The sequence below is a fragment of the Lactuca sativa genome, chromosome 4 (assembly GCF_002870075.4).
Source record: "Lactuca sativa cultivar Salinas chromosome 4, Lsat_Salinas_v11, whole genome shotgun sequence".
In the NCBI taxonomy this organism is placed as follows: domain Eukaryota; kingdom Viridiplantae; phylum Streptophyta; class Magnoliopsida; order Asterales; family Asteraceae; genus Lactuca; species Lactuca sativa.
In genome coordinates, this window is record NC_056626.2 from 305,410,947 (window position 1) to 305,483,035 (window position 72,089).

At 35.8% G+C, this 72,089-nt stretch overlaps 2 protein-coding genes and 1 pseudogene across 2 annotated transcripts; all 3 read right to left on the reverse strand.

Annotated features, from left to right (window-relative positions):
• Positions 1-25,585: 25,585 nt before the first annotated feature.
• Positions 25,586-27,241, reverse strand: LOC111910706 (uncharacterized). Its single transcript, XM_023906533.3, has one exon. The coding sequence runs from the start codon at positions 27,239-27,241 to the stop codon at positions 25,586-25,588; it is 1,656 nt and encodes a 551-aa protein (XP_023762301.3).
• Positions 27,242-31,031: 3,790 nt separating this feature from the next.
• LOC111910705 (uncharacterized) lies at positions 31,032-42,434 on the reverse strand (annotated as a pseudogene).
• Positions 42,435-45,126: 2,692 nt separating this feature from the next.
• Positions 45,127-45,555, reverse strand: LOC111910704 (uncharacterized). Its single transcript, XM_023906532.1, has one exon. The coding sequence runs from the start codon at positions 45,553-45,555 to the stop codon at positions 45,127-45,129; it is 429 nt and encodes a 142-aa protein (XP_023762300.1).
• Between the last annotated feature and the right edge of the window lie 26,534 nt (positions 45,556-72,089).

Sequence of the window (72,089 nt, forward strand, 5' to 3'; positions counted from 1 at the left end):
ATGGTTCGAAGATTGAGGAACCAATCACCGTGGGATGACTTGCCTTGAACTGCTTTCCACATTCACATGCAGGACAGAGAGTATCATTGCTGAATTTGAGTATTGGAAGACCTCTGACTAGTTTTCGGTGACCAAGTTGTTGATGTACCGAAAGTTAAGATGTGCTAGCTTGTGGTGCCATAGCCAGCTGACTTCGGATAGAGCTTTGTATAGAAAGCACAACTACAGTTTACCTATGATCGGAGACATATCTAGAGGATACATAGTACCTTCGGATATGGACTTGATCAAATATGTGCTCCTATCACTTGTCATTATATAATAGAATTGATCATCTAATTCAACTCGCTGGCCTGCCTTACATAGTTGGCCAACACTGATGAGATTGTGTTTAAGGCTTTCTACATAAGCGACCTTTTGAATAGAGAAGTTCCTCGTAGTGAGTACACCGTAACCTCGGATGATTCCATTTGCATTGTTGCCGAATGTAACATTTCCACCGTTGTAAATTGGCATGAAATCCCGAAAGTATTCTAACCTTCCGGTCATGTGCAAGGAGCAGGCACTGTCGATTAACCATTCATGTTCTTGTTCCTCCTTGCACAAAGCTTGAAAATTACACGGTTAGTTTAGGCTTCCAAACTAGTTTGGAGCCTGGAACAATAGATGAGTTTCTGAATGATGCATGGACCGAGGTTGCAGGAACTGGTTTCGTGTCAACTTTTAATCCTAATCCTGGGTGTTTGTGTAGTTTTGGAATGTTGTGTGTTTTTGAAAAGTTACGAGGTTTCTGATTCCATCTAGATTTCATATAGGATGAATTTTTGACAACTACACTGACATTCACAGGTTGAGCTTTTTTCTTTTGTTCTGAAATCACGTTTGGTCAGTGGTCTAAAGGATGAATTGTTGGCCTTGTGACTAGTCCGAGGTTGAAAAGACCGGACATGAGTGTTGTTTGGTTTCTGAAAAGTTTGTTTTGAAAAAGGTTCAGTACGTGTAGATCTTTGTGTCCTTTTTGTTGGATTTGGTAGAATACCCTTCCACTTGTTAAAATTTTGACGTGACTTTAAAAATGTTGGAATGGGTAAATACCTTTCCATTTCGGATCATCTGAGGAATAGATTTGAAAACCATTGTTTTGAAAAGACTTTACACCTTTTTGGGTTGTGTCAGATGAATTAGGAATGATTGTTGAAACTGTACATTCCTTTTTGTTTGTTTTCTTGATTGTAGAGTTTCTTTTTAAAAATAGTGAGAGAAAACAGATTTTTCTGGACTTTTGGACTTTTGAAATCTGACATGCTTCTTGTTTTTTGAAAAAATTTGTCTATTTGTGCCTCGGGAGCGAATTTCCTCTTTGAAAGCCCTTTTTGCTAAGGATTTTGGTGAACCGCAGTCTCTGTTGTTCAACTGCGATTTCCTAAAACCCTTTGAAATTTTGTGAAAACATGGGCTTGAGTCATCTGAACTTGAAGATTCATGGATTTAAGAGAATTGACCCACTTCAAAGTTTTCTATGGGTAATTCATGATGAATTGTTTGAAGAGTGGCAGAACTTTTGTTCGAAGACTACGGTAGAGATGACTTGACTACTGCAGAGTAAGTCTTTGTTGGGATTTCAGTGGGACTTTTGTGGGACTTTTGACTATAGTGTGAGACACTGCGGTCTGAGGAAAAAGATGGAAAGTCTTTCGAGACTTTGGGGTCCTCAATGACAATTTCTTCATAAACTATGGATGGGGTTTGAGAATTTGGGTAAGTGGTGCCACAGATAGGAATTTTGATCACATGTGTGACCCGAAACCTTAGGCACAATTTCCTCAATGACACAATTATTGCTTAGATTTTGCAATCTACCGAAGTGAGTTTTGATATCTTCGGGAAAGGTTTTGTCATTGACTGGGAAATGAAATTCTCGGTCTGGAGGGACATACAGTCTGTCTTTGGTGAACCGGGGTGAGGAATCCATTGCGGTAGGATATCCATTTGACCAACCTCAACTATATGTGTTGTCCACGGTTCCATTATTTACCAAATTTTCAATAGCTTCACTTTCATTGAATAATTTTTCGATTAAGAGATTTAAGCGTATAATTTCACTCTGAGCTAAATCTCTCTGGTTCAAAACTATCTCTAATTGGGTTTCACTCAACATTCTTACATCTTTTTCTAACTCTAAATCTCTTTCTAACATAGCCATTTTGAGTCTTTTGTTATCCAGTCGTCCTCTCACATGGAACATCTCCTGGGACACAATGTTCTTCTCGTCTAAGGCTTTGTTATAGTCTGTAAGGACAACAGTATATGTGTCACTAAGATCATCTATGTAAGGTTGACAGTCATGCATGCTATAGTTTAGAGTTTGGATCAAGAGTTTTACATGTTCAATGATGCTTAGAGTTCCATCCTTTTCCATGTAGCAGTAGTTCTTGTCTAGCTTTGTAGACCCATCATCATCTGCAGTTGCCAGCATGCAGATCTTCCCTTTTCCTTTGACACTGCTAATGGCTTCATCTTCGTCTCCGAATGACCAAACCTGATGGTCTCTTTTGACATGGGCTACGTATGCCCTTGCCTTTTCCTTATCTTCCAGATCTTGAGCCATTATAAGGTAGAATGCTCTGTCTTTTACTACATTGGCCTTACATTCTTTTGCAAAGTGATTCTCTTTGTTGCACTTGTGGCAGATTACAACATCAATCTTGTCTTCTGAGGAAGTACCGGAGTCAGTGGTTTGACTAGATTGTGGTGCTTCCTTTGGTTGAGTATTTTCAGATTGAGGTGGTGGATAAGAACTTTTAGGATATCGAGAGTGATTGTTTTGTGGGTTGAAGTTACGATTGAAAGGTGGTTTGTTGAATTGTTGATTTTTGCAAAAAGAGTGAGGTGGTTGTTGGTTGAATTGTTTGCTAACTAGAGCAATAGCCTTTTGAAATTCTTCTTCATCATCATACTCTGAATCTGCTTCGTATGACTGTAGTGGAGTTTCATACGAGGGAGAGTAAGATTGATTATGTGGAGCTTGAGATATGAGAGGAAGAGGTCCTCCGAAGTCAGCACAGTCTTTGAGTACGGTGGATTCTTGTGCTTGCAGTTCTCCATAGAGCTTGTAGAGTGACAAAGAATGAGTCTTTCTATCACCTTGGACTATCATCTTAGCCGTAGTCCAATGTCTTCCCAAACCATTAAGAAACTGAAGATTTCTTTCATGGTTATTGCAGATGGTTCCCGCATTGGATAACTTGGTGACTATCAGGTTGAATCTTTTGAAGGAGTCCTCTAAACTTTCACCAGCATGAGCCTTGAAGTTGTTGAATTCATTGAGTGTGGTTGTGAGCTTCTTATCTTGAGCTTGTTCTGAACCTTCATACAAGTTCTTGAGAACTTCCCATATCTCTTTTGCTAATTTACAGTTTATGATATTGTCAAAGTTGTCAAGAGCAACTCCACAATAGATTTCATAAAAAGCAACAGCATCATTTTCCATTTTATCGAGATCATCCTTGGTGGGACAGTTCAAGACTGGTTGTCCTCCTCCTAGTCTGGCTGTGGCGCCATCAGTTTGAACAGGTGTAAGAACAGGGACATGTGGTCCTTCTTTAACAGATCGCCATACGTCTCTACCAAGTCTTCTTAAGTATCTTTCCATTCATTGTGACTAGTGATGATATTCATTTCCTACCAGTATTGGGGCTTGATTAGAACCACCAACACTGTTGGAAACATTCAGAGATAATGATTGTGACATGTTTTTTTTTGAAGTTTTTTTTTTGAAATGAGCTTTAGTGGTATAGAAGGCCCGTTGAAAATCAAAGTTCCGTTTTCAAAAAGCAACCACTATGGCTGTGATACCAATTGTTGAGAGAAAAACTTTGAGACACACTTGAACAAATGTTAGAACAAGTATATTGCGGAATAGTTAATCTCGAAGGATCTAAAGCTCAACAATAATATTTAGAGTTAGATAGTTAGAGAGTTAGTTGCGGAAAAGTAAAGAAATGGAAATGACAACAATTGTTATATCAAGTATACACATAAGTTGATTCATAACAAGGAATGCATTCAAGCCAAGTTAATAAGAGAGATTAAACTTAGTGATTAAGTCACAAAAGACTTGCTCTGAAGAGAGATTGTAATCTGTTATATGAGAATAAGAAGTGTGACTAAGAGAGATAGAAAAGATAACTTCTTAGATGTGTATTCAGAATATATGTGATGGTAAATACAAGATAATGAGCTCTATTTATAGAGACTCAGGAAGTTCACTAGATTACATCTCTAAGAGTAGCCATGTAAGGCATACTGGACAATAGAGAGTTTTACAATAAAAGAAAAGTAAAGTAATATAGTAAATGACTGTGGTAGGTAGACTCCGGATTTGTTTGCTGATGAACGAATTTGATCGCGGGTGCTTGAGGACTGTGGTAGCTAAAGTTCAAGAGGGTCACTTTTTATGATTCAACACTCTTCAGCACCTTATCCAAGTAGGTATTCTGACTAAGTCGAATTAGTCTTTTACTCCGGTCTCTCAAAATCCTTATCCATAGAATATAGGCAGCTTCTCCTAGGTCTTTCGTAGAAAAACACTTTCCAAGCCAGGACTTCACTTCCTGCAAGGTTGGGATGTCATTTCCTATGAGTAGTATGTCATCCACATATAGTACCAAAAAGCTAACTATACTCCCACTAGCCTTGACACAGACACAAGATTCATTTTCACTCCTTGAAAAGCCAAATTCTTTGACTTTCTCATCAAAGCAAAGATTCCATCTCTGAGGTGCCTGTTTCAATCCATAGATGGATTTCTCGAGCTTACACACTCTATCAGGGTATTCTGTACTGACAAAACCCTCTGGCTGACTCATGTAAACATCCTCAACCAAACTTCCATTAAGGAAGGCGTTTTTGACATCCGTTTTCCATATTTCATAATCATGAAATGCAGCAATGGCTAACAGAACGCTAATGGATTTAATATTTGCAACTAGTGAAAAGGTCTCATCATAATCAACTCCTGAAGTTTGAGAAAAACCCTTTGCAACCAGTCGCGCCTTATATGTGTGTACATTACCATCCATGCCGGTCTTCTTCTTGAAGATCCACTTGCACCCAACTGTCTTACGACCTGGTACATTGTCAACCAAGTTCCAAACTTGATTGTCATACATGGACTGTATCTCGCTGTCCATTGCCTCCTTCCATTTGGTAGACTCGGGGCCTGCCATGGCTTCCACGTAACTGTTAGGTTCATCCAGACTTACCAATGTCTCATCACCGATAAGTGTCTCACCTTCCGCAGTAATATGGAAACCATAATAATGCTCAGGTGCATTCCTAACCCTTGTGGAACACCTCAGAGGTACAAACGTGTCAATTGGCTCAACAAGAGTGTCCTCCTCAGGTTGAGTGCTAGGATTTGAAGTCCCTTCACCACTTGACTCTTGAATTTCTTCAAGGTTAATTTTCCTCCCACTGTTTCCTTAGCTTATGAACTCCCTTCCTCTCTCTCTCTCTCTCTCTCTCTCTCTCTCTCTCTCAATACACCTCTCCTTGCTACAAAGACCACATTGTCACTAGGTCTGTAGAAGAGGTAACCAAAGGATTTCTATGGGTAGCCAATGAAAATACCCCTCTCACTTCGAGGTTCGAGCTTATCATGAGTTTTGCGTCTCACGAAAGCCTCGCAACCCCAAATCTTGATGTGGTCTAGTTTGGGAACTTTACCAGTCCACATCTCATGAGAAGTTTTGGAAAATTTCTTTGTAGGGACCAGATTAAGGATATAGGCGACAGTCTCTAAGGCGTACCCTCAAAATGAGATTGGTAGCGAAGCTCGACTCATCATGGAACGAACCATATCCATCAAGGTTCGATTGTTCCTCTAAGCCACACCATTAAGCTATGGTGTCCTAGGAGGTGTCACTTGTGAGATAATCCCACATTCCTTAAGATCGGCGAGGAACTGTATACTAAAATACTCACCACCACGATCGGATCGAAGCATCTTAATGTTCCTGCCCAATTGATTCTCGACTTCCTGTTTAAACTCTTGAAACCTTTCAAAAGTCTCTGACTTATGCTTGATTAAAGAGACGTATCCATATCTACTATAATCATCAGTAAAAGTCAAATAATAACGATTAGCATCCCTTGTGGAAGATTTGAAGGGTCCACACACATCCGTGTGCACTAGATCCATCAAACCTTCATCCCTAGCATAAGAACCAGTGAAGGGTGACTTTGTCATTTTTCCAAGCAAGCATGATTCACAACTATCATCTGACTTTAGGTCAAATGACTCCAAGACTCCATCCTTTTGGAGTTGGCCTATACGTTTCTCGCTCACATGTCCAAGATGACAATGCCATAATGATGCTTTATCCAAGTTATTATTATCAGAAGAATCAATACATAACACATTATTTCCTAGATTATCTACAACAGATACAGCTTCATACACACCATCACAAGGTAATGCTTTAAAATAAAGAACATTATTAAAGAAAGCATTTATTCCACCAATTTCATTATCAAATGAAAAGGTAAACCCAAAGCATGAAAGGAAATAATATTTCTTTCCATTTCAGGCGAATAACAACATTTATTCAAATCTAAAATAAACCCACTACTTAGCGACAAAGAATAAACTCCAATCTTTGTGACAGGTGAAGCTTTTCTATTCCCCGTGATCAAGTTTATCTTTCCATGCTCCACATTCTCACTTCTTCTTAGTCCCTGCAAATCAGAACAGATATGAATACCACCACCGGTATCAAGGACCTAAGAGTTAGAATAGGCTGAGTTATAGATAGAAGAGTGTAAATACATGCATGGTTTGGTTTGACTTTCTCATCCTTCACATCTTGATGTTACTTTGGGAAGTTCCGCTTCCAGTGTGACTTTTCATGACAATAGAAGCATTCAGCCTCTTTTAGGTCAGAAGAAGGAGTGACGAAACCTTTCTTGGTTCCACTTGAAGAAGAGTCATCAAGGGTCCTAGCCTTGGTACCCTTCGAAGAGCTCTTCCTCGTCTTCTCTCTACCTTTCCCGATTACCAAGACAGGGGCGGAGTAGGAGTGTTAACAACCGACTTACCTTTAAGACCGGTTTCTGCGGTCTTTAAGAGTCCCTGAAGTTTGCTGAGTGTGACTTCTTCCTTGTTCATATGCTATGTCATGCGGAATTGATCATAACACGAGGGTAAGGAGTGCAAAGTGATATCTATTGCAAGCTCCTCGGGGAAGTTCACATTAAGCTTCTGTTGGATTAGTGTCTAAGTCCATAACTATTTTGGTATGTACTTGACCCGATAGTGCATGGTCCTTTTGGGTTGCCTTCACCAAAGCAACTTGATTGGAGAGATAACTAGAGAGAGAGGTTATTATGATTTATTAATATGTTATAAGAATAATATATTAAAGGAGAAATCATATTTGTTTAATTAATATTGGTCAATAATTAATTAAAAATTAATTTTGTGATCAAATGTTATTAATTAAACTAGAGGGGCTTAACTGTAATTATGTGATAGTTGCAAAATAGGGCAATGGTTATCCTTATTAAAGGATGGACGAATTCAAGGATAAGGATATCCTTAAAATCGTCCAAGGTCCAAGAGAAAGGGATTTTCAAGGCTTATCTTATGGTTGCTTGATGGGCAAATAACTAGATAAGGATAAGGACTGAAACCCTAATCCCAACCCTATATAAAGACCCCTAAGGCCTTAGGATTTCGTGCACTTGATCCCTAGAGCATCTAAGGACGAATTTCTACCTCTCTCCTCTCTCTTTATACCTTCTCCACTTGCTTATGGTGTTTGTAAGCCATTAGAGGAGTGACACTTGTGACTCTAAGCCTTCCAAAGTCAATACAAGGAGATTTGGGATTGTTATTGCTACATAACAATCAAGGTAACATTATAAACCTATTCTCATGTTAATATGATTATTTGAATGCTAGAATTAGGGTTTATAGTCTTGGATAACAAGCATGTACCATAGAGCAACCTAGATCCAAGCATTAGGGTTTGTATGAGCACATATGATGTCTTATGACTAAATCCCATCAGTGGTATCAGAGCCTAGACTAGTTTCTATTGTATTGATGCTTGATATGTATGAAAAATTCAATTGTATGAACTTAACATATTAGGGTTTATTTCCAATAAACCCTAGGAGGCTAGTTTTTTTTTTCGAGATTAGGGTTTGCAAACCCTAATTTGCAAGAGTTTGAATAAGATCTTCAAATCCTTTCCTTAAACCCTTAAATTTCGAAATCTAGGGTTTGTTTTAATCCCTTGATTTTCGAGATTAGCCTCCTCCGCAAGATAAGATCCTAAATTTTAGGGATTTGGATCATCCCATATCTTGTAATTATCCTCTAATTGTTAAATATGGTAATTATAGATTTTGCATTATCCTATCCTTATTTTCAAAATCTATAGAGATAATTAAGGGATTAGGATATCTTAAATGTATAAATGGTAATTATCCTCATGATTTAGATAATCCCTTATGATTTAATAATTAAATTAATAGTCTAATTCAAGATAATTATTAAATCAAGAGTTTTAATATTTAATTTTTTTTAATTTAAATGTCATAAATTCGAAATTTTTAAGAAAGATTAAAACTAAATTGTTTTGAAAAGCTTCAAAACTTGCCCTCAAGTTTTGGAATTTAAATTTTGATTAAATGGTTAATTTTGATGTATATTTAAATTCTAAACCCTAATGTGTTGAAATGTTTCAAAACTTGCCCTCAAGTTTTGGAATTTAAAAGTTGATTAAAAGTTTAATTAGGAATGTTAAATTCTAAAACCTTATTATAGTTTTGAAAAAGTTCAAATCACACCCTTATGGTTTTGTTAAATAATTAAGGTGTATAATTAAAAGAGGTTTAATAAATCCATAAAGTTTTTGGTTTAAAATTTAATTGAATTAAAAGTATGATTGTTAAATTTGACCACCTAATATTTTAAAAAGTGTAAAATACACCCTATACTATATATAACATTAAAAGTCTAACACTATATATATGTATGAGTAAAAGTCAGTCATACCGTTAGTAGGCCTCATTCACGAAGCTAGTCTATAAGGGGTGTTTAAGGAAATTGCCTATAAAATGGCGATTGAATTGGTATCCACTCTTACCCACCGCACTCTTGACTAGTGGAGGGTCGTTAGCCGAACGGGTAGGATGGGACAAAACCTTCCATTATAAGTATAATGAATTACTAAAGTAACTAAATGTTTTCATAAAATTCCCAATCTTAGTTACTTAGGCAAAAGTGAATTGATGCAATTCCATGAAATTACACTTTGTGCCCTTGAGAAGACGTTAGTGGAGCGTGTGTGGTTTACCGGCACACTAAATGGTTCTAAGCAAAGGTAGCAAAGGGTGACTCAATGTTTGTCATAGTTCGGTGGAGCGTGTGTGGTTTACCGGCACATCGAATAGGTGACTGTAACATGTGAGGGCACCATGTAAGTTTGCATGGTTATTCACACCCGCTTTGTGATCCTCGGCATCCCAGTCACAAATAAGAGGGGCATATCGAGATTTAAACATGCCATTGAAATGTTCAATGAATCTCAAAGGATCTAGGAGTTTTCATAGATTTAAAACTTAAATTTCATTTTTCGTTGTGGAAATTACTGAATCGTCATTCACATACCTTCAAATGTTCTGCAATGAGGGTTACGACATCCCTCTCCCGCGTTGTAGAATATTGTGTTGGGTCCTAGCGTTAGTATTTCATTTGGGTGATTTACTAAGGACTCATTCAATCAACTAACTTGAATTCGTTTTCTCCCTTATTGTAGATGTCAAAGTTTGACAACTATGGTCTTCTCAAATCCCGTGGAACAAGCATTCCACATGAAGATGATATTCCACGATTCGATCAAGGAACAAGAGATCATACTTCACTTCCTCCTCCTCCTCCAATCATTCTCCCTAACCCACAAGTTCAGAGGCTTGAAAAGTTCAAGATCACTCAAGCCCTTTTGGCAAGTAAACATAAAGAAGGAAAGACGGTGTGTGCACACGTCCTAGGGATGAAGTCACACATTGATAGGTTAAGAATGTTGGGATCCGTTGTCTGTGAGGAAATGGCTGTTGATAGGGTTCTTCAGTCACTTCCTAACTCGTACAGTGAGTTCGTAAGAGAGTACTATATGATGAACCACGACGTGACCCTTATAGATCTCACATATATGCTTATTGCTGTTGAATCAGCAATGGTTTGGCGCAATAGAAAAGCAAAGTTGATTGGTGAATTTGCCTTCAAGACCTCTATGGATATAGATAAGGGCAACGAAAGACATGCTATGATCGAAAAGTTTGATCATAAGAGAAAGGCAATGTCTGAAGCAGTTCCATGTCATGTTCCAAAAGAGTCAATTTGCTTTTATTGCCAAGAGAAAGGGCATTGGAGACGAAGCTGCCCCATTTACCTAAGAGATCTAAGAGATGGGAGAGTCGAAACGTATGGCTCTAATATAGGTAAAATCCATTAACTAACTCTCTTAAGCTTCTATTCTAGATTCTTAATACATAATGTGATAAGATTACAATTGATGTTTTGTAGGATCAAAGAAAAGAGAGGAAGCTTAAAGGAAGAAGTGAGCAGAATCTAACCGTGAATGAATGGATTTCGATCGCATTTCTCGAAGATTAGATTCTTGAGCTACTACTTAGAGTTAGAATTAGATTGCTAAGAAAATTTTATTAGCATAGTTTTTCAAAGAATTGCATTGTAAGGACAAATTTTTCCGCAAAAAAATAAATTTTGATTTTATATTATTTATTTATCCTTGCAATGGCATATATGAAAAATTGATGTCTGAATGTTTCTGTTATTAGCAATAATGGATTTGGTTCTTATTTATGTTATTTATGGAAAGTCGAGAATTTACCAAATAGGGAGAGTTTCTCATAACCCAAGTTTCAATTGGACAGAATTTGGAATCATGCAACTTGGTTGCATGATGAATGAGAAATTTCATATTTGGAAATTAGACTAATTCATTGACAAAGTGTCAAGTGAAGGACTAGGAGATCAAGTACACAAAGTTGTGTGTTGATCAAGTTCACCATAAGAGTAACAAAGATATTCGTCATGATTTACTAAGGTTTAGTAAATATGATTATACTTATAAGATTAAGTATAATTTGGAATTGATTAAAAAAGGTTTAAATCAATAGCAAAACGAATAAGAAGAATCAAGTAGGCAAAAGGATACAAGTTTCTCCATTCTCAGAAGAAGGGAGAGTACCTTTTATGCTTTATGATAGGTCTTAATGATTAAGAGCCATATCTCAATTGATCCTCTAAGTGAGTCTTAGCACAATTGTATGTCTAAGAAGAGGAATCAAGAATTGAAGAAATGGTTAAATCAAAAGGTCAATCGTACTTCGTTCCAATAACAAGTCTTAGAGTTAAGATTGTGACAATGAGTGACAAGTATTAAGAAGGTTTATAACATTCATCAAATGTGGAAAGTTGTGACGTCTTGGATAAGACAAAGACCAACTAGGTCCAATTTATGAAGTGTTTTGATAAAAGCTACACTAACTCTTGAATATTTGTTTGTCAATAAATGTTTATTGACAAAAGAATCTTATATGTCAAGGAGTCAGTGGGAGTTTTAATGGTCTTGAAAAGTTTCAAGAACAAATCAAATAAACCTTACCGATCATCACTAGCACACGAGTTGTGGTTTACAACCTATCGTGTTGACATTATTTTGTTTCTGTGCCATTCCACTTGAGTTAATTATGCATGTGAGTTCTATGAGTTCTCATTTTGAATGCATAAAAGGAAAGGACCTTGATCAATGGAAAGTACATTGATAAGAAAAAATGAGTTGCTTAACTACTTGGAAGACATGGTGGGCAGCTGTGCTACCATAAAGGCAAGAAATCGAGATCAAGAAAGTTCGATCCATATGAGTTTGAATTTGTCGTAAGCTTTGGTTTTGACAAATTCACATGGATAGGAACAAATACACCGTTAAATCTAAGTGTCATAAGATTTCCTCCTTCATGAAAATGATTGTGAGGAAATGCTTTCACTAAGAAAGATTTTAAGAAGATAGTGATTATAAAATTGCATTCTCGAATTCAATTATGGTTACGGTATCCCTTTCCATGATTTGAATTGTGAGGTTTGGCAATTAGTCTTAAGTGTTTAGACACACATATGAACTATCGAAGGCAAAGGTGTATGAGTTCAAGAAACCTTGATAAATGATTATCAAAGCACTAAGTATTAGAAACATGAACTTAAGAAATTCAATAAGTATTGTTTTTCTGAAAGTTAAGCTATTTCTGAATACATGTCGAAGCTATTGGGAGCATAAGTGTTATGTTCATCATGATAGTGGGAGCATAAAAGTTATGATTATATGATTATTAAGGCACCTATTGCAAGTTGGCAATATTAATTATAGAAAACAAGAGTTATACCTTGCAAAGTCATAAGGGTTGTAATGTTGTTTTGCTATAATTAAGGGAGAGAATATTATGCTTCATTTCAAATCTAAAGGATTAGGTTGAGAAATGTTAACAAATTTAGTTAAAGGTAAATAGTGTGTTCTTAAAATTTCGATTATGATTACAACATTCCTCTTCACAATTCGAATTTTGAGAACATAGCAAATAAAACATTATGCGTCGTGTCCCATACGCTTCGAGTATAGGACCGATTGCAAATGCTTTAATGTTTGACCATTCTAAAATTTTCTAAATGTCTAGCGCATTTAGAGGAAAAAAGGACTAGAATCGGTTTAGACTAAAAATAATTAAACAACTATCAAAGAACAATCCAAGTTCGACGAGGATTGGTTGCTTGTTAGTAGTTGGAAGTATAGTATTGGAAGATATGGAAATGTTTTCATATTGGATGGACCATGTCGACATTACTAGGAATAGATAAGATTCAATTAAGAATAAGTTGTCATATGGAAAATATGGAAATGTATCCACATTGGGAATTGAATATTGATAATCTATGACTAGATTAGAAACTTTTATGCAAAAGGATGTTCAAAGGAATGTACTTTGAGTGAGAGACATCATATCTAAGGAATTTTCTTGTAACAATTTCCGATAAAAGACTTTGTAATATCATTGTCAATAGTCTTTGTGACTTTTGTGCAGTGACATTACGAAAGTATAAGTTGCATAGAATGTTAGAATCTAGCATATTCTATAAGTACCAAGAATTTGATATTCTTTCACTTATGAAAAGGATTTGGAGTTGTGAAATGAGAATGATTGGAAATGTGTTCAATGTGATCTATTTCACAAAGTAAGAGCCATAGGTAAACATTGTGTGCATGCTAGGAGCATGGGACAAGTTTTGTAATTCAAGCAAGAAGTTGATTACCCGAAATGACAAATAATGAGTAATCAATATGGTGATAAATAAAAGGCGTTTTATTTATACTCAAAGGTTTGAGGCCATATGGGATTAGTATTATTCTTGTGTTTCACATTTCCATGTTTTGACGTCCAGAATAATTGAGTTTATTAAGAATAATCGAATTATTCGAACGGGCCACAGTCGTTCATATGTTGGAAGTAGATATGAATGAAGACTGTCGTGAATTGGTGTGTGCATTATCTAAAGAGCATTAGACATAAGCAAATGTCTGCTGCAACATTCATGAGTGCTTATGAATGTGATTTGAGCATTGGATTAAACCCACGCTCACTTGGATCACTCCATGAATTGTATCACGAGTGATTGGTGAGATGATAACATCTTATATTCTTGAAACCGAGATGTGTGAGTTGTATCCTGCAAATCGGTTGCGCATTGATAATATGTAAACGCACTAGTAACTTGGTGTTATAAAACATATTGTTGTGTGTAATTCGGTAAGTGAGTGCAAGCAAGCATTGTATCAAAGTTTATCCATTCCTTTTATCCAAGGTAGGATAAAAGCGATATCTTTGGGCCCCTTGATGATTTAGTGATGACAAACGTAAATGCTCGGTCGGGCTAGGGCTAATTTGATTTGTTCAATTAGTCAGTCGTCATAAATCGGGAATCGAGATATAGTACAAAGAGAATGATTTGAAATCATATCTCATATGATATCTAGAATGGAGGAATATATGATCCCTTATCTAAGGACACGTGTATCTGATATGATCAGAGTTGATAGCGGCTTTGGAAAGCTACGATTGCAGATCAGGATCTGTAGTCATACGCAGAATAGTTACTAGACTTATCCAAGTGGAAGACTGTTGGATTAGTGTCTAAGTCCATAACTATTTTGGTATGTACTTGACCCGATGGTGCATGGTCCTTTTGGGTTGCCTTCACCAAAGCAACTTGATTGGAGACATAACTAGAGAGAGAGGTTATTATGATTTATTAATATGTTATAAGAATAATATATTAAAGGAGAAATCATATTTGTTTAATTAATATTGGTCAATAATTAATTAAGAATTAATTTTGTGATCAAATGTAATTAATTAAACTAGAGGGGCTGAATTGTAATTATGTGATAGTTGCAAAATAGGGCAATGGTTATCCTTGTTAAAGGATGGACGAATTCAAGGATAAGGATATCCTTAAAATCGTCCAAGGTCCGAGAGATAGGGATTTTCAAGGCTTATCTTATGGTTGCTTGATGGGCAAGTAACTAGATAAGGATAAGGACTGAAACCCTAATCCCAACCCTATATAAAGACCCCTAAGGCCTTAGGATTTCGTGCACTTGATCCCTAGAGCATCTAAGGACGAATTTCTACCTCTCTCCTCTCTCTTTATACCTTCTCCACTTGCTTATGGTGTTTGTAAGCCATTAGAGGAGTAACACTTGTGACTCTAAGCCTTCCAAAGTCAATACAAGGAGATTTGGGATTTTTATTGCTACATAACAATCAAGTTAACATTATAAACCTATTCTCATGTTAATATGATTATTTGAATGCTAGAATTAGGGTTTATAGTCTTGGATAACAAGCATGTACAATAGAGAAACCTAGATCCAAGCATTGGGGTTTGTATGAGCACATAGGATGTCTTATGACTAAAACCCATCAGCTTCAGCAAACGATCCACATACCTTTGCATTTTCTGCATGTGGGTCGTGACGGATTCTTCGTCCTTCATCCTGGTTGTTATAGTGGAGCAGATTATTTCATATTGCTCTTGACGAGCACTCTTATGGTATCTTTCCATCATATCTTGGTGCATCTCAAAAGGGTAGTAGTCCTCATAGGACTTCTGGAGTTCAGCTGTCATGGTGGCCATCATGATCCATGCCACTTTGGTGGCATCTCTTTCATGAATCCGGAAGTCAGCGATCTCCTGAGGAGTAGTAGTGGACTCATCAATCTCCTTCAGCTCCTTATTGAGGACATATTCCTTGTCCTCGTAGTGAGTCACCATCCTAATGTTCCAGATCCAATCCATAAAGTTGGAACCATCGAAGATGACCCTCCCACACAGGTTCATGAGGGAAAAGGAGCTGGTAGGATTTGAGCTAGAAGCAGTGTTGTTGGAAGACATCTGAAAAGAAGAGAACAAGTTTAGTTTAGTTATAAAGATAGTCCTTAATAAAACAGCCAAATGTAATATTAAGGCTAGGATCCAATGATAATATACTATAACTTAGAAGAGGTATGTCGTAATTTAAGCTATAACATATTTGAAAGGTAGGTGAATGACGATTCACCAATTTCCACCATGAAAAACGAAATATAAATATTAGGTTTTTTAAATCGTTCTTAGAAATTCCTAGATTCTTTTGAGATTCAATGAACTTTTCAAAGGCATGTTTCAATCTCGAGTGTACCCTCCAAGTTTAGTGACTGGGATACCGAGGATCACAAAACGAGGTGTGAAGTAACCATGCAAATCACTTGGTACCCTTAAAGTTTATCACTTAATCGATGTGTCGGCTAACCACACGCGCTCCACCAATACTATGATAATATTTAAACCACCCTATACCTACCTTGTTAAGTCCAAGTTAGTGTGTCGGTTAACCACACACGCTCCACCAACGACTTAAACAAAGTGTAAAGTGTAATTTCATGGATTAGCACCTTATTCACATTTTCCTAAAGTAACTAAGATTGAGAATTTAATAAAACATTTAGTTACTTTATAATATTCATCATACTTTTAATGAGAATTTATAATTCCTTGTCCAACCCATTCGGCTAACGACCCTCCACCGATCAAGGAAGCAGCATGTGAGAGTTGACACCCATTAAGCTACTATTTTATAGGCAGCAACCTTATACCCCCCTTATAGACCGGCTTCGTGAATGAGGCCTACTAACGGTAAGACGACTTGCTCTTATACATACATATATATATATATATATATATATATATATATATATATATATATATATATATATATATATATATATATATATATATATATTAACTTATAATATTATAAAGTATAAGGGTTGATTTTTAACTTTTAAAAATCTAGGGGTTGGAACTAAAGTTTATTATGTGACTTTACATGTTCCAAAACTAGAGGGCGAAGAGACTCTTATGAGTCATTAAAATGAAGACTCTTCATTTTATAACTTATGTGTTCTTTTATTGGCTTTTAACACAAAGAGACTTTTGGTTATCCATAACTTGAGGACAAGGTATGGACTCCATTAAAACACATAAAGATCATGAATTAATCATAAAAACAAATAACTCCTATGATCTATCAAGAACTCATAAGAACATGAACATTCATATCAAAATTTCAAGAACATATGAACACATATAATCATGTACTTTTGATATTAGCCATTAAAAATTGATTAGAACAACCATTACACCACCTAAAATAAGTTTTATAGCACCAAAACAATTTAGGGTAATGTTTCTAGTCCATTTCCAGCAGCACAAATCGAATTTCTGCTTCCTTCATAGCCAACTCGTCGAGTGCACGAACTGACTCGCCGAGTTGGTTGCATTTTCACTTGGACTCGTCGAGTCCTCCCCATGGACTCGTCGATTCCCCTATGCAGACAACAAAAAAAATCAATTTTCAACACTATTTAGCATCAAGTATTCACAAAAAAACCAGTCTCTGATACCACTGATGGGTTTTGAGCATTCTAACACCCCTAAGTGTACATGCAACCCTACAAAAACCTTAGATCTATGTTTGTCTAAAATACATGCAAAATATGATTTCCAAGGTCCATAAACCTATCTAGCATACATGGGGAACTTTTATTCTAAAACATGGCTAGAATTACATACCTTGTAGTTGATTTGATTCCTTGAAAACCTTGAGAGCCTAGCACCCCAAGTGTGATGCCTCAAATTCTTCACAGAACACCAAATGCTTTGGAATGACTTTGAGAGAATGTGTAACACTCTAAAACTCGGCCCAGCCCTCTTGTAACTTAGTGTAGCTGATTTTGGTAGAGAACATGTTGCTTATATAGTGTGTCACATCTAGGGTTACACCATGTAAACCCTAATGTGTCATGACTCTTCATTTCCATGACCCATGGGTTTGTAACTCTCATGGAGCATCCATGGAGCATCCTATGGGTTTAACCCAACTTGATAATCCATGGAGCCTTTTAGACCACTATACAAGTGATGGATGATTTACATAATCAACCCATATATTTAATTAGTTATCTTTTGATCACTTAGTTAATTCCAAATTAATTCTTGATCAATGCTAATTAAACAATACTATTAATATATTAGAACTTATAATATATTAATAAACCACAAGTGTTATTTCTCTCATTTAGTCTATCCAAATGCATGATATCATGCAACCCAAATGGACCATGTCGGGTCGGGTCAAGTACATACCATAAATAGTTATGGACTTAGACACCTTATCCAACAATTCCTTATGGAATGAAATAAGATCTTGTAAGTGGAATCTTTATTTCAATGAAAATTTTCAAAGAGTTTGAATTTTAATAAATGAAGATTAGCCATATATATATATATATATATATATATATATATATATCATAGCTAGTCGGGGTAATTGGAATCTTTATTTCAGTGAGAAAGTTCAAGGAGCTTGAATTTCGAGAAACATAGATGAGCCTTATATATGTCAATGCTAGTGGGAGCATTTTAATCACCCTTGTGTTGTACATAGTACGATTCACAGGAAACTCTATTCTAACTTGGCAAGTGTAAAAGCTTGGCTTGGTATGTGAATTGTTTTCCTATGATAAACATGGGAGATACAAAACAAGTGCATAATATAAGATCTATGGAGATAGATCTAAATGATTCATTCGATTAAGCCTAAGTACATGGAGTCTTGAGGAAACTCGACATGCAAAACTAAAAAGGATGCTTAATAAGACATGGCATGGCATTGATCGATCCATTCTATAAGCAAGTGTCACTACCAAGTCTGACAGTCAGACAAAGTCAAGAGGCATTACATTTGCAAATGAATTGGCTTAAACACTTTTAGGTTGGTTTGTTTTAAACTTTAGAACTTAAAGCAATATAATTGTTAATTCGATTTCGCGATTATTAGGTGGAGATCTTAATATATGATAGAGTTCAGTCATTTCAATTAGCTTATCACTATGTTCTCCTTTTGCATGTTTGGAACCCACTTCCCGAGTATTAATTTACTTAAGCGTCCACATTCGGTCATACTATTGGCAATAGGTAGAGATTCAAGATTGTCATGAGTATTGGTGGATTGTCCAAAGTGAATGGACGTAACATACAGATTACGCTAACACTCATGAGTACTTAACAGAGATTTAAGTATTGGACCAACCCGCGCGTAGAGATTACTTCATGGATCTAGTCATGAGTAATTCTAAGACGATAATATCTTCTATTCTTCAAACCTAGATACATGTGGGGTTTTACTCTATGATTATATTATGCATTGGTCTACTCCAACTCTATCCGTAACTCGTGGTTGTAAAGGGTATGTCCATGTGTGACATGATGAGTAGACAAAACCTATATATTCGAAGTTTATTTGTTCCTTCTGCCTTAACAGGAGAAGTTATATCTATTTGTTCAATTTAGTAGTGATATGTAGTCGTCACAAATCTATATCAGGAAACATAATCTTGAATTCTAAGATTGACCATTATCCCTGTCGTGAATTCATATAGATCAAGAGTTTGGTAGTTGCATTGGATGGCTAACTCTCTGTTGATTATTGGAGAAATATTGGTCATCGTATAGTTGATGACTTGTCCAAGTGGGAGACTGTTGGAAATAGTGTCCAAGGTCATTAATTATTGGTAATATTTCTAATAATAACAAGGTCCTTTTAGGTTGCCCTCAAGACCCAAATGGAGTAGAATAAATAAAAGAGGAATTGGTTTATTAATTATTATGGTTAATAATTAATTAGAAACTAATTGGAAAATATTTTAGGAATTAATTAACAGTTTAATTAATTAAAGAGTTGAATATTTATTAATCGATAGTTGGTTAATCAGGAATATTCTATAACCCTTATGGAATTAGGGTTGGATGAAAATCACTCCATCCCACATGGGGAAAGGAGTAAATTTCAGGTTAGGCTCCTATCCTAATTGGGAAGGAGTACAAAACCTAGGAAGGTATCCATGGCTATAAATAGGGTCTTAAGGATTTCATTCTTCCTTGCAGCTTGGCTTGAAGTTTCTCCAACTATCCCCCCCCCCCCCACCCCCATAGGGACGATATCAAACCCTCTTAGGGTTTATGAAATTGACTTTTCTCCTAGTTATTTTTATTCCACTCTTTGGTGTCATTGGGTGTGATACCATTAGAGGGATTCTGGTTTAGGTCCTCTCATCCAAGAAACTTCGTCGAGGACAATATTGTTGGATTAGGTGTCTAAGCCATTAACTATAATTAGTATAAACTTGAACTGATAGTAGCACGGTCCTTTTGGGTTGCCCTCAAACCTAGCAATTGGACAGGATGATTTTTGGATAGAGGATAATTTATTATTTGATTAATAAATTGAAATAAATTGTTTATCAATATATTATGTAAATGATATATTAGTTAGAAATAGTAATATTTAATTAATAATTAATCAAAAATAAATTGGAATTAATTAAAAGTGCAAGGACTAAATGTGCAATTATTAAATAGTTGAGAAAAAGGCTTCAAAACCTTCCATAAAGGGGCGAATGGTTTTAAGGGATTCTTTGGAGATCTAGAATTATTCTTGTAGAATAATTAGGAAGCTAGATAATTACCAAAAGTAAGATCATGTTATTTATTAGTTTGAGGCTTATCTAGGGTTTCCTTGTTGCACTATATAAAGGGACCTATGCATTGTATATTTTGTCCACTCCTTCCTTAAGAGGGATCCAAAATTTTCATCCTCCCTCTCTCCTTATTATCTTCATTACTATCTTGGGTGTGAACCACTAGAGGCACGACAATTGTGGTGCTTGCTTTCAAAGGATCAAAAGGTATGTTTTCTTCTTTCTTTTTAGATTTTAGAAAATAACTAGGGTTCCTTAGGGTTCTTATTTGATATTCATAGTTATAAATTCAATAGAGAAAGCATAGATATTTATTAGGGTTGCATGCACACTTAAGAGTTTAAGTTTATTTGTTTTGCATAAAACCCATCAGTGATCTCAGAGGTTGGCTTGTTTTCTATTGAATTGTTATAATTATTGAATTGATAAAATTAGGATTTATTGCAATTAAACCCTTTTAGGCCAAGGATTTTGAAAAAATAGGATTTCTTGGACCCTAAGTTTCAAAATTTTGGTAAGATATGAAACCCAAACCTTGCCTCCTAAGTGTTCGATTTGGAGGGGTTCCTTTCCCCTTAAGATTTCGAGAATAAGGTAAGGATTGAAATCCTTACCTTCCTCCCCAACTATACCATTATGACATCCCTACTTTCACGGCCAGAAAAGACCGATTTGTTTAAGCTTATTTAAAAATCAGAGTATCATTTTTGAAGAATATTATTGCGGAATTTGTTCCCAGAAAACATGATAAAGATGTTATCAAAGCATTTCCGAAGAAATGTATTTTATTTATATTAAAACATTGGGTTTCATCGTTAATACAAAAACATAAGCATAACAAAATATTACATGCCTTACCGTAATTAAACTAGTGGCTTAATACTCCTCGAATCTCTCAGTAGAATGTATCTTTCGTATAGCTACATATGATACAATAAACTAAGTGATCCAGGTTGGGAAACCTGGTGAGTGCATAGGGATTTCAACCCCACATTGTTATATAATATATATATATATATATATATATATATATATATATATATATATATATATATATATATATATATATTGAACTCGCAATATACAATTCCACCTCATATAAGCAAACTTTCCCCACCCCGTCGATCCTCACAACGACACAATCCGTACTCTCAGATCTAAAATTAAAAGCTTTACCTAATCCATACTCCCGGATCAGCTATGTCTAATCCATGCTCTCGAGTCAATGACAAATGACTATGCCCACTCCATACTCTCAGACTAGGGACGAATAACTATGTCTAATCCATGCTCTCATATCAATGAAAAATTTTAAACTTCTACCCTCCATGTATATCTCACCCGTACTCATAAGAAGATACTACCCAATATTCATCTTAATTAATTTAGGTTTATTCTACAGCCTAAATCATCATATATTATCATATATGCTCTTAACACGTATTTCGGGCAATATCAAATATTTCACAAATAAACATAATTAATACTTTAATTAATACATGTATTGAAATCATGTTCATGAAAGGACTATGCACCCACTTGTTAAAGTGACGACTCAAAACTGGGACAACTCTTCACTTCTAGCAATTGTCTTCTCCTTTGACGAAACCTATTATCATTATCACTAAGTTTTAATCTAATATTTATTGCAACTAATTGTTAGTCTAGATTTATCATTAACTCAAAGTCTACTTCACGATCTATCAAGTAAGGATCAGCCATGTAGGATAGTTGGGAGGCTGGACCATTTCAACGTATAGCTTTCTGAAATCCAACAACCAAGCCAACATGACCATTCTAGGCACTTCTCCCATAAGTAAATCAATCAATATAATGAATTGGAATTACTGATAAATCTTATTTATAGGTTCATAATAACGACTTATGACTATAGATATAAGTTACACTGAAAATAGAATAGTGTAGCTTAACTTACCGGACTTTTACTGAAAATCAGGAAATTATGCGGGTAGAACTCCGAATCTAATAACTTCTTTTCGTCGACTTTTTGACGACTCAGAGTTTCTCTATCACAACCTAAAACTAGGAGAAATTGAACAAGAAAGAAAGAAGAATTCTAGAGAGAGTTTAGAGGAATTGAGTAAGAAAATATGTTCCTCCCCAAAACATAGATTTTCTTAATTTTAAGGCACTAATCGCTAAGTAATCGATGGGTTTCTCTAGTAATCGATGATATATCTCATTCTCATTCAAATATATGCCTAAAAACTACCAAAAAAAAAAGTTGAAAAAACAAATAGAGAATGTAAGAAATCCATACCCGGTCACTATATCCATCGCCAAAAATGTTGAATTCATCCGTCTGATCCATCTACATTTGTCGGCGATTCACAAACAAAGATCCACCAAAGAAATGACGATGCACGGAGGTTCGACGAGGAAGAAACTAGGAATGAAAGCCCTAGCTCGGAATCGACATGGCTTTACTATCTAAGGTTCCACAGAGGTGCCTATGCAGACCTCGTTAAGTGCTCTGTAGAATCAGAAAATTTACATAAATAAACCTCATATAATTATTGTTTTTCCATTCCTCGGAGCTTACATATGCCGAATGCATTTCTATAGCCGGAAAATCAAATTTTTGTGTCTAAAATTTGAAATTTGCCCCAAAATTTATCTATTGCTGGAAAAATCCCAAAAACATATATTTACAAGCAATTAGCGGGGGACATAGACAAAGTTATGGTCAGGAAATTTCAAAAACAAAAAACAAACGTGGGACTAAATCTATAAATTTATGTATACCATAAGGACTATTTATAAACAAAACTACAAAAATGGTCTCTGTGGTATGCATTTGTTTTCAGAAAAATGTCTAAACAACTAAACTTTTGGATTGATAGTCATTTTGAGCTAGTTTCTTATGTATTTAGTCTATCGGAAAACCGAAAAGACTAAATTGTCCTTCTAATATATTTTTTATGTTTTTCTATTTAATTAAAAGTTTTATTAAATTTAGATATAGCGCCCACCTCTCTCTCTCTCTCTCTCTCTCTCTCTCTCTCTCTCTCTCTCTCTCTCGCAAGCGCGCGCACGCGATGAAATCCCCAACATCCCTTACAAACCGAACCTATCTCTTTTTCTTTCTACTAATCGAACAATCATACACAACAAAAGTACCACTGTTTCCCTTTCTCTGATGAAATACCACTATTGGCCAAGGTGATTCTGAAGCTTCAAAACCACCATGAGCAATGTAAACGCCCATAAAGGTAGCGTAACACGACTGGATTTGGACTTCAAGGAAGCTCTTGAATTGAATGTGATTGCCAGATCTGGAAATGTCTATAAAAATGAGCTTTTCAGCCTTGTTTTAGAACAAAACAAGACCCACAAATCTAAACCAAATATACGCATGGCCCATGTTTCAAATCATACAAAAGATGAACTATTGAAAGAAATGAAGAGCATGGAAGATGATTCACACCATGAACATGAGTGTAGAGTATAATTAGGGTTAAATGCGAGACCTGAAATATGAGTAATGAGACATTGATGATTGAGTATTTTTGAAAATATTAACAGTAGATTATATGAATGAATGAGTGGTTTAGTGTTTATATGAATGAATGAGTGGTTTAGTGTATATATGAATGAATGAGTGGCTTAGTGTTTACAACAACAAGCAGCCTTGAAAAAAGTGAGAGGAAACTGTTTGAAGTTTGAATTAATGTGTAATCAGTGTGTGAGTGAGAGATGTTGGTCATCTCCTATTTTTTTAATTATTAAAATAAATAAATAAGTATTAATTTTTTAGAAAAATAATAATAAAAGTAAATACACCATGGGTATTACCGTCATTTCAATTTTAGGAAGGACCAAATACGCAATGAAAATAGCTAAAAAGAACCACTAATCTACAACAAATTGGGGTTTGAACCAAAACCCCCCAAAAGAAAATACATACCATAGGGCCGTTTTTACACTTTTTTCCTATTTATATAAATTTACTCGATTAATTTTTTTATAGGAAATTGACTTATTAAGGTAATTAACTTTTCGGTTTCTTCACATCTGGGTAACTATTTTTTTACACATCTAGGTATGATGTAGCAGATTATATCCTATCATAATGGTCATATGTGAATGCTTTCAACAAGTTCGTTACCTAGATGTGTACAAAAACAAAAGTTACCACGATGTGAACAAAACGAAAAAAATACTTACCCTGATAAGTCAATTTACATTTTTATTAAGATAGTCGGTCATAATGTTTGCAGTATTAATAGATTCAGTTAAATTTCCTTAAAACAATATATATGACCATTTAAATTGGTCACGACATGTTGGGAGCCATTTTTTGTAGCATAATTATCAAATACCCGTATATATATATATATATATATATATATATATATATATATATATATATAGAGAGAGAGAGAGAGAGAGAGAGAGAGATAGAGAGAGAGAGAGAGAGAGAGAGTCAAGATCAAATAAGAAGGAAAATTTTGGTAGGAAGGTAAGAAGTTTTTTTTTGTTTACATATTTTTTTAGCGAACATACAAAATGAATCATTAGATGATTCAAAGCTAAAATGATTCACAAGAAAATATTCTCAAAAAAACATCTTCATGATTCATTTTTAAGTAAATTAAGAAAAAATTCACTTTTATGAATATTTTAGTGAATAACAACAAAATCATTGTATAAATGAGTTATCGGTGTGTTTTTTCGAGATTTTTTTTTGTTAATCATCTTATTTTTGATTCATCTAGTGATTCATTTTTTTTGTTCGTTAGAAAAGTATGTAGAACAAAAACTTCTTACATTCCTACCAAAAAAAAATTTCTTACCGGATCTATATCATATATATATATATATATATATATATATATATATATATATATATATATATATATAGATATATAGATATATATATATATACACACACACACTAGCCGTTTGCCCGCGCTAAGCACCGGGCGGCAAAAAGTTTCTTTCGGAAGATAGTTTTTATGTGATGATTAGTTTCCTTTAGACGTGAGCTATTCATTGCGGCCATTTGGTAGACTATTTTGTGTTGAATAGTTCATTTCAACAGATAGTTTCTTGCTAGGTGCATAGTCATACAATACGACAAAAGTTGAGTCTACATCTCAAATAATTCATCTAATAGTTCATACTTGATTTTACTATATATAAATAACAACAATCTGCAACCATGTAGTTTTGTACATTTATAACATGTCCAATATATAAACTACACCAATCTACAATCATGTTGCTTCATCTGCTAGCCCTGCATTAAACATCAAATGAGCATCTAAGATACATATTTGAAGAAATTGTAAAATAATAAGTTGTTGATTATACCTTGTTAATCACATAACAGTTCTTTCTACACAACATTTGATGTGTAGATTCCATCATTATCAAACGTTTTTTCCGGCTTTACTAATACCTTGGTATTGACACGTGATATTCCTCTGGACAATGCCACATAAAGTTGGCCATGTGAGAATATCGATTCTGGTAGATAAACACCTACATTTGGAATTGTTTGTCCTTGAGCTTTATTCATTGTCATAGAGAAACTAAGCTGAATTGGAAACTGTGTTTTGTTAAGTTTGAATGGGAACATCTCATCGTCAGACAGACATAGAGGAATTCTTGGTAAAAACCCTATTTTTCCAGCATGTTGGCCAACAACTATCTCTGCATCAATGACATTTTGTTGGGAAGCTCTACATATCAATCTGGTGCCATTACATAACCCAGTTGAAGGATCGATATTTAGCAAAAGTATTACAGGGCACCCAATGTTTAACCGAAGATAATGAGGGGGTACACCACTAACATTTAGCGAGTTCAAATATTCCATTGGATATAAGTTATTTTTGTCATATTCTCCTTCATTAAAACTATAGTAAACTTTTTGCTCACCAGAAAATCGTTCGATCAACTTATTATTAATCTCATCAACACTTTCATTTTTAGTTGACAGTATCGCCCTCGAAATGATAAATTGTGAATCGGCGCCGTTAGATTGCAAAGAAGGAAATATTGGATCAATCAGAGCGTCCACTGGTTTAATTTTATCAGTGCATGGAATGGACATGTTATCAGGTATACGAATATAGGACTCGTCCAATGTTTCCTCCTTTCCATCACCGACTCGTAATAAAAAATCAGAAAACCATGGGTCATTTACCACTCTCGTGTTGATATTTAATTGAAGCCTTTTAACTGAAGCCCATAGAGGTGACATTCGTAATATAGAGTCGAAAATTTGTGCTCGAGTGCCATGTCTCACGACCGGCAACACTTGTCTAAAGTCACCTCCCATAACCATTATCTTTCCACTGAAAGGGAGCTTCTTATATGTGATGTCTTGCATTGTCCGATCAACTTCTTCTACTGCGTGCCTCTTAGCCATTGCTACTTCATCCCATATGATTACCTTTGCCTCGTGAAGTATCTGAGCCTTCCCACCTTGTTTAGTGATCTTGCACATCGAGTTATTATCAATATTGAGGGGAATTCCAAATCGTGAATGAGTTGTTCTCCCTCCTGGCATGTTGTTAGCCGCAACACCTGACGTGGCAGTTGCATGTGTAATAAGACCACGAGCACGAATATTGGCCAACAAAGTTTTGTACAAAATTGTCTTTCCAGTTCCAACGGGATCATCTATGAAGAACACACCCATAATATTTTGATCCACATGCCTTATTATCTCATCATATGCAAACTTTTGGTCTAGATTGAGAGAGTCTCGCACATGTAAGTCTTTATATTCCACATTTATAGAGTATTCTTCTTGCACCTCACGATAGCCTCTTGATTGTAAATCGATGTGTGCACTGACATTTGGAAGGTCGTAATCACTAAGCTTTTTACTCATAGATTCTAGGAAGACTCTAATGTCGATGAGGACCCTATTTTGCACTCGTTCGGCACATCCAAATTGTTTCGTATAATCTTCAGAAAGACAATCATAGTGGCCGTTCCATAACTTGCAAACATTTCCTGGTTCACAAAAAATTAGCATCATCGCAAATAACCTTCTAAGTGCGCTAGGAAATTGAAATAAGGAAGCCTCTACAAGACATTGTGATAAATTATCATCGGTCTCTATTAAACCTCTTTCAAGAGCTGCTTTTCAAAATATAGGGTGTAATACACCATTGGCTGTGTATAAATCTTCAAAGCAGGTAGGCCCAGTAATATGACATAAAAGCAGGCGTAGGTAATCTCTCTCCTTCAGCTGGATTAGCATAAACAAGTCGACCAATCATTGATTTATGTTCCCTGGTCGTCCAACAATGGTTCCTCCGATTCCATGTAAAATGTTTCGGAAAATCTTTATACAAATATTTTCTCGCATTGGAATCTTCTTTATTCTTCTTGAAAAATGTCGTCAACATTGAATTTTTTTTCTTTCTCCCTATCAACAATGTCTTCCATTCTGTCACTTTCTTTGAACCTAACCAACTGTTGATTTGGGAGATGTATTTGCAAGGCCATCACACAAGGGTGGATTTTTGAAAGAGGAAAGCTAAAAAGTCACCATAATGCCTCAGGAGGGGATACATAACGTGCGTCTTGAAACTTTCGTATCTCATTAATAGCAACATTTTCTTGGTCTTTATCTATATGGATAACTGGTTAGTCATGGCCCTTATAAACATATTTGAAGAGGTACTTCACATACTTTATACTCGAACAAACCTCAACGTTGATATGACAATTAAACATCGTTAACAACTTTGGGTTGTATGGAGCCACCCATCTGTTATCCAATGTTGTATTTCTTACAGTCACCTCAATTCCATTATTTCTCCTTCTATATAATGGATATGAGTCCTCTCCTTGTGATGTCTTTTCATTGAATTGCCTAGGATATCTGAAACGACATATTTTTGGCACACCCTGCATACATGGACTTTTTTCTTGTAAGCTACCACAAGGACCGTGCATCATGTGACTTTTGACAAGATCATGCATTTCAGGAAACCTTATTGGGTCGGGAATTTCCGCACACACAAGTTTTTCATAATCGTCTGGATTATTCATCTTATATCCACGTGTCATTATTAAGAGGAAATGTGCATGTGGCAATCCACGCTTTTGAAACTCGATCACATACACATATAACCCCACCACACCGATTATGTGTATCTGGAGTAAATGTACCTTGAGATCCTCTAGCATAGCATGAAAAACTCTTGCAACAAGGTCCAATCGATCTTGAGCTGACTTTCCAGGAAATAACTCATCATCAATTACTTTCCATTTTGGGTTGCACGTCATTGTAAGAAATATATCAAGCCTCCCATCATCTTGAACTAAGGCCATGGCATCCAGAAATCTTCGTCGCATGTCACGTGGACCTCCAATGAAACTTGCAGGTAACACAACTCTTTGCCCAACCCTACTTGGTTGAGCCTCACCGGCATTCAAGCAATCAACAACGCCCTGGTATAAATCGGATCTAATTTTGGTTTGGTTCTTTTCAACAAAAACCAAACTTTTAGTCTCAATCTTTATATAGGTATGTACTGCAAACTGCTGGAACAATCTCCCTCCCATCAAAATCACATTATCATTCGACCGTATCTGGAACTTGTAACAATATTACTCCTGCATACTTACAATATTTCTGCCTTTTTCTGAAGTAGATTCAGTGATACCATAATTTATGTGAAAAATATAAATTTAATATCCATATATTTAAGGCAATATGTGTTACATGTTTTAAATATGTAGAAGAATGTTAAAGGCGTACCTTCTGAACCTTCATCATTGTCTTCATTGTCACTATGAATTTCATCCATGGCGACCCCATATCTTGGTATTTTAGGATGCCATCCAGACTCACCATTGGGAAAGAATAAAGGATACGACAAAGGATCATAACAACCAAAGTGAGGTTGAATTTCAGTACTATAGTTAGACCTCCTATAGACAATAATACTTCGTTTATATGCAGTGATGTTGTCATTTCCTTCAAGCCAAATACCAGCAACCTATGCAAAGGTTTTGTTCAATAGGGTGATTAATATGATATGTTAATAATGAATATGACATATTTAATTTTAAAATGAATAAAGATAAATGTTAATATTCACACCTCAGATGTGGTCGGCTTATTGTACACCCTTTGGTCAAGTTCCACCGATGCATTCAAAGTCACTCTATAATTATCAAGCGGTCCTAGATCAAAAAGAAGTTTAAATGTTCTAACGTACGGATTCGACGCAAGAATACATGTTAGTTTTTGAATTATTCTTCTATCAACATTCTTCCAGGAGGATCTCTGTGATATTTCAGCTTCACCATCATAAAAATACAACTATAAATACCTCGATATCCCATCCCCTGAAATTAACTGATCGATATTATGATAGAGTGTTTTGTGCGCACAAAAAGTGTAAACTCCAGAAGTTATATTGGCCGATTTTTCATCCACCTTTACACCCATTGATGCGAAAGAAAAGTTTGAGTTATACGCCCTTATATTGTACCTAAAGCTTTCTTCTAGCTGCTCTTTCCTTGTGAAGAGTTGGTGCAATTCTATGGGAATAGGGGAGTATGCCAGTTTTGTCTTCCCACTCATGCAACAAAAGGTAGGGAATTCATATTGTAGTCGCTTTGCTCCACAATAAACACAAGGGTTTTGAGCCTTTAATATACGATGTCCCATACGGATGTTTTCATAAACAAAATCATATAGATCCTCCTGAAACGCGTATACTCTTCTTTTTGTCATCATAGTTCGTTGCTTTCTTCGTTGATAATATTCTTTATTATAAGTACTCGTCCTCTGAGCTGCACTTATAACACTCACAGAGGAATCTTCGTTGATATTTGTTTCGTTTGTCTCCATTGTAGTGTGACTTGTGAGTGTTGTAGGTTGACTACATCCTTCACCGTTATCTATCATTCTCATTTTGTTTTTCTCCTTTTTTCGTGCGTAATAATTTCTATTGTATCTTTTTCGATTTTCTACAAATATGTTATTTTGATAAATAGTCATATATTATAAATGCAAATATATACTCATATAAACGACATACCTTTTTCTATATCTATCGGGTTTTGGGAATCGTCATAGTTTTCGTTTCCCTTATCTACGGTCTTCATTGCACACTAAACTGGAAATATTAAGAATAAGCAGATATTACATCATCAAGAATGTAACATTTTGTAATGTAGACCATGTGATTTAGTAGTCATGTATGTGTGTGTTTCACACGAATAAAAGTGCAATAAATAATATACTCTAAAAAAAATACAAGAAACAATTATACAATACCAAAAGCTTAAAGCCTTGTGTGATGTGACGGGATGAACGTTAACAGTTTTAAAAGTACAAACTTTTCATATATCCGATCTGAACATTAACAACTGTATACATGCCCATTAATTCAACAAAAGATTCTCACATGAAACTAATTTGTTGTTAGAAAAATCATCAAAAATTATTTTAATATTAATTTTTTTAGTTTTTCAGAAAGCAACACAACTCTTAATAAATAACCAACTATACTAGTAACTTGTAATCCAAAAACACAATAGAAAAATAAACCACACATGAAAATATCCATAGATATCCAAAAATTATTATTTATCAATTCATAAGACAACACAAGAAAAATAAACCACACGTGAAAAAGTTCACCACAATATGTCTAACATTAATGTAGATCAACTATAAAAGCAACGCACTCATAAAAGTTGTCAAAACTTATAATTTAAAAAAAAAAAACAAACAAACAAACCACCACCACCACCAAATGTCTCACACGGAATTAAAAATTCTTCTAGGCATATTTATGATGTTAAATGCTTTCGGCATCCTCGGTTGGAACTCTACGTTTCTTAGTTTGGTTGATATCAAAATGTTCACTGAAATAAGATAAAAACTATTAAAATGTACTGATTTAGTTATTTAATATCACTACAATTATTATAATTTTCTAGGAAAAACTTACTTGAATCCAAATGAACCAATTTCACCCGAGAAACAAATATTATATACTTTCTATTTATCGCATAGACAGTCTTCACAATCTAATGGCGTGTTCGGTCGGTTATATATAGTTTCATCTTTATTATACCCCCCCTATTTATAATCAAATATTTCCAAAGTCACCTAATTTTGTAATAATAATAATAATAATAATAATAATAATAATAATAATAATAATAATAAACACTTACGGCTCATCTTGGAGATATAAAGTGAACGAAGTTAACGTCGGTACACCAGAGTAACGGGAATAGTTTCGCTTCCCTTTGATGATTTTTTCAACAATATCTAAAAATAGCGATAATTAAAAGGACAACTTGTTATTATTTTAAAAACTTTAGAATGCTAAAAATATATATAAGTTATTAAATTTACCAATCATCATTTTTCTCTCTGTCTGATCCTCTACTAAACTTTTTATTGAGGGAACCAATGGAAAAACCGAAAACCATGATATGATAGCATCGGTCAAACGATTAAACCGCGTGTTATTGCTGATCTTAATCATCAAATCGCCACGTAATAAATTGTACTCTTGATACCTCGGATACTCAGCATAGGTTGGTTCGATTTGGAAATGGTTTAAAGAAAACACACTACCCAATAGATTCCCTCCATAAATAAAATGCATCATTTGTTGTGGAAGAACTGCTAACAACTTCTCTCGCTAATAGAAAATGCAATATTTTTATAAACAAAATACTTATGATAAATCATGAAAATGAAAATAAGATATAAATAGTTTTTTAAACTTACAATTTTGATCAATGAGAACCATGAAGAGTTTGTTTGCTCTTGAGTCCCTCCAAATGAAATCCGCACGAACGGGTGTCAAAACATACCACAAATGGTACTTTAGTAGCAATGAAAATGCATCAACGTAAATTTGACCATTCATGATTCTACAAAATGAAAGTCAGATGTGATTGATGTAGAATTGATTTACATCATTATCATCATATCATATCATACTATATTATAAAGAAAGCATTTTTTCTTTCACCACATTAATTTGAAACTCCCATTTATTTTTTCTTTCACCATATTCATTTGAAACTTCCATGACTTTTTAATTTCTTTCTAATAATAATTATAAGGTTGTTAATAAGGTTAAATAAATATCAAACCTAAAGTGTAATTACATATAAACTAAATTTCAATATTAAAATAATATATTACTTCTACTTATTAAGTGGTTTTTTTTAACTTTTAACATATTATACTTAATTTATTAATTTTAATATACTGTTGGATGTAAACCATTATCATTTTAAAGATACAATTTTGGAAAAATTTGTATAAAATACTTAAATTATTAATTTGAATATAACATTGCATGGTCAACTTAAATATAAATTATAGTTTAACTTAAACAACCCAAAGAATATTTTGTAAATAGTTAAAAGTGATTAATTGTAGTGTTTTTATAATAATGATTATAAGTTGGTTAATAAAGTTAAATAAATATCAAACCTAAAGTGCAATCATAAATTTACTAAATTCCAATTTAAAATAATATATTTACTTCTACTTATAAAGTTATGTCTTTAACTTTTAACATAGTATACTTAATTAATTAGATTTAATATGTTGTTGTATGTAAACCATTATCAGTTTAAAGCTACAAATTTTGAAAAGTTTGGATAAATTACTTAAATTGTTATTTTAAATATAAAATTACAATGTCAACTTAAATATAAATTCCAGGTCTACTTAAAAACCAAATAATATTTTGTAAATAGTTAAAAGTAATAAATTCTAGTAATAAATGTAAAAACTAAATTGAAAACTCAATTTAACTCAAATATTTCCTAAATATATTTTTATAATCGTTAGAAGTTTTCAAATAAATAGCTTAAAATAACTTACAATAACAATAGTTAAAAATAACTCTATATAAATGATTATATTGTTACCTTTAAAATTAAAAAACAATGTTTAATGTTTTAAATAATTATAATGATAAAAATTAAAACATTAAGCAAGTAAATTTTAAAAAATTAATTAACAATAACTATAAATAACATTACATCATATATTATATTTAATTTTATTCATGTATAACTCGCGGGTAGAAGTTATTCAAACGATTAAGATTATGCAGTTATAATATATATATATATATATATATATATATATATATATATATATATATATATATATATATATATATTATCATATAATTCAAAATAATCAATACATTATATAAATTTAGTATACAAATTATTAAATCAAATTTAACAACGTTATTTATATATTAAAAACATATATTTGTACATACTTCAACTATATAGGTGTTTCTGCGCAACGCACGGGCATTCGCCTAGTTTATATAAAAGCTATATCGATTTGAGATGCTCGAAGTATAATATCATATGTATCGTAAATTTGAAATATCCAAGCAATAAGATTTTTTATTACATGATTTATTCATTGAATATTATGGAAAACCCAAAGCATATATCAATAACAAATATTAATAAGATTTATTTGATCTGAATTGTAAGATTTAGAAAGTTTATAGTATATTAAATTCCTAATATAAAAGATATAAATTTCAAATAACCAATTTATCAACAAGTTTGAAGTAAAATAGCTTTATATATCCTACAACTTAATATTTAGTAATTCAGATCTTAAAGCAAATAATATTTATTAATAAAAACGTAACTTGTCAAATAAAAAAAAAGTCTAATTTTATAAATTATAATAAATTATTATATCTAAAACCCATCAACAACAATAATAATAATAATATATAGTATTGATAAAGAAGAAAGAAAATGGTGGCGTTGGTTTTTTGGCAAGTTGAAGCCGTAGAATGAGTGAAGAACCGTTGATGAGTGGGATCGGATGGTGGAAAATTAGGCGATGATTGGGAGTGGAGATGGGTTGCGACACACGTGGTTGGATGGATAACTTCGTTGCTATTTCCTCCTCCATCACACAGTCACACTTGCAAAAAGGGAACATCGTCCATGTGTAAAGCCATAAAGCCAATTTAATGTAAAATCACACTCAATAATAATCACTACTTTCTGCTAAAACACTTTTTTTAAACATAATATAAAAAAGTCAAACAAAACTATCAAAGTTATACAAATATTAATTATATAAGAAAAAAACTATTTTTTTTTAAATTTAATTAGAAAAAACAAAGTCCTAAAACAATGTATAGAAACAATTAAAGCCTTAATTGAAAAAAGAATGTTCTGTATTAATTTCAAAAGAACATGCCACAATCAATTTGATAATTAAAAGATATTTATTGATTAAAAATATTCAAAATAAACCAACAATACATAAAATTTGAAAAAAGTATATACAAATCAATATCATTTAATTTATCAAATAAATACATATTCATAATAAAAACGCCATTCTCAAAGTGGCTTAATTTTGTCTGTATTGTCTTAATCTTATTTGACAGGGTGAAATATCAATTAATGGAAAAAAACTTAATACATATGGTCACTTATGATATTAACATAAATTTTAAATATAAAATAAAGTTGATGGTTAATATCAGAAAAAGGTCCTACATATTGAAACAAATACATACACACATATATACATGTTATATACATGTATTATTTGAGATAGAGAATAAGAATATTATCAATTTAGGTTGAAGACAAAATAAGATTATCATTTGAAACAAAAGAAGTCTATCACTTCAAACAGAAGTAAGAAATAAAATATTATACAAATTTCAAGTTACAAAAGATAAAAGAAGTAAAGAGAACCTCAATTCGTGTCAAGAAACGCGATGAAGCAGTCTTCCCGATTCCAAATCAATGATCCAATCGTCCCAAAACCCCAACTGTGAAATTTTGCTGCGAGAGTTAAAAATGAAGAACATAATTTAAATTTATAGGTAGAATAATCTATTATAGAATAGAAAATGATGTATTTTTGGATATTGATAATCATTCCAAAATTAAACAAATTAAAATCTTACCATGAATATTAAAATCCATACCAAAAATATTTAAAATCTTACAAACTTAACAAATATACTAAAAAATTTTAAATGAATATAATAACTATCGAAATCCCTACCAAAAATATTTCAAATCATATGAAACTTAACAAATATACTCAAAAATTTAAAAATGAATATAATATTTGTCGATTTTATTTTTGGAAATATATTGTATTCTAAAGAACATGCAACAGATTGGTAAAAGTTGACCAAAGTCAAATGGCAAAAACAGTTTAACAGAAGGTAAACAGATACATACTCAAAACCAAAAGTTGACCAAAGTCAAATGGAAAAATGGTAAAATCTTTAGAATGTTACCTGGTCAAATGAATAATCAGAGCTGCAATCAACAAGGTGAAGAAATTCAACAACATTGGAACATACTACATCAGTTAGAAGTTCCCTACGTCAATAATGGAGCATAATCCATATCCAAGGAACTTCTCCATATAACTCCAATGAATTATTCCCTAATCCAAGTCTCACAATCATATCAGCAACTTGTAATTAAAAAGTCAACATCCTATAGTATACCAGCAATGAATATGTAGTCAAAAAGTCAAAATCTCTAACCTGATTTGGATTCCCAATAATGCATTTCATGGTATACTCAATTCTTGATTCCATCAAGCTGGTAACCAACCTTCGATCTCCCAGAAAGTTCCCATACTTGGTTTCTTTCATGGATATAATCCATGTAAGTACAATTTTTGTGTCACTAATGCAAGCTATCAGATGCCCTATATCATAGTCAAAACATATAATTAGGTCACTTAATCTTTTGCACATTATAGAATTAAAAAGTCGATACTTGTATCAAGTTGGGGAAGTTTCTGGGCACAATGAAGCAAAAAGAAGCAACAGTAGGCTGATGCTAATGGATCTGCAACCCCTCTTATCATTGTAACCAATCGCATGAGGTCATCCATGACATTATCTTGAAAAAATCGCCAACATGGCAATATCGCAAGCTCAAGATAGCTAAAAGCCAATGTCAGATTAGAACAAGTTAAATCATCATAATATTGAGGGGTTGTTTTGTTTTTAATTAATGGGCTTAATGGGTTATGCACTTAATCTGGACAGCTACAGATGGTTGTTTCTTTTTCACTTAATCTGGGCATAGTGACTTAATGGGTTAAGCCAAAAAAAAAATCTAGCTTAATGTATTAAGACACCAACCTTCACCTATTTGCCTTTCTTCTTTTTCCTCCTAATCCCTCTCATGTTAGAATTGATTAACATTGTTAGAATTGACGAATTTGTGAAATTTGTTTTTTGGAATGTAAGGGTAAAATGGTCAGTTAGACAGTTAGTCTTATTTAAACGGTTTATACAGTCTAGAAAAGAAACATACCTTATGTATACAACACTTAATCTAGACTGACATCATTATCCATTCAGTCATATTGTCCATATAGAACTTAATGAGAAAAAAAAACATCCCCTGAATGTGACATACAGAAGATAAAGATAAGAGATTCACATGCGTGGAAGAAGCTCATGGATGGAAGCAATTTTTCTGAACCAATTATTGCATGTCTCTTTGGCTTCAAATCATATACTATTTGCATCAAAGTCATCTGTAATGATATTATAATTGTATAAATGATATATTTGTATCTAAAAATAAATTTTAGTGGGTCAGAAACTGAACAAGAGATAAGAAACCTGATAAAGAGCATATTTTGGTTCCATCATCTGCAAACTCGACTTTTTGTTTAATCCGATCCCATACCATATCACCAAGCATGTCCATTATATCAGCACCAAGAACAAATAATGTTGGATAAAATTATGCCACATATGTGTCCTTCAGAAGCCTAGCACCTGCAAGCCAACAAGAATTTGATTCCCAAATTACAAAATTATATATAGTTTTGTTGATAAAGAAAAAGGGAGGTACCTTAACTGACAACTTTAAGGTTGTTACATGATCATCAGAATGCCAAGAACGTATGATCTCATCTTTAAGTCCATGCATCCGTTTAATGTACTCCTGATGGCTAACAATCTTGAATCCTCCTTCCTTCAACTTTTGAGAATCGTGCAATTCATCTAAATGAATATTTGATGATACTTCTCCACTTGCTGACAAAATTTAGAAAATGTTACTTCCAGGAGTAGGGGTGGTAGAAACGAAGATTAGTTAGTAATACACCATACCCTTGCTGCCTTTTATGGTTTTGATTGAAAACTGTAGTGGAAAAAGATCCAGGTTATAACTTGCAAAAGCTACTAACAGAATTGTTTAACTTTTCTTATGTTTTGATTATGATTTGTGTGTATCATGATGTTTACAAGACTTACCAAAGAAACCGAAATCATTTTTGGGATAGGAAATCTTTGCATTAGTAGCTTATTAAAGGATGTCAACTCCGTCTTTGAAGAGAGATGAGAGGTTGGTTGGGTAGCAGGAAGCTTTTCTGCAACTGTCGTATTTTCAAATGGCTCCAAGGTTTCTGTTTATAGCCCCCTTAATTGATCAAAGAATTCGGTGCTCCCATGATCCTGTCATAGAAAATTATTAAAATTTTTGCACTGCACAAATATCAAAATGAAACTCCTAGCAATTGGAGATATTTCCAGTCAAATTGCAATAAAAAAGAAGAGGATTTACCCATCATTTGATTTAATCAATATATCAATGCACGAGATTTACCCAAAAGATTATCCCAAGCTCGGACTGTGTCATGCTCACCAACTTCAGACTCAAACATAATATCTGTGTAAAAGCAACAAACAAAAAAAACAAGTATCATCAGATATGACCGTAACTATGAAAGAAGAGGATGCATGAAATGGAATAGAAACAGAAACAGAAAGACTACCTTGGTAAGCATTTCCTAAGGTATGAGTTTGGGCTTTTTCTTGTTTATGGTGTGCGATGTCTGGTGGCGATGGAGGGGACACTCTAGGGTTAGGGCTTGCTGTTAATAGTTTCTAATGGTGGCAGCGAGATAGAGTTAGGGTTTCTAGGTAGAAGCGGGGCTGCAGACGACGACTAAAGGTAACGACAACGTCGGCAGGGTGGCAATAGCAAAATGCAAGTCTTTCGCATTTTCATTTTCTGTTTGCTTACACACAAGAATCGAATGGGGGATTTTTCTTGTTTATGGTGTGCGATGTCTGCTGGCGATGAAGGGGACACTCTATGGTTAGGGCTTGCAGTTAATAGTGTCCGATGGTGGCAACGAGATATAGTTAGGGTTTCTAGGTAGAAGCGGGGCTACAGACGACGACTGAAGGTAACGACAACGTTGGCAGGGTGGCGATAGCGACGACTATAGGAGGTGGTGGTAATGGAAGCCTATCAGAGATTGAAGAAAGTGAGGAGGTAGACGTAAAGTTACTATTTTTTGTATTTTAAATTCCTATACATGGAGCAAATTTCATTAAAGATGTTTTCTTCTATGTTAATGATTTTCATCTCTAGTACTTTTAGTCTGTAGTAAATTTAAATTTTTATATTATATTATTGATTTTCATCTCTAGTACTTTTAGTCTGTAGTAAATTTAAATTGTTATATTTAATATCTTAAACAGTAAAATTATATAAAACGATCATGTGGTTTTTTCCATGTCAAATCTAGCGTTTTTTTTTTTTTTAATTTTTTTTAAATTTTTACCTAAATAGTGTATTTTAAAAATGTATTTACCAAAATGGTGTGGTTTTAAAAATGCTTATCATTTAGGTTAAATTTTATACCAAATCAAAATTAGAAGGTAAAATAAAAAAATAACTTATCAGGATAATTAAATTTTCGTTTTGTTCATATTTGGATAACTTTTTTTGTACACATCTAGGTAATTTTTTTTGTACACATCATTTAGGTTAAATTTCTCTCATTTTTGCCCCATAAGAACCGCCTTCACAGCTTCTCAAGAATATCAATAATCGACTTCGGGGCTTTAAACAAGGAAAAAAAGTACAGAGGAAGGCTGCCAAGACCCCACTTCACAAGCTTTAACCATTCACCGAAGGATAATGTTTTGGCCTTCCAAGACGAGAGACGATTATGAATACAATCAAATATGGGCAACCAATTCCTTTTAAGAGCCATATTTGCACCCACCGACACCCCATGCACTTAAATGGAAAAGAACCCACATCACACTAAAGGATACGTGCACAACTCGAGATCTCGTTCATCAAAACATCAATACCTTAGACATTAGACTTATGAAAGTTTACTTTAAGATCGGAGGCTACATGAAAACATCTTGAAATACAAGCTAAATTAGCGAAGTTATAACTAGTCCATTCACCAAAAAAGAGGGCATCATCGACATTAAAAGGATTAGATACTAGAGGACCGCCATTAGGAGTTTGGACACCATGAAAGAAAGAATTTTGACAAGCCGATCTCAAAACAATATTTAAACCCTCCATAGCAATAATTAAAGAGAGAGAGAGAGAGAGAGAGAGAGAGAGAGAGAGAGAGAGAGAGAGAGAGAGAGGATCTCCTTGACGAATACCTCTTGTGATAGGAAATTCCTTTGTAGTCGATCTGTTTAAAATGATCAAAGTTCGTGAAGATAAGAGGCACTCCTTATCCAAAACTGCCATTTGCCACCAAACTCATTTGCAACTTCATGGAGTCCAGGTATTTCCAATTAATGGAATCAAAAGCTTTATCAAAATCAACCTTTAATAAGAACATTTTAGATTTTAGATTTTTTCTCCCAAGAATACAACTCCTTAATAATCATAGGACCATCAAGAATATTACGCGCCTCAATATACATTGTCTGAAGTTCATCAACCACATAACCAACTACCTTCTTCAATCTATAAACAAGGGTTTTTGCGATAATTTTATAAGCACATCCAATGAGACTAATAGGCCAACAATCACTTAGAGAAAGAGGATCCTTGACTTTGGGAATCAGGGTAATGAATGAGGAATTACTTCGCCTGGAAATGTTCCTGACCGATTCAAAATGTTTCACAAACCGCATGATATCATCTTGCATAATAGACCAATAATGTTTTATGAATTTAAAAGTAAAGTCATTTGGTCCGGGAGCCTTCTTGTTTCCACAATTCCAAATAGCATTTTTTATCTCTTCAAGTTCAAATGGGGCTTCCAACCGAATCCTATCTTCGTCCGAGAGCCTTTCAAAATTCTGATTAATGAAAGAAGGTCTAATAGAACGGTTTTCACGAAATTTTTCTCCAAAAAATCTGCAAACTTCCTCTTTGATACACTCGACATCAGTAACCCAGTTACCGTTGATCATTAACCCGTTCATACAAGTCCTCCTATTTTTGATCTTGAGTGAGTTGTGAAAAAAACTAAAATTTTCATCTCAGTTCCTTATCCATTTAGCTTTAGATTTTTGAATTAAATCGGCCATTTTTAGTTTCTCCATCGATATTTTGACTCTGCCTTCTTTTAGTTTAGCTATCTCCGGAGGAGTCAATAACCTCTTCTCAGCCTCCAAATCCAAAACTTTATCGACGCCATATTCGTGTTATTTATATAATTTTACTCTATTAAAAAATATATTCTATATTATTCTTCTATTAACGTGGAAATCCAACTATATTAGGAAGTGTGAAAAAATGGAAACATTTTCATTATTCGCGTTATGATATATATCGCTAAAAGCTTAACCCAGATGTAGGCCTGACAATCGTGTCGTGTTCGGGTTGGCGGATCAAAATATGCCAACCCAAACATGACTCATTTAAATATACAGGTCACGGGTTGGCGGGTCACGTGTTGGCGGGTTTGAAACATAAACCCATATATGACCCGCCAACCCATTTATTTATATGGGTTCACAGGTTGGCTGGTTTGTGGGTCAGATTTGGGTTCGTGGGTCCGAATTTTAGACATTTAAGTCTTAAACATCTAAATGAAAATTATAAACATTCATAGAAACATGTTACAGACTTAGCCTTATAGGTTACGACTTACGACCTTAGACCATTCACCACGAGTCAAAATGTCAAAACAGTCAAATGGTCTATGAATCAATGGTATATATTATATAATACTTATTAATTATTCATACTTGATACATAAATACATTTAAAAATAAAATAATTTTTTTTATTAAGAATATAAACGGGTTGGCGGGTCAACCCGTTTATTTTTTGAGAAACCCATATATGATCCGTTTAATAAACAGGTTGGCGGGTTAGCGGGTTGGTGGGTTAAAAAACTCAACCCAAACCTATTTATTTCGTGTCGTGTCGCGTGTCGTGTCGAGAATTGCCAGCCCTACCCAGATGATCTAAAATGGATGATAAAAATTTTAAAATTAATGGGACACCGCACAAAAGAAGAGTTTTCTTTGACAAAATTAGGTGTATTTTAAAGCTTTATTTAATAAATAGTACATAGATAGCAAAATAGGTGTAATTTTATAAATATACATCATTTAGATATTGTTTAAAAAAATAAGAATTATCTTAAGCTTTCATTCTATTTTCACTGTTTTTCTTTAATACAATTTTTGTTGACTATTTTGAAACTTTTTGCTATTAATTTTTATCAATTCTTTTACAAACACCATATTTACCTTTTATTATTTCATTATCACCACATTTCTTTTGAATATGAATAAATTGAGTAAATTACGCGAATGGTCCCTTTTATTTAGAGTAATCTATGCAATTAGTCTCTAATTCTCTTTCTTATTTCTGATGGTTCCTAAAAAGACTATATTGTCATTTTATTTATTTATTTTAATTATGTATTTCTTAATGATTTATTGAAATTATTATTAAAAACAAAATGTCATACCTAGTCTTTCTCTCTCCACACTCATATACCAGATATCACTATCATATCCGATAACCACCGTCATTCCATTCTTGCCACCACAATAAGTTCTGGCAACCACATCCATTCCGACAACCAAGGGAAATGAAACCAAAACCATATCAAAACTTTTAAACAAGAAACCACAACCAAAACGAAATCCCAGACTGCAAATAGAACCAAATCAAAATCTACAACCAAAATCATACCTAAAATCCAACATGAAACCAAAAACAAACCTAAAACTCTAATATAAATATTAAACGGTGTTTTCTTTGCCCAGTTGAATTCGAACCTAGTGAAGAAGAAGGAAAGAAAATCATAATAAGAGAATGTGATTTTTTGTGTTCTTTTTTGCTTAGTTGAAGAAGAACGACCTCCGGCCGATATTGGCCCATTTCCCTTTCTACCTTTCTACCTGACTATGTGTATTCACAGTTAACCCAAGGTTAGTACAAACGAGTTTTCAAGACATGGAATTGGAACAGGGGCGACGAGATTAAGACGTCTTCGTCACTATAGACCAAGGCTGACGAGATCGGGGAAGGAGAAGGGAAAGGGGGAGGTCGCTCCTACACACCAAACCCTAGCTATGTGCGTTTTTTGGCGAGTATATTGCAGATTCAACAAAACTGGTTGCAACGATGGGAGGAAGAAACTCATGAGTGGAAGAAATCGATAGATGGTGACCACCCAACCCACCCCTCTTTATTCCTTTCAAACCTAGGTCCCGCACAATCGGATCAAATAAGTGTGTAGTAAGTTTTAGAGTTCAGATTATGATTTGGGGCCGTCGAAGAAGGTGATGTGTAGGAGTCGCTGATGCCGGTCAATGGAGGGCAAAGCAGTTATTGACGGAGGTCCGGTGAGTGTGAGTTGTGGTTGTAGTCTTGCGAGAGAGAGAGAGAGAGAGAGAGAGAGAGAGAGAGAGAGAGAGAGAGTGAGTTAGTTAGTTAGTTAATAGGTAAAGTGGGTGATGGGTAACCGGGTTGGAGTAAGGGGTGGGATCCATTTGTTTTTAATATGGACCAAACGCACAACAAAATTACATTTTAGGACCGACCGTGTTAAAAAAAAAAAATTAGGGATCAAGCGTTCAGATTACCCAAACCATAGGGACCATTCGCGTAATTGACTCGAATAAATATTATTTTGATTCATTATCACTATAAATTCTACAAATACAAAAAATTTTGTACAATGCATTTTATATAAACCTCTTCTGGGCAAATATGGGGCAAATATGACTACAGACTAACCCTTTGATAAAACTGATCAAAAGTAAAAGTGATCCCTCTGCTCCTCTCACTCGACTACATCCGAGGATAATAACAAATTAGTAGATTACTAGTGATAGAATTTTTTCCATCTAAAAAAGGAGGTTGTCAAATATTTTTATGACAGAAGAACAAATACTTTAACAGACTTTAATGGAGATCATACACAAATATCCAATCTAAAGGCTTTACCTCCATTAATTGATCCTGAGATTCAGCTCATACAAGTGAAATCCAAGACATGAACCCAAAATGCTGAAAAAATTAGATGCAAAAACCAAAAAAATCAAACATGACTAGGAAACAAAGTATGCAAACTTGGCATTTTCACAAGATACGTCGAACTCTTAATAGAAAACAATAATAGAACTCAAGGGAAAAAAATACAAGTAACGGGTGAAAATGTTAAAAAGACAAACACAGCAACAAAAAGAAAACTGAAAACAACATCAAACCTTAAAATTCTGCCAAGTGTTAGAAAGTACCCTGCAAAACCAAAGTGTTACAACTAATAATATCAACTCATGGTAATGGACATGGATGTAAAATAGGACTACATGTAAGAAACAGCAAAGTCCTTTCAGTGCTTTTCTTCTTATTAATGCATTGCACTTTGAAAAATCTACCCATTTACAACATTGTACTTTTAAAATATTTTCTTTTTAGGATATCATACTTACAGAAGTGTAGCTAGATATAACAATGGAAATTGTTTTTGTCTTTGGAAGACGATGTTATAGTTGGATAGATTTGTAAGAAATGCAATGTTGTAATAAAAATTAATCCTATTGTAATTATAACCGGATTATGCTCCTGAAAATAAAAGAAACGATAATCATGAGATAATAACTGAAATTATCATGGTAGGAACATAGTCATCACAAAGAAACATCTTGCAGCAAAAGTGATTGGTAGGGGTGTTCGTTTGAATGGATCGGTTTGATCCGATCCAATCAAGTGAATCCAAATTGATTCCGGTTCTCAAAACATGGATCCAAATAGTCCAAACTATATTCAAATCCGATCTGATCCAATTACAATTCGGTTGGATCGGTTTTTATAATTCGGTTTTCAAAAACCAAAAAATTTTAAAACGATATATAATTATTATATTATCCAACTTTACACAATAAACGAAAACAAATTATTTAGTTGTGATTTGAAATTTATAAACAACTACTAATAAAATATATTATAGTTAAATACTTTATAGATAGAAAACTTTTGAAAGAAAATATGAAACGTTTTGAGCCTATTTGAAAAAAATAAATTACAAAATTAATAAATAACTATTGATATATATTATAAATAAATAAATAATAAATATTTATTCGGTTTTTATGGACTATTCGGTTCATATTTTATAAACCAAAACCAATCCGAAATCCAAAATAATAATTCGATTTTTTTGAAAACCAATCCAAAAATCTGAATATTCGACCAAACAGTACAATCCAAATTGTCCAATTGGACAATTCTGTTTTATCCAATTAGTGATCCGCCTAGCTATTGGAATTGGAATGAGTGATTGATTTGACTAATGTGTGTGAAGCATAGTAGGAGAATGTTCACATTCACCTTCATAGATATCTTGTAAAGTAATTTAAAAATAAAATAAAAAATAAAAAATAAAAAATAAATAAATAAATAAAAAAATCTAGACGGATATTAAATAACAGATACTGGGGATGTTCACATACCTGTTTTTTGATTCTGATGTATGCAATTGCCCAAAGAGTCAAAGTTACCCCAAACAAAAAGTATTATAAGAAAAAAACACAAAATCAACATTTTAGAAAACAGTTAAATCTCTGTTACTTCGTTTATTCAACAAATACCTCCACCTGTTACATTCCTTAACCAAATTCAATCGATTAGGCGATCGGCTCCAGACTCCACAATATAATCTAAGTTTTGTGGGTCTGTTTTTATCTTAATCTCCTGTGAGCACTTGGGGCACTTCAAATAAAACCTCATTACCTTCATCTCGAGATCCGTCTCTTCCTGGATTTCTTCAAGACGGGTACCAAACCTGGTGCCTCTGTGGGTCTCTTCTCCGCAGGTCTTGCAGCGAATGCTCACAGGAAGCATCATTACAGCCAACTTGAATTCTTGTTTTTGCTTATTGGCCCTTATCCTCCTTGGAATTTTAGCCGGGTCGAAATCCGCCGGATAGTACGTACACGAAACCTTTCTCCCTGCCATCTCACTGATCAAACCCCTCAACGATGGAGAACCAAGAACGCGATTAGGGTTTGGATGCGGCGTGGGACGATGAACTGCTTGTAATTGCATGCGCTTAAAAAAAAAAAAAAAGGTCGGTTCAAGGCTTCAAGCAACCGCGTACTTACCATTCACCGTTATCATTCTTTTTTTCCCACGTTATGAACATCCACAAAACTGCAAAAAAATTAACTCTTGTATATTTTTTTTTGGGTTTCGTTTAAACCATGAGTTTTTTGATTTCGTGGTCTTTTAGACTGGTTTGTTTATGAAAAAGTTCCATATGGTTAACTCCGGTTAAAAACAATCCCTTCACACCCTATTGTATGCGTTTATAAAAATAATAAAAAGAAAAGAAAAGAAAAGAAGTCGGTTCAAGGCTTCAAGCAACCGCATACTTACCTTTCAAAGTTTTTTTCCCCACTTTCTACACATCCAAAAAAGTGCAAAAATGGTCATTATGATATACATTTTTTTGAGTTTTGGTCCAAACCATGAGTTTTTTGGTTTCATGGTCTTTTTGGACTGATTTGTTTGTAAGAATGGTCCTTGTAGTTAACTCCCGTTAAAAACAATTCGTTTACCCCTTCATGTGCCCTCCACATGACGGTATATCCGTCTTTTTATTTATAGGGATCATTTTTGTAGGAGAAAAAATAAAACCCCGTTTTATATACCATTAGGACGCATAAAACCTTCTCCCGGGTTGCCATTCTTGATTGTTTGTGCGATCTTGTGTACTTGCAGCTTGTTTTGTTAGCTTTTTCCGTTTTAGTTTTGTGCTTCTAGCTCTAGAGATCAAATAGATTTTTTGCAGAAAATTAGGAGGTTAAGGCGTTGACTCTTTGTAAAATTATAAATTCTTCTGTGGAATGGTTGGAAGGAAGTGTGCTAGGGTTTAGCAGGGTGGAATTCGAGTTTGGGAGTAGAAAATGGATGAAAATTTGTCTGAATTTCAAATCCGAGCTATTACTTGAAACACCTGAAGGTATATGAAGAATTAAATCATGTAAAATTAAGAATAGTAAGAAGAGTGGTTTTATGCAAAAATTAGGACATATATGAAGCCATGTTTATTTTTTGGGTCCTAATCAATGAGTCTATGTTCCTTTTTAGACCTTTATTTCTTCTAAAGTCAATCATAGTTTCAGAAGATGGTGTTAACTCTTTTCTTCTCTTGAAGGAACCTTTAAAACTGGCACTCGACTCGAGGAAGAAATTCATGTTGAGTCGATTGACCAGTCATTACCTCTTAGGCGTTCTAGTAGGGTTAGCTTTTCGCCTGTGTTGTATGGTTTCCATGTAACTACAGAAGGTTATATGTTTATCAGTGATAGTACACTGATAAATTTGGATGAATCTGCTAACTACAAGGAAACCATGGCAGACCCTGAGTCTGCCAAATGGAAAGAGGCAATGGACAGCGAGATCCAGTCTATGTATGACAATGAAGTTTAGAACTTGGTTGACAATGTACCAGGTAGTAAGACAGTTAGGTGCAAATGGATCTTCAAGAAAAAGATCGACATGGATGGAAAGGTGCACACGTTCAAGGCGCGGCTGGTTGCGAAGGGCTTTACTCAAACTCCGGGGGTTGACTATGATGAGACATTCTCACCAGTGGCCAAGATCAAGTCTATTAGGGTTTTGTTAGCCATAGCTGCATTTCATGATTATGAAATCTGGTAGATGGATGTCAAAACCGCCTTCCTAAATGGGAAGCTGAACGAAGATGTTTATATGTGTCAGCCAGAAGGTTTTGTGGATACTAAATACCCCAATAGAATGTGTAAGCTTGAGAAATCAATCTATGGATTGAAGCAAGCTTCTCGCAGATGGAATCTTTGCTTTGATAAGAAGGTCAAAGAGTTTGGCTTCTCTAGGAGTGAGGATGAGTCATGTGTATATGTCAAAGCCAGTGGGAGTCTAGTTAGCTTTCTAGTACTGTATGTTGATCACATAGTGCTCATAGGAAACGACGTTCTGACCTTGCAGGAAGTTAAGTCCTGGCTTGGAAAATGTTTCGCTATGAAGGATCTAGGAGAGGCTGCCTATATTCTTGGGATAAGGATTTTGAGAAATAGGAGTAGAAGAATAATTGGACTTAGTCAGGGTACTTACTTGGATAAAGTGTTAAAGCGTTTTAGCATTGAGAACTCAAAGAAAGGAGAGTTGCCTATCTAAACCAATACCAAGCTGAGTAAGACTTAGAGTCCGAGTACCGATGCCAAGATAGTATAAATGAGTCGAGTTTCATATGTTTCTGCAGTTGGCTCAATCATGTATTCTATGACATGTACTCGCCCTGATGTAGCTTTTGCTTTGAGCATGGTTGTGACAACCTGATACTTTTCCAGTCAATAAAGTCAACCTCCTTAAATAAAATTTGGAATTTTATTTATTCCTTTAAGCTCATGTGGGATAGAAAATAATCTAAAAATATATAAATAAAGATTATATAAGTTTTCGGAACCAAAAACGCTCGAAAAACCAAGATTTTTCCCTTGAAAAACAACAAATCTCATTCAACCATCTGTTTTCGGCCGAAAACCCTCGGGCCGAAAACCGATCTCGGCTGAGAATCCATCTCCGGCTGAAAAACCAACAGCTATAAAGGTATTCATCCAAAAACTTGATCATTTCTCACCCTTTCCACCCGAAAACTCTCTCATTTTGCTCCCAAGGATCATCCAAAAACACTCATATCTTCAAAAAAGAAACCTTCAAATCTTAATAGTTTTCACCAATAATGTAACGCCCGCAAATCTGGGCTAGTCAAATTAGAGGCAATAGGGGTCGAAAACGAATTTTTGACAAAAGATTATTTAGAATAAATAATCTTAACCAAGTTGTAGAGTATGTTACAAGGTTTTCGTACATATAAAGAACACCGAAATCCGAGTTATAACGAAGAAGTTATGACCCGTTGAAGTTTCGCGACGGAACCAGCACGATACCGGGAAGCGTAAATAGTGAATTTACGATAGAGCGAGATTTAGCCTTAGCGATCTAAACGAAAGTCGTAGAATATGTTAAAATAAGAACATCGATAAAAAGAACGCCCAAATCTGACTTCGTATGAGGAAGTTATGATTTTTCTAAGATTTAGCATAGCAGTGCACAGCCCGAAATCTGAATTTTAGATCGGCCGATTTTTAGCCGACGGGATCTAAATGAAAGTTGTAGTACTCGTAAATACCAACGCGTGGATATAAAGAACATCGATAATAGAGCTCGTATGCAAAAGTTATGGACGAAGCTTAGTCCCTACTTTTCGAGCGCGGCGAATTTGATACAGTTTTGTAAATACGAGATAGAATGAGAATTAGCCAACGAGGTCTAAATGAGAGTTGAAGATCTCATTAATAGGAACTCAACGGTAAAAAGACAGACAAAAATGGAGCTCGTATGCAAAAGTTATGGACGAAGCTTAGTCCCTACTTTTCGAGCGCGGCGAATTTGATACAGTTTTGTAAATACGAGATAGAATGAGAATTAGCCAACGAGGTCTAAATGAAAGTTGAAGATCTCATTAATAGGAACTCAACGGTAAAAAGACAGACAAAAACGGAGCTCGTATGCAAAAGTTACGGACGAAGCTTAGAGACTACTTTACTATAAAACTCCTATAAATACAAGGGTGAACTCCTCATATTTTCTTCAGACCATAAGCCTTTCTTTCTCTCTCTAACTTCTCTCTAACCTCCCTAAACCCCTCCCAAGTCTAGGGAACCTCCCTATCACGAGAAGAAAGCCCCGGAGCACCCGACGGCTCCGAGAAGAAAAGCTTTCGGCTCGGAAACGCTGCTCCAGCGAAGCCCGGTTTTTAATAAAAACCCGCTGTAAGTGAGCTACGCCTATAGTATATTAATATAGATTTTATTTAATTATAGTAACATTGTTAGGACCTTAAAATAATTATTTAGGCTATTATTATGAGTTATATTGAGTGTTATTTAACGCTTATATAATAGTAATAATAGGTAGACTATTAAATTAGTCTCGTCAAGCGTTAGACTAAACTCTAGTGGTAATGATACTAGGTTTCGTCAAGGGATAATTGTTTTAAGAGTAACGAAGTGCTGTCCGAGTGCCGACTCACCACCTTTCAAGTGAGTGCATAGTTACTTTCATCTTACACATAGATATGAAGTATTTTATTATAAATTTACGTGCTATGTGTGCATATTGTCTTAATACTTGCTGTCTATGCTGGTGAAAGATTTTTATACATGTTTTAAATGATGTAAACTGTATAAAGTATTTTATATCTACAAGATATGTTGGGTAAAACATGGGTAGATGAATGATGATGGATAAAAGCTGAAATAGAGGAACATTAGTAGTACGGACCTAGTGCCCTATAGGTATACATTGGCAGCAGTGGACCTAGTACCCTATAGATGAGCACTGGCAGCTGCGCCACAACCCGTAGATGATTTAGATCTACGGTAAACGTCCTAGCAGCTACGCTCTAAGGATAGTATCGGCAGTTGCGCCTAATAGGGAGCCTTATGACCATGACGGTAGCGTTAAAAGGTCAATACCGGCAGAAGCGCCTCATAGGAAATGTCCCAATTCTGGCAGTTGTGCCTAAGTGACAAGATTAGCAGCTGCGCTTGACCAAAGTGTCATTGGCAACAATGGACTTCATGTTGTTTCCTTAGGATGATCCTTAGGAATGAATGAATGAGAAATAGCTGATTCTTAGGGTAGATCCTTAAGAATAAAGAAGATAATGGGGATGGGTAATTGGGTTGATTATTTGATTGTTTAAACATAATATTTATTTTATTGTGGGTTGAAAACCCTATGTACTCACCAGGTTTCCCAACCTGACCCACTCAGTTTATTTATATCACAGGTGTTGATATGACGTGACATTACACTGATAGATTTAAAGAGATGTAGATCACTAGTGTAAATAATTGTAAGTTATGTTTATGCTTATGTTTCTGTATTAACGATGACATCCCAAACGTTTTAAAATGAAATAAATACGTTTCTTCGAAAATGTTTTAATAACGTATTTACCATGTTTTTCTGGGAACAAATTCCGCAACATTTTTATAAAATGAAGTACTCTGATTTTTATAAAGCATAAACAACATCGGTCTTTTCTGGCCGTGAAAATGGGGATGTCACAGTTGGTATCAGAGCATTAGTTTAAGCGAACTAGGAATATGGATTTATTTCTAGACTTAAACTTAGAATGCTAAGCGATGATTGTGAGGTGTGAGCACTAGCTTATTTTAGGAATTGTGCCTAAAATGCTTTTATGTGCTAAATGCTTGTGCCTGATATGGTGTTATTCGTTCGGATCTATGGTTTGTTGTCGACCGGATCTGGAAACCTTATGTGTTTAGGATTCTAAGCGTTTAACTACGATATTAGAACTAGCATATAAACGTTTCGGAGTGATAAGAATGATTTAAACGTCAATCCTAAGTAAAGGTCTAGATTCACCTTATTCGGCGTATAGATCAAGATGGCAAGAACCCGTAGCGGAAACGTGAATGCAAATGGGAACCGAGATCAACCCCCAGCGATTGAGCAAATACCGGTTATGGTAGCCGCTGCTGAGCCAATAACGATGGCAGGAGTGCAAGCGATGATCCAAGCAATGTTGGATCGTCAAATGGAGGAAACCAGACGTTTGCTCCAGCAAAATCGAGAGGAAGCGACTATTCAGATCGAACAGCCCAAGTTGAACGAAGGGCAGACTGAGGAAGGAAACTACAGTGGGACTGTTGGTCAAGTCAACCCACCAATAGTTCGACAAAACAACCAAGATGACGAAGTCGAGAGGAATGGGTGCAAGTACAAGGATTTTCTGACTTGCAAGCCATCGACTTTCACTGGAAAGGAGGATCCGATCGGGGTCATGGATTGGATCTCGGAGATGGAATTAGCTTTCATGACGTGCGGTTGCAAGGGAAAACAACAGACCACGTTTGCAGTGCGTCAGTTTCGAGGAGGCGCTGTACGATGGTGGAATACCTTGGGAAAGACGCTGAGCCCCAATGAGCCCCTGCAACTGACATGGGCAGAATTTTTGGTGCATTTCAAACGTAGGTACTGCTCAGCCCAAAATCTGCTCGAGCTAGAAAACCACTTCCTTACCTTAAAGAAAGGAAGCATGTCTATTGATGAATACACCAACAACTTCACAGAGAAGATGGAGTTCGCCTTACGTCTTGTTCCGGATGAGCTGACAAAAATTGACAAGTACGCAAAAGGACTTCCATGGGAATATGCAGTGCCAGTGCGTCAGACACCTACTTTGGAGGCAGCTATCTGGGCTGCCAATTCGGTTGAGGAGATGATCAAGGGAAGAGCCGCCAACAAGACCGAGGTTGGCGAAAAGAGGAAGTTTGAGGGGTCTACGAAGCCCGATGAGAGAAGAAAATCAAGTACCAGGAAGTTTAGAAGAGGAGGGAGTGAAGAAAGATGGTGCGAGAAGTGCAAAAAGAAACACTCTGGAAAATGCAGTGAGGAAGTAACTTGTTTCAAGTGTGGGAAGCATGGGCATTATGCCAACGAGTGTAAATTCAATAAAAGGGTGTGTTACGAATGTAATGAGGAAGGACACTTCAAGCAAGATTGCCTAAAGAGAGAGGGGGCTACAAAGCCAAATGTGCCGCCAAAGCCAAAGGCGAGAGCATTTCAAATGATCCTTGACGAAGCAGATGACAATGCGAGGATTCAGGAGTGACAACTTGACATCCAAAGATCGAGTTATGAGGTAGCCATAGAATCGTATGATGTAGCCTGTTAGAGGCATATTCTAGGGTGAACTTGAACACCTATGTAATAGTTTCAAGGAATAATAAAAACCTTCGTTTTGATATCTGATGTGTTAAGCTGTTATATGATTTTCTTGTGTGGTGACTTGGAAAACTGTGGGACAATACCTAAGACGAGTATGAGTAGGTGTGAATGGTAGTAGAGGCCTATACTACCGGAAGCACAGGACTCACACTTGGATCAGGGAAAGTCACAAGGTTACCAAGAAGCTAGTAATTGATTTCGTTTTATTCAAGTGTGTTGTTACCATCGTTTCGGTAATGACTAAGAAGATTGTTGATATTCCGATCCTAGTGGTCATATTGAATCGAGTCCGACTATGATGAGTATGCTGTGTGGTTCAGAGAACCAAGTTTGATGTAGCGTCCGACTTAAACCAAACGGTTGAAATCAAAGCGATCAATAGAAGTATCGCACTTGTTGTTAAAGAAGTTGGTGGCTAGAAATGCCTAATGTTAAAGTGTGATTATATCACATTAGAACATGAAGGAATGCATAGTCTGTTTTAGAATTTAACTCTAAGAGACCTAAGTCTAAGTGTTGCAACATACGATGATAGGTCATTAGAATATGATACATCGATCTATATTAGTAATAAAAGAACTTATCTCAAGTACGTATCCAGCAAGGATTGAGATTGTGACTTGAAGGTCATAATTTGGAGTCTAACCTGATGTAGAGAGCAGGTGCACGATCGAGTACTCTTACAGTCAATGAGTTTAAGAGATAGAATTGAAGGAATGTGGAAGTTATAATTATTACCTAGGATGAAGAGATGACGTATGGAGTCATTATACGACCCTGTTTCGTTGATGATTCCGGGACGTAATCATCCTAAGGGGGAGATAATTGTAACGCCCGCAAATCTGGGCTAGTCAAATTAGAGGCAATAGGGGTCGAAAATGAATTTCTGACAAAAGATTATTTAGAATAAATAATCTTAACCAAGTTGTAGAGTATGTTACAAGGTTTTCGTACATATAAAGAACACCGAAATCCGAGTTATAACAAAGAAGTTATGACCCGTTGAAGTTTCGCGACGGAACCAGCACGATACCGGGAAGCGTAAATAGTGAATTTACGATAGAGAGAGATTTAGCCTTAGCGATCTAAACGAAAGTCGTAGAATATGTTAAACTAAGAACATCGATAAAAAGAACGCCCAAATCTGACTTCGTATGAGGAAGTTATGATTTTTCTAAGATTTAGCATAGCAGTGCACAGCCCGAAATCTGAATTTTAGATCAGCCGATTTTTAGCCGACGGGATCTAAATGAAAGTTGTAGTACTCGTAAATACCAACGCGTGGATATAAAGAACATCGATAATAGAGCTCGTATGCAAAAGTTATGGACGGAGCTTAGTCCCTACTTTTCGAGCGCGGCGAATTTGATACAGTTTTGTAAATACGAGATAGAATGAGAATTAGCCAACGAGGTCTAAATGAGAGTTGAAGATCTCATTAATAGGAACTCAACGGTAAAAAGACAGACAAAAATGGAGCTCGTATGCAAAAGTTATGGACGAAGCTTAGTCCCTACTTTTCGAGCGCGGCGAATTTGATACAGTTTTGTAAATACGAGATAGAATGAGAATTAGCCAACGAGGTCTAAATGAAAGTTGAAGATCTCATTAATAGGAACTCAACGGTAAAAAGACAGACAAAAACGGAGCTCGTATGCAAAAGTTACGGACGAAGCTTAGAGACTACTTTACTATAAAACTCCTATAAATACAAGGGTGAACTCCTCATATTTTCTTCAGACCATAAGCCTTTCTTTCTCTCTCTAACTTCTCTCTAACCTCCCTAAACCCCTCCCAAGTCTAGGGAACCTCCCTATCACGAGAAGAAAGCCCCGGAGCGCCCGACGGCTCCGAGAAGAAAAGCTTTCGGCTCGGAAACGCTGCTCCAGCGAAGCCCGGTTTTTAATAAAAACCCGCTGTAAGTGAGCTACGCCTATAGTATATTTAATATAGATTTTATTTAATTATAGTAACATTGTTAGGACCTTAAAATAATTATTTAGGCTATTATTATGAGTTATATTGAGTGTTATTTAACGCTTATATAATAGTAATAATAGCTAGACTATTAAATTAGTCTCGTCAAGCGTTAGACTAAACTCTAGTGGTAATGATACTAGGTTTCGTCAAGGGATAATTGTTTTAAGAGTAACGAAGTGCTGTCCGAGTGCCGACTCACCACCTTTCAAGTGAGTGCATAGTTACTTTCATCTTACACATATATATGAAGTATTTTATTATAAATTTACGTGCTATGTGTGCATATTGTCTTAATACTTGCTGTCTATGCTGGTGAAAGATTTTTATACATGTTTTAAATGATGTAAACTGTATAAAGTATTTTATATCTACAAGATATGTTGGGTAAAACATGGGTAGATGAATGATGATGGATAAAGCTGAAATAGAGGAACATTAGTAGTACGGACCTAGTGCCCTATAGGTATACATTGGCAGCAGTGGACCTAGTACCCTATAGATGAGCACTGGCAGCTGCGCCACAACCCGTAGATGATTTAGATCTACGGTAAACGTCCTAGCAGCTGCGCTCTAAGGATAGTATCGGCAGTTGCGCCTAATAGGGAGCCTTATGACCATGACGGTAGCGTTAAAAGGTCAATACCGGCAGAAGCACCTCATAGGAAATGTCCCAATTCTGGCAGTTGTGCCTAAGTGACAAGATTAGCAGCTGCGCTTGACCAAAGTGTCATTGGCAACAATGGACTTCATGTTGTTTCCTTAGGATGATCCTTAGGAATGAATGAATGAGAAATAGCTGATTCTTAGGGTAGATCCTTAAGAATAAAGAAGATAATGGGGATGGGTAATTGGGTTGATTATTTGATTGTTTAAACATAATAATTATATTATTGTGGGTTGAAAACCCTATGTACTCACCAGGTTTCCCAACCTGACCCACTCAGTTTATTTATATCACATGTGTTGATATGAAGTGACATTACACTGAGAGATTTAAAGAGATGTAGATCACTATTGTAAATAATTGTAAGTTCTGTTTATGCTTATGTTTCTGTATTAACAATGACATCCCAAACGTTTTAAAATGAAATAAATACGTTTCTTCGAAAATGTTTTAATAACGTATTTACCATGTTTTTCTGGGAACAAATTCCGCAACATTTTTATAAAATGAAGTACTCTGATTTTTATAAAGCATAAACAACATCGGTCTTTTCTGGCCGTGAAAATGGGGATGTCACAAATAACACCAAGAACAACCTTCATATCTTCAAGTGGATGAAAACAACAGCATAACCGAGAACCTGATTTTGGCGAAGAACTTGTGTTCGACTGAAAACTAGTTCTGACCCAAAACCCCTCTGGACCAAGAACTTGGTCCTCAGATTGAACCTTGACCGAGAAACCTCCCATTCACTTCAAACAATTCTCGGTAACATTTCCTAACACAAAAACAAGTGTTTTCTTACACTTAGATTTATGGTTTCGCTAATTTAAATACAATTATGTGTTTAATTATCATTAGGATATCGTTAATCCCGCGTACATCAACTCGAGGGCCATCTTTCCAGTCTCGTTGTCCAACATGTACACAAACAACTGTGAATTCATACCCCTACATTTTAACTGTTTCTAATGCTTTCAGGGGGAATACAAGGAAAACACAAGGATTTCCTTTGTGTTTTTATGCAAACGAATTCAACAAATTAAAAACTTTGCAATTGATACAAACCAAGAGATAACTACATTTATAAAAATATTTAGATATTTTTATCCCTTTTGTAACATGTTGAGCATAAGGGTAGTTTTCAACATACAACCATAATTGCAAAGTTTTCAGTACAATACATTGTAACGCCCGCAGATTCGAGCTAGTCAAATTAAGGACAATGAGCATCAAAAATGACTTTTTGATGGAAGATTATTTAGAATAAATAATCTTAACTAGGTTGTGGTATATGTTACAAGGTTTCCGTACATATAAAGAACACTGAAATCCGAGTTATTACGAAGAAGTTATGCCATGTCAAATTTTTGCGACGGATTCGGTACGATGTTGTAGGACGTAAATAGTGAATTTACGATAGAGTGATATTTAGTCTTAGTAATCTAAACAAAAGTCATAGAATACGTTAAACTGGGAGCGTACATAAAAAGAACGACGAAATCTGACTTCGTATGAGGAAGTTGTGATTTTTCTAAGTTTCAGCTTAGCAGTATGCAGCCCAAAGTTCGAATATGAGATCGAGTGATTTCTAGCCGAAACAATCTAAACGAGAATCGAAGATCTCGTCGATAGTAGTCCAACGGTAAAAAGACAGACAAAAACGGACGTCAGATGACGAAGTTATGAATTTCTAACGGATTTTTCCTATCCTGACCTACTAAAAATAATATAATAAAAGTAAAGTCAAAATTAGTCGACGGAGTCAAAACGAGAGTTGTAGAGCATAATCTCACCTACGCATCGATAAAAAAGAACTTCGAAAACGGAGATCGTATGCGAGAGTTATGATTTTCTGAAATTCAAGGCACGCATCCCAAAGGGGGAACGCCTCACGTTTAATTGGGGATCGCCCCTCGTTCATTACTTGGCTCCGGATTGGCCACGTCGATGATGAGTCAACGGATAAGGGATTGGGATGGAACCTTGCTCCTACACGCAGCGTTCGGGTGGAACGCGCTGCGTTCGGGGAACGCCCTGCGTACTCATGGGGAATGCATTGTGTTCGAGACCAGATTCACCCTATAAATACATCACATGGGCAGCCGAGTTTGGTTGCCAAATTTATTCTCTCTCATCCATATTACCTCGATTTACGTGCAAGATATACCTCGAAGCCCCGGTATCATCCGGAACCCGAAGCAAGTCCCGAAGCCCCGAAGATCCCGAGAAAAAGAGTTTTCAAGCTGAAGCTCTGCTCGCGAGAAGTCCGGTTTCAAAGGTAACATTCCGGTTTCACCGAAGAATTACTACTTGAAGAAGCATTGTCCGATCATCGTCTTATCAAGTGAGTGTATAGTTACTTTCTTCTAACACATAGATATGAAGTATTTGCTATGAAATACGTGTTATGTGTTTATACATTGTTTGTTTACTTGAGATACATGTTGAATGAATGTTTCATACAGTTTTTAAATGATTTAAATTGTATATGTATTTGCATCTACAAATATGTTGGGTAGGACATGGGTAGATGAAATAGTTGATGTGAGATGAAATGATAAGATGTTTTGATGATATCAATGCTCTAGTTAACTAGTCGAATAGAGATGGTGACCACAGACTGTTCTAGACAATCCAATGAAAAGTTAACAGGTTCGTAACCTGTAGGTGTTTTTGAACTCAATGTGTTCATTAGGTATTTTTGAACTCTATGTGTTCACTTGGTATTTTTGAACTCAATGTGTTCATTAGGTATTTTTGAACTAGATGTGTTCACTTGGTGTTGTTAAACTGAGTGTGTTCACTAGGTATTTTAGAACTAAGTGTTCACCGGATGTTTTGAATTACGTATTCACCTGATGTATGAAGCACAGGCAGCAATGAACTTTGTGCCAATTCCTTAAGTCAATCCTTAGGCATGAATGAGTGAAAGATAGTTGATTCTTAGGGTAAATCCTTAATATATAAAGGAGATAATGGGGATGGGTAATTAAGTTGATTGGTTTATGAATGATTATAATAATTATATTATTGTGGGTTGAAAACCCTATATGCTCACCAGGCTCCCAAGCCTGACCCACTCAGTTTTCTTTGTATCATAGGTATCGATACGAAGACATATTTCGCCGAGAGATTAAAGGAGATGTAAATCATTAGTGTAAAATAATGTAAGTTATGTTGATGCTTATGTGTCTGTATTGACCAGGACATCGCAAATGTTTTAAAATGAATAAATTGCATTTCTTCGGAAATGCTTTGATAAAGAATTTATCATGTTTTCTGGAAACAAATTCCGCAACACTTTTAATCAAAGGATTACTCTGATTTTATAAAACAAAGCATAAACAAATCGATTTTTTTGGCCATGAATTTGGGATGTCACAGTTGGTATCAGAGCATTAGTTTAAGCAAACTAGGAATTTGTAGGAAATTTCTTGACTTAAACTTAGAATGCTAAGAAATGATCGTGAGCATTGTGTCTAAAATATTTTAGGTAGTACACCTGATTTCAAACAAGAACTAGTTTATTTTAGGAATGATGCCTAAAATGCTTTTATGTGCTAAATGTTATATGTTTTCCATATATGATATTATTGGTTCGGATCTATGGTATGTTGTCGACCAGATCTGGAAACCTTATGTGTTCAGGATTCTAAGCGTATGACTACGATATTTAAACTAGCATGTAAACGTTTCGAAGAGATAAGGATGATTTGAATATCTATCATGAATGAGGATCTAAATTCACCTTATTCGATGTATAAATCAAAAATGGAAAGAACCAGAAGTGGAGTTGGGAACGCGAACATGAATCGACCACCTATAGTTGAGCAAGCACCTGTTGTAGCAGCAGCACCTGAGCCAATAACGATGGCCAGAGTGCAGATGATGATTCAAACGATGTTGGATCTTCAGATGGAGGAGACAAGGCGTTTTCTTCAGCAGAATCGTGAAGAACTTACCATGCCTATTGAACAGCCCAAAGTGAATGAAGGGCAATCGTAAGGGGGAAATTTCAGTCGATCTGTTGGTCAAACTGAACCGCTGTGGTTAGGAGGATTAACCAAGGTGATGGAGTCGAAAGAAATGAATGCAAGTACAAGGACTTTATGACTTGCAAGCCGTCAACTTTCACTAGGAAAGAAGATCCGATCGGAGTTATGGATTGGATCTCAAAAATGCAGCTAGCGTTCATGACATGTGGTTGTAAGGGCAAGCTACAAACCATATTTGCAGTACGTCAGTTCAGAGGTGGCGTTATTCGCTGGTGGAACTCTCTGGGGAATACCATAAGCCCCAATGAGCCACTGCAACTGACTTGGGCAGAATTCTTGGTGCGATTCAAACGAAAGTTCTACTCGGCCCAAAATTTGCTAGAGCTAGAGAACCAATTCCTGACGTTAAAGAAGGACAACATGTCCATTGATGAATATACCAATACCTTCACAGACAAGATGGAGTTTTCTTTGCGTATTGTCCCAGACGAGCTGGCGAAAATAGATAGGTATGCAAAGGGACTACCATGGGAGTACATTGTGCCAGTACACCAGGCACCTACCCTGGAGGCAGCCATATGGGTTGCCAAGTTTTTCCAAGAAATGATCAAGGGCAGAACCGCCAACAAGGTTAAAGTTGGCGAGAAAAGAAATTTTGAAGGATCCCCAAGGTCTGACGAGAAGAGAAAATTCTCGAAGTCTAGTTTGAAGAATTTCGAAGGAGGGGGAGATGAAGTAAGATGGTGTGATAAGTGCAATAAGAAACACTTGGGAAAATGTGGCGAGGAGGTGACATGTTTCAAGTGTGGAAATCATGGGCACTATGCCAATGAGTGTGCATCTAGTAAGAAAGTGTGTTATGAATGTAACGAAAAAGGGCATATTTCGATCAATTGCCCAAAGAGGAATGAACCAACAAATCCAAAGGCAAGAGCATTTCAGATGATCCTTGACGAAGCAGATGGCAATGCAAGGAATCAGGAATAAAGATTTCAAATCTTAAGATCAAGTTATGAAGTAGCAATGTGAATAGTAACATGTGGTGTAGCCTATTAAAGGCATAGTATAGGGTGAACTTGAACCTTTGTGTAATCGTTTCAAGAATTAGTAGAAACCCTGGTTTTTTTATCTGATGTGTTGAATGATTATAAGAATTATGTATGGTGACTTGGTTGACTGCGAGACAATACTTGGGACGAGTATGAGTTAGTGTGAATGGTAGTAGAGGCTTATAATACCGGAAGCATAGGACTCACACTTAGATTAGGGAAAGTCACAAGGTTACCAAGAAACTAGTAATTGATTTTGTTTTATTCAAGTATGTCATTACCTTTGTTTCGGTAATGACTAGTAAGATGGTTGTTATTCCAACCCTAGTGGTCATATAAAATTGAGTCCGACTACGATGATTTTGTTACATGGTTCAGAGGACCAAGTTCGATGTAACATCTGACTTAAGTCAGAAGATTTAAATCAATGCGATCATTGGTATCTCACTCATTATAAATGAAGTTTGTAGCTGAAAATGCTACATGTTAAAATATGGTTATATCGCATTAGAATATGAAGGAAGGTATATTCCATTTTGGAATTTAACTCTAAAAGATCTGAGTCTAAGCATTGCCTCATACGATGAGAGGTCATTAGAGCACGACCCATCGGTCTGTTACAATAGATAAAGGAAAGTATTTATCCTAAGAAGAAGAAATAGTCCTCAATAAGGACTTATTTTGTAACTCGAAGGTTATGATTGTAGTCAAGAAGCCCTAGAGTTAGATATTTTTTCGAGGAAACATAGAAGTTATAGTTATTACCTAGGATGAAGAGATAATGTATGGAATCATTATAAAAGCCCTATTTCGATGATGATTATGGGACATAATCATCCTAAGGGGGAGATAATTATAACGCCCGCATATTCGGGCTAGTCAATTTAAGGACAATGAGCATCAAAAATGACTTTTTTATGGAAGATTTTTTAGAATAAATAATCTTAACTAAGTTGTGGTATATGTTACAAGGTTTCCGTACATATAAAGAACGCAAAAATCCGAGTTATAACGAAGAAGTTATGACCTGTCAAAGTTTCACGACAGATTCGGGACGACGCTGTAGGACGTAAATAGTGAATTTATGATAGAGCGATATTTAGCCTTAGTAATCTAAACAAAAGTTGTAGAATACGTTAAACTGACAACGTACATAAAAAGAACGACAAAATCTGATTTCGTATGAGGAAGTTATGATTTTTCTAAGTTTCAGCTTAGGAGTATGCATCCCAAAGTTCGAATATTAGATCGAGTGATTTCTAGCTGAAACAATCTAAACGAGAATCGAAGATGTCATCGATAGTAGTCCAACGGTAAAAAGACAGACGAAAGCGGACATCAGATGAAGAAGTTATGAATTTCTAACGGAGTTTTCCGGTCCCGACCTACTAAAAATAATATAATAAAAATAAAGTCAAAATTAGCCGACGGAGTCTAAACGAGAGTTGTAGAGCATAATCTCACCTACGCGTGGATATAAAGAACGTTGGAAACGAAGATCGTATGCGAGAGTTATGATTTTCTGAAATTCGAGCCACGCATCCCAAAGGGGGAACACCCCGCTTTCATTACTTGGCTCCGGATTGGCCACGTCGATGCTGAGTCAACAGATAAGGGATTAGGACAGAACCCTGCTCCTATGTGCAATGTTCGGGTGGAACGTGCTGCGTACGGGGAACGCTCTGCGTACTCATGAGGAGCACGTTGCGTTCGAGACCAGATTCACCCTATAAATAGATTACAAGAGCAGCCGATTTTGGTTGCCAAATTTTTCTCACTCTCCTATATTACCTCGATTTATTTGCAAGATTTACCCCCGAAGCCCCGGTATCACCCTTACACCCGAAGCCCCGAAGATCCCGAGAAAAAGAGTTTTCAAGCCGAAGCTCGACCCGTGAGAAGTTCGGTTTCTAAGGAAACATTCCGGTTTCACCGAAGAATTACTACTTGAAGAGCCATAGTGTTGTCCGATCATCGTCTTATCAAGTGAGTGTATAGTTACTTAATTCTAACACATAGATATGAAGTATTTGCTATGAAATACGTGTTATGTGTTTATACATTGTTTGTTTACTTGAAATAGATGTTGAATGAATGTTTCATACAGGTTTTTAAATGATTTAAATTGTATATGTATTTGCATCTAAAAATATGTTGGGTAGGACATGGGTTGATGAAATAGTTGATGTGAGACAAAATGATAAGAAGTTTTGATGATATCAATGTCCTAGTTAACTAGTCGAATAGAGATGGTGACCACAGACTGTTCTAGACAATCCAATGAAAAGTTAATAGGTTCGTAACTTGTAGGTGTTTTTGAACTCAGTGTGTTCATTAGGTATTTTTGACCTCTATGTGTTCACTTGGTATTTTTGAACGCAATGTGTTCATTAGGTATTTTTGAACTCAATGTGTTCTTTAGGTATTTTTGAACTCTATGTGTTCACTTGGTATTTTTGAACTCAATGTGTTCATTAGGTATTTTTAATTAGATGTGTTCACTTGGTGTTGTTAAACTGAGTGTGTTCATTAGGTATTTTAGAACTAAGTGTTCACCGGATGTTTTGAATTACGTGTTCACCTGATGTATGAAGCACATGCATCAATGAACTTTGTGCCAATTCCTTAAGTCAATCCTTAGGCATGAATGAGTGAAAGATAGTCGATTCTTAGGGTAAATCCTTAATATATAAAGGAGATAATGGGGATGGGTAATTGGGTTGATTGTTTTATGAACAATTATAATAATTATATTACCTTGGGTTGAAAACCTTATATGCTCACCAGGCTCCCAAGCCTGACCCACTCAGTTTTCTTTGTATCATAGGTATCGATACGAAGACATATTTCACTGAGAGATTAAAGGAGATGTAAATCATTAGTGTAAAATAATGTAGGTTCTGTTTATGCTTATGTGTCTGTATTGACCAGCACATCGTAAATGCTTTAAAATGAATAAATTGCATTTCTTTGGAAATGCTTTGATAAAGAATTTATCATGTTTTCTGGAAACAAATTCTGCAACACTTTTAATCAAAGGATGACTCTGATTATATAAAACAAAGCATAAACAAATCGATTTTTTCTGGCCGTGAATTTGGGGATGTCACATACATCACATACATTCAAACTATAGTTGATATAGTTTGGGAACATTACAGAACTTTACAGAATTCATTACACGAAACGAGGACATACATTCAAACTATAATAGGTATAGTTTGGGATAAACTACATTGTTTTTCTATTTCAAGAACATGATACAGAAACGAACACATATAAAATATGGTAGATATAGTTTATGATATACAAGACTATTTTCTGAATACAAGAGTACGTTACTAAACAATTATTTAAGTATAATTATTTTTACTCAACAAGTTATAAATACAGTTTCAAGTACAATAGAACACTATACCAGTACACGTAAACTTGTTAATACAGGGTTGTGACACACTACTTCAATTGTACCCTCCGGAGTGCAGAACTAAATCCTACCACTGTATAACCAGAGTGTGACAACCCGATATTTCGACTCTATGTAATGACCTAAAAAGTCAAGTATTGTAACTACTTTTGAAATAATGAAATTAACTTCAAAAATAAAATGTGCAAAAGTCTCTATATGGATATCTATTATGCTAGATAATATGTCAAGGTTTATAGAAATACTAAGAATGCAAAAATCCGAGTTATAACGAAGAAGTTATGACCATTCTAAGATTTCCGACAAAACCGACAACACCGATTAAACGAAAAACGTGAAGTTTCAATACAATAGTTTTTAGCCTTATGTATCTAAATGAAAGTTGTAGATATCATTAAACCATGAGCGTACACAAAAAGAACGTCCAAATCTGACTTCGTATGAGGAAGTTATGATTTTTCCAAGATCCGGATATAGCAGTAGACAGCTAAAAACTCGAAATAGAGCTCGAGAGACTTTTGAACGAAACAACCTAAATGAGAATCGAAGGTCTCAACAATAGTAGCGCAATGGCAAAAAGTCTGACGAAAACAGACATCGGATAAAGAAGTTATGTATTTTTAACGAACTTTTCATGTCCCGGCCCGTTAAAAATAAATAATTAAAAATAAAGTCAAAATTTGCCAACAAAGTCTAAACGAGAGTTGTAGAGCATATTTTCAGCTACGCGTGCATATAAAGAGCGTCGAAAACGGAGCTCGTACGCGAAAGTTATGAATTTTACAAGTTCGGGGTCCAAAATCTGAGGCTGTCAGGCCTGCCACGACGTGGCACAGTTCGCCGCGACCCGGCAAGTGACTGAGGGCGTCCAATCAATGGAAGAGGATAAGAGGACTCACCACGACGTGGCACCCAAAAATCCACCCTATAAATAGAACTCTTGGGGTGTCGGGTTTAGGTGCTCCATTCTTCCATCTCTCGTGCCGAAACTCTCCGGTTAAGCTCCCGAAGCCCCGGTTTTCACACTCAAGTTCCGAAGGAAGGTACTACACTCCCGAGACTCCCGAGATTCCTGAGAATCCCGAGAAAATCGACTTTCACAAGCCGAAGTTCTGCTCGATTTTCATCTCGCTTTCTCCAATCAATCAAGTGAGTTCATACCCCTATAAACTACACTTTCAAATGTTTATCAATGCTTTTTATACACTTTTAAGGGGGGGAAATACAAGTAAAAACACACTTATTATCATGTGTAACATAAAGTTTCACTATATACTCTTTTATCAAGTGAATCATATGTGATTCATAACTACTACATAGGAACTTTCGTATGCTATATATATTCTTGATAACATCTTGTCTTTTGGAAATAAAACATGTATATATATATATATATATATATATATATATATATATATATATATATGCGAATCAACCCCTTTATTTATATTTTAAGTATATGTGATCATTTATGCCACTTTATATGTTATACTTTACATAACAAGTGAGCATTACACTAGGGTTTACTATATGAACGAATCACACACATTTTGAGAAACTATAATAGGTATAGTTTACGAGAAAATCATGAACATTTACATACTAGAAACACTATATCAAAGAGATACTTTCATATACAAGAACAAATGGACATTTTCATACATAAATCTGTTTTATACTAAGTTTTGTGAGACATTTCACGTATTTTTGAGTATGCATTTTATGTCCTATATTATATACCATAATCCCTTGTAGGGTTAGCGTGATACTTGTGTATAGATCTATACGGGGTTGACAATCCTGCACCTAAGTTGTTAGCTATAGCTAGGCCGGTAGGCCTGGGATGACAAACGTCATAACATTTCAACCCCTGAAGAACGTTGTTACAGGCAGTCTGGGTCATTAGTATGGTTATAAAACTCACATGGAGTATTAAGAACTTATTGATTTACAGGGTTATCAAATGCCTTAGTGATTTTATACTTACACAAATCTACTACTCTAGGCATGAAAAACACGATTGCATTTCAGTTTTGGCACTTTTAAACTACTACACACTTATGAACGGATATTGGATTTCTAAAAACAAACCTTCAAAATAGTCGAGTCTTTGTAGAAGACTACTTTTATACTAGTAGGAAATATTGGATTTTCTAGGAGTTTTCAAACATCTACAAACAAATTTCATTTGATTTTATTCAAAAAGTGACATTAAATACTTATGAACTCACCAGCTTAAATGTTGATCTACTCTTTCAAATCTACTTGTATTTCTCAGGGATTCAGTAATATAGGTAACCTTCAGCTTTTGTAGAAGGGATGCTTAGGCGTCTAAACAAATATTTTGACAACATATTGTAATTGATATTTTGGAACATGTAATACTTACAAATGATGTAACTTTTTCAATTATATATATGTTGGTTGTGTTTACTTTCTTTACTATGTATTCAACTGTTTCGATACTATATGAAGTCATCCGCCCTCGAACGATTCCGCCGTTCTTGTTTAGGGGTGTGACAGATTGGTATCAGAGCATTGTTTATAGTGAACTAAGTATATCGAACCACATAAGATATACAAACTATAAATGCATAAGGGACTAAAACTCTCTGACAAAATGTTTTCACACCTAAAACCTGGTTTCATTTAATTTAGATTGTTTTGGGTCGTAAAAGTACAATTACATGCATACAACAATATATTTTCATGGTTAGAACTATACAAGAAGTATTAAGACAAGTTGGACTCTACAATTAGGCCTCGACATATGTAATTGGATTTGGGACGAATATAGCCTGATCACCTATATTTATCCGAGATTTGACTAACGTGTGTCGAGGAATGGTCGTAGTAAGAAACAAGTCAAAACTTACCAAAATAAACATTAGTAGCAAAAATACAAATTTAAATACTATATGAGTATTTGGTACATGCAATAGTTTAATCGACATGCTTAGTTTTACATGTTTCAAGTTTTGTTCAATTCCTATAACCCTATTCTCGTATAGTCAAATGGCTGGATTCATTCCACACGAAGACCCCTACTATCTCAACCAAGGTAACGGGGGATGGGTCGAAGAAGATCCTGAAGGGGATGAAGAACCTATCGAGTTGGATGAAGGGTATGACTTTGGGACAGACTCAGAACCAGAGGTAATCAACCCACCAGCCGCTCAACCTCCTGCTCTTAGGAGAAACTTTCAGGGACCAACTCCCGTTTGGGGAAGTCACCTCCACCATTGGAGTTAACAGCAAGGAGTGCGTCCTCCCTACGACATGTGTCGAGATTTCTACGATGTCTGCGGATGAGGTTCAACCGATCGAGCACTCCCAGTCATGGTGGGCAAGCTGGCCAACCAGTCCTATCAATCTGGGGTCCAAGCAAGCCGGATTCGTGAAGTCAACGTGGAAGTACAGGTTCACAGTTCTGACATCCGCCGACTGGATAGGTTGCAGGATGACATCCAACTCTGCGCCAACGCATTCCAAGCACAAATGATTGCAACCCTCTCTGAGATAAGGGAACAGCAAGCCGCCTTCGATAGGCGTCTTATGGAAGCAAAGCAATCAGACGTGGAGTCAAGCTCCAAGCGCAACCTACGTCGCAAGTAGTGCTTGCTGAATCCCAACATTTTGTTATAGAATAGGACCATCGACTAAAAGTCTTACTTTTCTTTAACTTCCTGTAATCGGAGACCTTTAGAAGGGCCGAAATTTTCCTAACTCCAAATGTAACTCGGCATATGTTTAATATATATGAAGAAATTCTGTTGTGTGTAAATTCTTTGACTACCACTCAGATTCATAAGTTTATCTAACACTATGCAAACTTTTATTATGAGTCAAACTCTAAACCATGGGTAGGTCAGTCGAATTTATAAATTGATAAAAATGACAAATTTATTAGCACACTAAAAAACTATGTTCTTCATTCTATTTCTTTACCAGCACAATGCCGCCCCGTAGATCTACACGCCGTGTCAACAACGCACCACCTCCACCACCACCCCCTCCATCAATGGAAAATGCCGCATTGATAGTTGTTGTAACAGCTGCAGTAATAGCGACAATGGCCCAAATGAGTAACAATGGTTCTGGTGGGGGAGTAAATAGTTCTACGAATGGCTAACGTCAAGGTCATTCAGGGGATTGTACATACAAGGATTTCATGAATAGCAAACCCATTACTTTTAATTGGGCCGGAGGAATAATGGCTCTATCACAGTGGATAGAGAAAACTGAAGCAGTTTTTGAGATTTGTTCTTGTCCGGAAGGGAATAAAGTGAAGTTCGCTGCATGTACTTTCTCTGAGAGAGCTCTGACATGGTGGAATGACCATGTTAAGTCACTAACGCTAGTAGTGGCTAACTCTATGGGCTGGGAGAATCTAAAACAAGTACTACTGCAAGAGTACTGTCCACGGGGCGAATTACAAAAGCTCGAACTGGAACTTTGGGGCCTTACCATGGTAGGCTCAGATATCACGACCTATACCAACAGGTTCAGTTATTTGGCAATCCTTTGCCCAGGAATAGTTGCTCTAGAGAGAAAGAAGATCAAAAGGTACATCTGGGGGCTGTCACCCCAGATTCGAGGAACTGTTCTAGCTTCCAAACCAACCACCTTCGATAGCGCCAAACAGTTGGCACAAGCTCTCGTGGACCATGGGGTATGCCAAAACATCGCAACCACTGCACCGGAGCAACCCAGAGGAAGCAACAACAACAACGACAATACCAACAACAAGAAGAAGAAGAGGTTCTGGAACAAAAGGAAGAGTCAACCATCACAGGAACCTTCCAAGAAACAACAGATTGTGGCAGTCCATGCTGCTACTGCCCCCACTGCTGCTCCTGTTACCCCCACACCAGTAAAGCGATATGTTAGGAACTTCCTGAAGTGCAGCAAGTGCAATTTCCACCACAATGGAAATTGTCAGGAGATGCACTGCAACAACTGCAACCAGAAGAGGCACACTGCCCGTTTCTGTAAGGCACCGGCACGACCAATCACCCAAGTCCCTGGGGTCGGTGTGGGCCAGACGTGTTATGGTTGTGGTGAGGCTGGACACTACAAGAGGGACTGTCCTAAGGCAAGGAATGCTGGCGGCACGGGACGAGTGCTGGCAATAGGGCAGAACGAAGCGATAGCTGATCCCACGGTGGTTACGGGTACGTTTCTCCTCAATAATGTTTATGCATGCATACTCTTTGATTGTGGTGCGGAGAGGAGTTTCGTGAGTCATAAATTCAAGCACGTACTAAAACAGAACCCTAAAACACTCAATAAGATATTTACAGTAGAAATGGAAAACGGTAGAACAGAAAGCACGAACAATATGTACATAGGCTGCACACTAACTCTAAACGAACACTCATTTCAAATCGATCTAATGTCGATCACTATAAAGAGCTTTGATGTCATCATCGGTATGGATTGGTTAAGCCTACACCATGCCGATATACTTTGTCACTAAAGGGCCGTTCGCCTAAATCTGCCAAACGGCAAAACTCTTGTCATTTATGGTGACAAACCCGGTACAAATTTACAAATCGTCTCTTGCGTCAAAGCCCAAAAATACCTACGTAAAGAGTAACATGCTTTCTTAGCCCACGTGGTAGATAAGGAAAAAGAAACGAAAGGCATCAGAGACATTCCAGAAGTCTGCGATTTTCCCGATGTCTTCCCTGAAGATCTTCTCGGAGTTCCACCAGAACGTCAAGTCGAGTTCAGAATCGACTTAATTCCCGGAGCTACACCAGTAGCCAAGTTTCCATACCGTCTAGAACTGGCAGAGATGTAGGAGTTATCCAGCAACTAAACGAACTACTCAACAAAGGGTTCATCAGGCCGAGTTTCTCACCTTGGGGAGCACTAGTCTTGTTCGTAAAGAAGAAGTATGGATCATTCCGCATGTGCATCGATTACCGGGAACTCAACAAGCTCACTATCAAGAACCGATATCCCTTACCACGCATTGACGACTTGTTCGACCAACTCCAAAGAGCGAGTTATTTCTCAAAGATCGACTTAAGATCCGGGTACCACCAACTACGAGTCTTGGAAGGAGATGTTCCCAAAATAGCTTTTCGAACTCGTTATGGTCACTACGAGTTTGTAGTGATGCCCTTTGGATTAACAAACGCACCAGCGGTGTTCATGGACTTAATGAACCGGGTGTGTCGTTCGTTTCTAGACAAGTTTGTAATCGTATTCATAGATGACATACTCATCTATTCGAAGACTAAAGAGGATCACAGTCAACACCTCCGACAAGTCTTGGAAACGCTAAGAAAAGAGAAGCTATACGCAAAATTCTCCAAGTGCGAATTTTGGATTCGGAAGGTAGATTTCCTAGGTCACGTGGTTAGCAAAGACGGAATACACGTGGACCCTTCCAAAATTAAGGCAATCGAGAACTGGTCAGCTCCAAGAACCCCAACGGAAATTTGACAATTCATGGGCCTTGCTGGCTACTACCGAAGCTTTATACAGAACTTCTCGAAGATTGCGAAACCACTTACCACCTGGACCCCAAAGGGTGTTACTATTGATTGGAAAGAAAGACAAGACATTGCATTCCAAACACTGAAGCAAGCTCTATGCAGCGCACCTATATTGTCCTTTCCAGAAGGAACAAAAGATTTCGTGGTCTACTGTGATTCATCTAATCAAGGTCTTGGATGCGTACTAATGCAACGAGGTAAGGTCATCGCTTACGCCTCGAGGAAGCTTAAGGCGCACGAAGTCAACTACACTACCCACGATCTTGAACTAGGAGCAGTCGTTTTCGCACTAAATATTTGGAGACACTATCTTTATGGCACAAAATGCACGATCTTCACCGATCATAAGAGCCTTCAGCACATTCTCAACCAAAAAGAACTCAACATGAGGCAGAGACGATGGGTTGAACTACTTAATGACTACGAATGCGAGATTCACTATCACCCAGGAAAAGAAAACGTAGTAGCTGATGCTCTTAGTCGAAAAGAATACTCAGGTTGCCGAGTGAAATCCTTAACCATGACGATCCATTCACGTCTGTCCATACAAATCAAGGAAGCTCATAGGGAAGCCTTGAAAACAGAGAATGTGGCAGGTGAAGCCCTAAGAGGAATGGACAAGAATCTTGAAGTCAAGGGTGACTGAGTTCGTTACTTCATGGATCGGATCTGGACACCGAAGTTTGATGGATTCAGAGACGTAGTCATGAATGAGGCTTATAAGACTCGATACTTCGTGCATCCAGGTTTGGACAAGATGTATCTGGACCTCAAGAAACTTTATTGGTGGCCGAACATGAAAGTAGAGATCGCTACATATGTGGGCAAGTGTCTGACTTGTGCCAAAGTCAAGGTAGAATACCAAAAACCATCAGGATTACTACAACAACCCGAGATACCCGAGTGGAAGTGGGAACGGATAACCATGGACTTCATAACCAAATTACCCAAGACAACAGGTGGGCTAAACACCATCTGGGTAATTGTAGATAGGTTAACAAAATCCGCACACTTCCTACCCATTAATGAAACCGATAAGATGGAGAAGCTAACTCCAACTTACATCCGAGAGATTATACGACTGGACGGTGTACCTATATCCATTATCTCTGATAGAGATAGTAGATTCACCTCGTGATTCTGGCAATCGTTACAAAAATCTAGGAACGAGGCTCGACATGAGTACTTCTTACCATCCACAAACCGACGGTCAAAGTGAGAGGACCATACAAACCTTGGAAGATATGCTAAGATCTTGCGTAATCAATTTTGGTAAAGCATGGGATACCCATTTACCACTAATTGAATTTTTGTACAATAATAGCTATCACTCCAACATTAAATTTGCTCCATTCGAAGCCCTCTACGGCCAGAAGTGCAGATCACCACTATGCTGGAGTGAAGTAGGTGACACACAACTAGCCAAGGGACAAGTACCCGACAACACTCTCACTGGCCCAGAAATCATAAGAGATACAACCGAGAAGATTGTACAAATTCGGGAACAACTAAAGGCTTCAAGAGACAGACAAAAGAGTTATGCGGACAAAAGACAGAAGCCCTTGGAATTTCAGGTCGGGAACCGAGTACTATTAAAGGTCTCGCCCTGGAAAGGGTTAATACATTTCGGAAAACGTGGGAAACTAAACCCAAGGTATATCGGACCATTCGAGATCCTCGCAAGGATCAGCCCGGTAGCCTACAAACTTCGTCTACCGTAGGAACTCAATAATGTACACCCTACCTTTCATGTGTCAAACTTGAAGAAATGTTTGTCCGATGAGACCCTCGTCATCCCTTTAGACGAGATCGAAATCAACGAGAGTCTCCACTTTATAGAAGAACCAATTGAAATCATGGATAGGGAAATAAAAAGAAAAAAACAAAGTCGCATCCCCATCGTGAAGGTCCGCTGGAATACAAAGCGAGGACCTGAATACACCTGGGAACACGAAGATCAGATGAAACACAAGTACCCACACCTTTTTCCCTAATCCACAAGTTTTTTTCTTACATTAAATTACGGGATGAAATTTCCTCTAACGGGGGGATGATGTGACAACCCGATATTTCAGCTCTATGGAATGACCTAAAAGGTCAAGTATTGTAACTAGTTTTGAAATAATGAAATTAACTTTGAAAATAAAA

What these genes read in the sequence shown, in the direction of transcription:
- LOC111910706 (XM_023906533.3), bottom strand. Translation starts at nt 27,241, where the DNA reads ATGATGCTAATTTTTTGTGAACCAGGAAATGTTTGCAAGTTATGGAAC.
- LOC111910704 (XM_023906532.1), bottom strand. Translation starts at nt 45,555, where the DNA reads ATGCAATTACAAGCAGTTCATCGTCCCACGCCGCATCCAAACCCTAAT.